The sequence below is a fragment of the Brachyhypopomus gauderio genome, chromosome 18 (genome assembly GCF_052324685.1).
Source record: "Brachyhypopomus gauderio isolate BG-103 chromosome 18, BGAUD_0.2, whole genome shotgun sequence".
NCBI lineage: Eukaryota > Metazoa > Chordata > Actinopteri > Gymnotiformes > Hypopomidae > Brachyhypopomus > Brachyhypopomus gauderio.
Genome location: NC_135228.1, coordinates 7,246,310 through 7,318,398, shown reverse-complemented (window position 1 = coordinate 7,318,398; position 72,089 = coordinate 7,246,310). Strand labels below are relative to the sequence as shown.

Genomic DNA, 72,089 nt, shown 5'->3' with positions numbered 1-72,089 from the left:
CTCGTTTTTATTTGTTGATGACAATGTCCATTAAATTCGTTATCGTTTTTATCCCTTCGTATAGTTTTTATTTAGTTTTTATTTTATTTAGTTATCGTTTTCGTCATGAAAAAAAGGTTTGTTGACGAAAACTATGACAAAATTAGTATTCCTATTCACGGGACAGGTTTATGTCATCTGCATCTGGTTATGTCCATGTTTGTAGTTCCGTGGGTGTGGGTCGTTTGTGCACATGTTCATCGGTCTCACCTGTGCATCGGCTCATGATCAGGATTGTGTAGTACATCTATTTAATATGCGTTCGCACAATGTCCTGTGCTCGTCTTTGTCTGAAGCTTGTGTCATGTAAAATGTTAGATGTACTGAGTGCTTGCGCGATCTGCGCTGGACTTGATCAATGTGTGTGTGTGAATAAACGTTACAGAGCTCATTGTGTCTGCCTCCTCTCACTGTAACATTAACACTGATCACAGGTGAGTTTGAATGAGCATTACATGCTTGAAACAAAGTTATTTACTCTCAATTTTGAAAAGGTGCCAATAATTTTGTCCGGCCCATTTTTTGAGTTTTTTGTGAAATTATGTCAAATGTGCCTTTGTTGGATGTAACATCTACTGTTAACAAATTATGTTGGAAACAGTACAGGACTTATAACAAATATTATGTTGGTGGTAATTAAGAAAGGACCTTCAAGACATTCAGATTAGAACAGAGCAATATTTAATTTCCCAGACAAATTCTCTACATCATCATTAACTGAACTCAGTAGAACACTCACATTCCTACATCATCATTACCTGAACTCAGAAGGATTATCTCCAAATTTATATGGAGGCTCCATTGATCTATCACTCTTCATGGACACATAGCTGGGTGCAGGTGTTTCGTATATCTTCCTCTTTACCAAACTACAACACAAAATGAAATGTTATTTTAGTGTTCCCTTTATTTTTTGAGCAGTATATATATATATATATATATATATATATATATATATATATATATATATATATATATATATTATGGCAAGCTGTTCAAGAAATAATTATATATATAGAATGACTACTAAGTGTTACGTGATGTGCGGGCGGAAGGACAAGGCATGGAATCCAGCTCGCACATTTAAACGTCACTTTATTGAGTGACCTAATAGCATGGACAGCGCACATATAACATAAACACAAACGTGTGAGACTCAGACAAAGACGAGCATGGGACACTGCGCAAACGCACATTAAATAGACAAACCACATAAACCCCAAGTGATGACGAGAGACGAGCCACAGGTGAGACTGATAATCACACTCGGACACAACCACACCCACGGAGATACACAGACGCAGACTACTAGACGCAGACGACATAAACACACGCCCAAATGGGTGGGGTTGGGAGCTGTACCGTGACAGAGCCCTTCACCAAGGGTGACCGCCCTCGGTGGAGAGTCCGCCATGAACAGCCTAGAACTCCCTCCCTGGGAAGACGGGGGAAAAAACATTAGGCACACATAACGGCACGTTTACAAACACACCTATCGGAACATGAAATACAAGCGGCACAGGAGGGAAAAGGGGGTTTGGAACACACACGGGGACAGACACAAACACAGGTACTGACAGACATGGGAACACGTTTCTCATGGCCAGGAGAGCTGCCAAGGGAGAAAACGCTCCCTGGCCTGCAGGCACTGCAGTGGGCGGTACTCCCTCCACCTTCGGGCGGATCCCCCGCATGCGGCGGACATCCCAGCAGCCCTCTCGGTGGGTGCGCACCCAGTTGCCAGGGAAGCCGTTGGAGGACGCAGGGTACGCCTACCGCCTTTCCGTCCCCTCCCTCCGAACTCCCCCTAGGGGACCCCAATTCTCCTGGGAGGTCGCTCCTCTGGCCGTGTCCTCTGTACGGGTTCCTCCAGCTCCATCTCCTCTTCCTCAGAGCCGCCCGAACACAGTGGGGGCGGAACACTCCGATGAAGGAGGACTTCCATAGTCTTCCTCCTCACCACTGTACACGGTGGGAGCGGAACGCTTTGATGGAGGAGGGCTGCCGTAGTCTTCCTCCTCACCGCAGTCCTCAGTAGGGGCTGAGTAAACTGACGGTGGAGGGCTGACCTCCTCCTCTCCATAGTAGACCGTAGAAGCGGAATACACAGATGAAGGGGGACTCACGTCCTCCCCGTAGCACTCCATGAGGGCAGAGTACACCGATGGGGAGGAGCCGGCTCCACCTTCTGTCTCTTCCTCTCCCGAGTCCTCACTTCTAAACTCCTCCTCGGGAGGGGTCACGCACACCATCCCCGCATACACCACCAACGTGTGTCCTCCAGGGGGCGTGGAGATGACGTAGTGGGAAACCCCTGTCTGCCAACTGCCAGGGGAGAGGAGTCCCTCGTCGGGGAGCCGAATCCCGATCGCCAAGCTCGCTGGGCAGCCTGGCGGTAATGCTCCGCTTTTGACTCCTTCTTTGCTTCCCGTGCGTACCGCAGCAGGGACGCACATACTGGGTCCTGCTCCAGCTCCTCCTCTGTCATCATAGCGTCGCACAGGGGAAGAGGGGTGGTGGTGTTGACTCGCCCTCTTTCCCTTCTTGGCACGAGATGAACGTCCAGGCATCTTTACTGTTTCGGCTCGTCTTTCTGTTACGTGGTGTGCGGGCGGAAGGACGAGGCACGGAATCCAGCTCGCACATTTAAACGTCACTTTATTGAGTGAACTAATAGCATGGACAGCACACATATAACATAAACACAAACGTGTGAGACTCAGACAAAGACGAGCACGGGACACTGCGCAAACGCACTTTAAATAGACAAACCACATAAACCCCAAGTGATGACGAGAGACGAGCCACAGGTGAGACTGATAATCACACTCGGACACAACCACACCCACGGAGATACACAGACGCAGACTACTAGACGCAAACGACATAAACACACGCCCAAATGGGTGGGGTCGGGAGCTGTACTGTGACACTAAGTCTGAATATATGGAATGAAACCTGAGAATATGGAATTAGCAGTCATTCTATATTTCTATATATGTAATTATTTCCTGAACGACTTGCCATAATAAACACACACACACACACACACACACACACACACACAAACTTTCAGTACAACACTCACATTCCTACATCATTACCTAAACTCAATACAACACTCACATTCATCATCATTACCTGAACTCAGAAGGATTATCTCCAAATTGATATGGAGGCTCCATTGATCTATCACTCTTCATGGACACATAGCTGGGTGCAGGTGTTTCATATATCTTCCTCTTTACCAAACTACAACACAAAATTAAATATATATATATATATATATATATATATATATATATATATATATATATATATATATATATATTCTGCACACTGACTATAGAACTGTCTTCCTGGAGTGTTTAGATGAATTAACTAGATTTAAGGTGTTGTTCAACTGCACAGACACAAACACACACACACACACACACACACACACACACACACACACTATGCACATACCATATACACATTGTACCTTCATACACACTGCGTATACCATTGTACACCCACACACTCACTACATTTATGCTGTATACTCATCATTTACACATAATCACTCTCACACACATACACGCACATGCCGTACACACCTTCATACACAATACACACCATATACAACATATACACCATACACACAACACTGTAGTGTAGTTCACTGTAAACATGTTTATATTAAACAATAGAGCATTTATGCATTAGTGTTTGTTATTCTCACCTCTCTGTGTGTCTGTTATTCTCTCCTCTCCTTCCTATGTGTGTGATATTCTTACCTCTCTCCGTTCTGTGTGTGTGTGTGTGTGTGTTATTCTCACCTCTCTCCTTTATGCGTGTGAGTGATATTCTCACTTCTCTCCTGTCTGAGTGTGTGTTATTCTCACCTCTCTCCTTCCTGTATGTCCTGTTCCCCAGAGACACTCATTCTGGAGGTCACGTCTCCTCCTACAGATAATATTAATAATAACCTTTATTTGTATAGCACCTTTTATACATACATGCATCTCAAAGTGCTTTACATATTAGCTAAATAATAGAAAAAACATAATTGTAACACTGAGGGTGGCAGGCACGACGAGGCAAGTGTGTTGGCACACACACGTTTTTTCACAGACAAAAAACTCAAGCGCGGACAGCGCACAGCAACAAGTGCCAACGTCTCTCAACCTGCCTGCAACCTTGCTTAGGTTTGAAATGAGAGTGTTTCTCCAGGGCATTTAAATTCTACCAGAAATAATTTGATACCTTTGGTGCCACAGCATCAATGCAATTACTAACTCTGTGTGTGAATGTTTCAACTAACTAATTCCTCCATTTTCTGAGAGAGGAGGTAGGGACTGTATCATGTCCCTAAAGACCACTGCACTGCCAGCACTAAGATAACGCTTGGTTATTGTGCACTTTAGTGTTCTAATAGATAATAGATAATGACATATTGAAAAATATATCAAAATGATCAGAGATTGCAACATCAGCAATTTCAATATTATTAACATTTGTTAGATCAAATTTAGAGTGTGACCATGCATGTTACGAGATCCAAAAGAGGTAACCATTCTCATTAATTCAGAAGTGATTGGATTTGTGGATATATCCATGTGAATATTAAAATCCCCAGTACAACTGTAACGATGCAGGTGTTGCACAATACAGGAGCAGACACAATTGCTCAAGAGAGCTGGGCTGAATCCGAAGTACTTAAGCAGTAGGCACTATATTTCAATGCAGTACATTGTGAGCAACCGTTAAAGCAGTGTGTCCTTTCAGTAGGCGACTGCGCAGTTTGCATACAACCTCAGACATACTACGTCCGCCATTTTACCTACGTCATATGATATGACATATGACATCATACTACAACTGGCCGCTATTCATTAAAAGCGCCATTCCATATTTTCTTGTTTTATATTTTCGTGACATTTACCTCGTTTATTCATGGATTTAAAATCACCATCAAGACATTGTCGAGGACTAACAGAGTTACAAAAACCATTAACTTCAATTTAAACTTAATAATCCCAAAGCTAGATACATTTATATTTGCAAGGTTTAGGGCATAATTTGGCAATAATGACAGGGTGAGGTGAATCCACCAACTTTGTTATATCAGCATGACAATTAGGCAACCAAGATTTAAAATAAACTAAAACAGAATGAACATAACATTTTTTGACCTACAAACCACTTCTAAATCAAATAAAGTTGGTCAAGTCTTTAAATCACAGAAAGCAAAAGTGTCTAAAGTTGATGTAAGTGTTTCAGATATCATCACCATCATAGTTTATATTTTTATTTTGTGGTTGTACAGGGTGTCTGCAGGGTTTTATAAAGTATTAAAAGTTGATAAATCAATATTGAAAAATCTAAGGCCATTAAAGTATTTAAAAGCCTTAATTTGGGAGTAATGAATTTTTGTTGATATTTTAGTTTTGACTAAACAACAAAAAGTATGCATGAATGTATTTATTTTCCTCCCTGCAACTATTGGCCTGTAAAGCATCTAGAGACAATTAAAAAAGCAATGTTAATGCATTGAGCTAAACAGATAGATGGCCAGGAGAAGGAGTGGTCCCTGAATGTGGATGCCCTGCTTCGTATGTTGCAGAAACGTTCAAGAGGTCAATATTGGAGCTGCTCTGGCAATTCAGCAATGAAGCAAGAGGACAGTTCCTGATCTTTTCCACTGCCCACAACACTGGACAGAGGCCTTCTAAACAAAGATGTGGCTGATCTGCATAAGGGAACATTAAGATCCTCATAAATCTCTCAACAGAAGCTTTGATGTCATCCAGAAACTCTGCCTTCTCTGTTACCCCTCACCTCCTGTTCCTTCTGTAGTCCAGCATCATCCAGCCCATTCTATTGTATAGCTATAGTTAAACACATGAGAGGTGCGCTCATGACGTTAAGCACAAATGTTCATTTTAACAGCACAAACGAGCACAAACAGCACAAACGAACGAGACCAGTTTGGAATGATTTGGACATGGAGGGGGGGGGCTGGTGACGTCACGCATGTAAAAAAATAAAACGACTTTAACTTTACAAAGCAAGTGATTGAAGCGTTAATTTTGATGGCACAAATGAGCACAAACTCCGTACATTCGACTGAGACTACTTTGGAGAAATTTGGACATGGAGGGGGGTTGGTTAACGTCACAGGTCAGAAAATGTATTTTTTAATTACTTAAAAGCCTTAATAGCACAAACGAAAATATTTACAGCACAAATGGGCACAAACCCGGCACAAACAAACTGCAGTGTTATTTTAGCATTTTGGGTTTGGGGGGGGGGGCAGCTTCACACAGGTATGGAATCCAACCTTACTTGAACATTGACTAGTGATAGGCAAATGACACTGAGGCTTCGGAGCGTGTCACTATTCTGAAGAGGACTGGTTCAAAACATAGTCGGAGCTTGTATCGAAACACCAGTGTCACGTGACCGATGACGTTCAAAACTTTCGCTTTTCGCTGTTTTGCTTTGCACTTCATTGTTTCAAAATGTTTCGAAGCTTTTCATTGGCTCATAGTCTATCAATATGTGCCATTGGCTCATGGTGTTTCAATGCATTCTGAGCCAATGACAGAATGGCAGGTTTGAGAGATTTGGGTGGTTTGGTGCCATACCAGCTATATAAGTAGTATCATTACACATCACCCTTAACCAACATTTAACCCTTAATATAAATTGCATTTATTATATGGGTTAATTTACAATGTGTGTATGGGAGTATGGGAGATAGCATATGCATATTTTATTGTAATGACAATATAATAATTATTTGATATAAATGAATAAAACACTTTTCTTGCTGTCATAGGACTGAAACAGTGCCATTGCTTCAGTGATGCTCTTTAGATTGTTATGGCTTCAGTTGTCCACCAGATGTCACCGTCAATGAAGCCTTGAATCTTTTTCTGCACAATTGTTAGGAAAGACTCAGGTCTGCATGGGACTGCTTTTTTAAACCCGCTCTTGCCCGCTCCCGCTTGTTTTAGTCCCGTTACCGCCCGCTCCCACCAAAAAATGGCTTGTTTTAATCCCGCACCCGCCCGTCACATACACATTTCTGTCGCCCCCGCCCGCAATCCTAATATGAATTTAATTAATTAAATTTAGTACTTGAAATTTTCTTATGTATTTATTAAAACAGCAATATAGCGATGGATCACGCTGTCCCATTTCTTACCACAGTCCAAACACATGCCGTCAGGTGACGTACACCAACACTTTCTGATATCTATCACAACAAGCAAATGGTAGACGATTTACATCTCCATTAATTACAATGGAAAATGACTTCCATACTTCCATACATCAGACTTGCCTATAGTTGGCTGAATTGTGGTGTATTCGCCTGTTTGAATTGGATTTTCCACATCTGAAACTGGTTGACCGTCTACAGTCTCTGCCATTTCTGTATCAAAATGACAAAATAACGCACACTTCATATTCACGTGATCAGTTGCTTAGCCAATATTTTGAATTAGTTTATTGCTTATTTACTAAATGATTAGTTGTTTTCCTCCTGTTCATGAAAATCATTGAGTTGTTATTATAATTTTCTAGACTTTTTATTAATTTGCGGGATTTTTCTACATGTATATGTGGTCCCGCTCCCACATCGCCTGCACTAATTAAACTCCCGCTCCCGCCAATAACAATTAAATTCTGTCCCGCGCTGCAAGATATTATGACAGGTCCCGCGAGACCCTCGGTGGGAGTGCAGACCTCTACTCTGTGCTTCATGAGACTTCATTCGCCCATCACTAACATTGACTAAACATTCGTTAAACATCACACAACTGTTACCTCCAACAATTCTCAAGTAATACTTCCAACTACACTCCAACAATTAAATCATTAAAATCATTTACACTCCGCAGTTTTTGATTTCTGTTTATCTCTTTACAAAAGAGAGTTTGTAAACCATATCATGTTTAATGATTTACAGATTACCTGAATTCAACTTGTAGTTCATTTACATTTAGGGCATTTAGCAGTTTTACAATGGAAATTAAAATAGTAGTTCACTGCACTCTTTATCTAAATGTAAAGTAACAATTCAATTAGTGGTGTGGATGTTTTGGTTTTGAAATGCAGCACATTAGTTTTTAAATGAGGTTAATTTTGCATACATATTGTAATATTCACATGGATAGTATTTACATGCATAATACCTGAACTATGAAGGAATTAGTCTTTTTATATGCATATTTCCGTTTCAAGCAACAAATATAAGGAACACTGAACCTAAAATCTTCATCATAAATCATAAATAAACATGCACCCTAAATGGTCATAAATCTTTGCACCGAAAGATTTTTATTTACAGAAAATTCAAATTATTGTCAAAATTCATCACTCACTGTGGGTTCAGATATACACTGTGTTCTCTCTCCTAGTGTATCGTTCCTCTCGTGTAAAGTCTTCAGAGTTTTCTCACTGTGTGTGTGAGTGAGAGAGTGTGTGTTTGCTCCAAGGATAAGGACAATGGAACAAAAGTTCCAAAGTTCAGGAGAACATAGAGGCCTTTTTCTGTGTATGCTGAGGCTGTAAGAACCTGCCACACTCCAAAACACTGAATGTTTCTGTGCTTGGATCAGAAAGTCCAAAGGTGAAACTCTTTACTGCATGTTGTAAAACATTGCAGAACCTGTCTAACCGTCCTATCGTCCTTGGGATAAATGTTACCCCATAGAATGTTTATAATTTAAAATAGTAGTTGACTTTTTTTGTTTTGCTTCATATTTTATGACATTTCCTAATTTTATGGGGACAAGTGATGAAGCATAAAATTGTCACGTGCTGAACACATATTGCATGCATCGGTCGTCCTCAGGGGTCAATTTGACCCCAAGCTATTTTAGCTGTTAAAACCTGTCTATCAGTGTGTGTGACCTAACATGACCACACCTGCAGGTGCACTTGATAGATTTGAGTTGATATATTTTGTTCTATTCAAGGAAGAACTTTGATAATTCCCGCAGTAGAACTGTTTCATGTTTGACTACTATCATGTTCACACTGTTTCGCCATGTTTACAGTGAATAAAAACCTATTCCATGTTTTCACTAGTATATGACATGTTCTCATTATCCATTTTCTGTCTCACAAATGCCACCCCCCCCCCAAAAAAAAATTGTATAGTACACAGTGCTATAGTAAAGGTCCTATCCATCATAACAAAAACAAGACTTGTGGTCAATAATGTTGAGAAGTAAATCTGGGAAGATATGTATGAAAAATTCAAGATTTAAAATTAAAATTAAAATTCTAATTTAAAGGTTTGGCCTGATGGTGGCGCTAGAGGACAGATCAACTCACTGATTTTCAAGGGGTTGATCATAAACAAAGTGGGTTGAAATAAACAAAGTGTCTGTCCCAAAAATGTGGTCAACAATATTCTGTAAGTCATTTTCTGGAGGTAAATACCCCTGGGGTCAGATTGACCCCAAGGATGAACAATAGGACAGCTAAAGTAGTACAAGACTGCTCACATCAGATATTCACTTAGTTATAAGATAATAACATGTATTAAACCCAGTTAATTATAAAACTCTAAAAGAGAAGACAAACACTGATTTATTAGTCACTAATACTGTTATTTATACATGAATAAATAATGAAGGTAAAGCTGATGCTGAATGTCCAGTGAACCAAAAATCATTGAACCTCCTGTGGGTGAAGTCAGATGAACCACAGAGAGAGAATAAAGGTCTGCATGGATCAAAGTGATTTACCTCCAAATGAATTGACCCCACCCAATCCCTCCCCATCATGTGAAGCCATCAATCACCCCTCATTCTGTCAATTGTTACGGTTAGGGGTTTCTGTGTTCTCTTTGTTGTCTGTTGTGGGTTTTTTGTGTTCAGGTTCTCCAGAAGAGGGCGCAAACACCGTGATTAACATCAGGTGCCGGTGTTTGAGGAAGATTGGAGGACGGGTCCTTAAAAGCTCGTTTGGACCCAGAAGCCGCACCTTGTGGTGTCTTGGGCAGTAGACTCCACCTGGTCATCGGGAACACTGAGCTGGGTTTTGCTTGTTGTGGGTAACCGTTTTGAGAATCGTTCAGACCGATGGTTTTCCTTCGGGTTATCCTTCGGGTTTAGTACATACATCGCAACGCGACTTGAGACTTACTGTTAACAGACATATCTGTTCACTACGCGATACATGACGTGTTGCTAATATACACCGCTATGCGGTTTGAGACTTACTGCTATTTAGCTTTGTAGTATTGGATGTGTGTGCTGTAGAAATCTGTGTGGGTTGTATTGAGTGGGGAGGAAGTTTTGTTTTGTTTGTATTAGTAGGGCTGGGCTGCTGATTTGTTTGGGGTTTGTTTCTCCTGTTTATGTTTAGGGAGGTAGGTTACGTTATTGTCTTTTGGTTTGTTATTTCTTTGCTAAGGTTATCTAAGTTGAGTTGTGGGAGGTAGTTGTTATGTTTGTTATTTTGGCCTTGGCCCAGCCTGAAGTTATTGTTACCATTTTGTTAAACTATATACATTATATGATGTCTATTGTTATTAATATATACCTTAATATATTGGAAAAGCACCACAAATAAATCCATGGCGAATAGCCAGTGAAACGCGGTTCAGTGTTGCCTGATATCTTTCTTTCTTTTTTTTAAGCTTATTTTATGTTGCGGTCCGGTTAGCGAGCCAGGGTCATTCAGGGCCGTAACATAAAGTGGGGGCTCGTCCTGCGGTTGGTGTTCGTCTGCTCGTCGCGTCGCGTGGGTGTTTGGCCGTCCTTTGCATTTCGTGCCTTTCCTGTGTGGGCTGGCGCTTTTGGTGTTTCGCGGTTTTCGTGCTTTTTGGTGTGGGTGTGTTACTGTTGTAGTTGTCGGTAGGTGGACTTTTGGGACAATGTTTGTGTTAGAAGAGTTCGTGGCTGCGCCTACAGTGGACAAATTCGATTCCTGTCGTAAGGCGGATTTGTTCCTTATAGCGGACTTCTTTGAAGTCAAAGTTAGTCGTAGTATCACGAAGGCGGACTTAAAGGAAGACCTGTTTCATCAGTTGGTGGAAAAAGGGATTTTGGGTGAGCGGGAGAACGGGATAGTGGGCGGTGCTAAAGTGAGTACACCTGTGGCGATTGTAGCTGCAGAAGATCTCCCTAGCGCTCTGCCCGCGTCTGTATCTACCACCTTTACAGATCCTGCCATAGCACTTCGCTTGAAGGAGCTTGAGCTTCGTGCGTTGGAAATTCAAGCTGACAAAGAAGTGCGAATAAACCAACTGGAACTTGAAGCTCTGAGAGCCGGTACAGCGCCACCCTATCCGCACTTGTCCCCGATTCGAGGTACAGGTGAGTCCGTTGATTTTGATATAAGCAAACAAATACGGTTAGTCCCTAAGTTCCGTGAGACCGAAGTGGACACCTACTTTGATGCCTTCGAGCGTGTGGCCTCTGTGTTGAAGTGGCCTTCTTCTGTGTGGCCACTTTTGCTTCAGTGTACTTTGGTGGGTAAGGCTCAGGAAGTGTTCTCGTCGTTGCCTATCGAGAAGAGTCTGGTTTATGAGGAAGTTAAGGCAGCGGTGTTGAGAGCATACGAGTTGGTTCCGGAAGCCTACCGCCAACACTTTAGAAGCCGAACGAAAACCGCCGGTCAGACATATGTTGAGTTTGCACGGGACATTAGTGGCTTGTTTGACAAGTGGTGTAGAGCATGTGGGGCATCGTCTGTCGAACAGCTGAGAGATATGATTCTGTTAGAGAATTTTAAGAGTGGGTTGCCAGAGAAATTGGCAGTACATTTAAATGAGCAGAAGTATGAGGGGCTTTTTGAAGCTGCCACGGCGGCGATGAGTACGTACTAACTTATAGAGTTGTTTTTCCGTCTGCGGTGCGCGCGGAGCAAGTTAGAAAACAGGCCTCTGGTACCATGCCTATGGCGGGTGAGAGTCACGATAAACACACACGAGAAAAACATTCTGAAAACCGAGTGTGTTTTTACTGTCGTAAACCGGGTCACATTGTTGCTGAGTGTAAAGTTCTGAAACGAAAGAATACGCAGCCTTTTACTAAAGACGTTGCTTTGCTGGCATCAGTTCCGACGTCTGTTTCCGAGCAGTTAAAAGGGGTTTCGGATAAGACGTTTGCTCCGTTTCTCACTCAAGGAACCGTGTCTATACCTGGTCATGCGGGGAGTGAAACATCTGTAACTATATGGAGAGATACGGGGGCTGCGCAGTCTTTTGTTTTAAGGGGTCTCCTTCCGTTATCGGATGACACGTATTGTGGGGCTGATCATTTGATTCAGGGAATGGGTGCTGGTTACGTGTCCGTTCCATTACATTTCGTGTGTTTACGTTCAGACATCGTAACCGGTACATTCATGGTTGGAGTATGTGAGACGTTGCCTGTTGTTGGGGTTACATTTATATTAGGCAATGACTTGGCCGGTGACAGAGTGCTTCCTGCCCCTGAAGTCGTGAGACTTTCTGAATTGGCCGGTTTGAGTAGTAAGATACCCGTCCAAGAAGATGTCAAGATACGGTCTATGTTTCCAGCGTGCGTGGTCACACGTGCACAGAGTAAGAGATTGGCGGAGGTGGTGGATTTGAGTGATTCCGCGTGGTTTATGGCCGAACCTGCCGTCGTATCTAACAATTCCGAAACCAAACAGCCGGAGATGAGTTATGAGAAGCCACAAAAGGGTTTTATGAACATAGACTTGTGTGCCACGAAGGAGCAGCTAACACAGGCTCAACGCAATGATCCAACGTTGAGAGAGTGTAGAGAGAACGCCGAGAAAGGTGATGATTCTTCTGCGGTCACGTACATTTGGGATCATGATGTTTTGGTACGTAGATGGACCTCAGATGGTGATCGGGATGGCAAGGAATGGAACATGGTGGTTCAGATTGTTGTTCCTGAGAAGTACCGATCACAAGTTTTGTCTTTAGCCCATGACCATTCTTTAGCTGGACATTTGGGAGTAACTAAAACATACCAGCGTATATTGCAGTGTTTTTTTTGGCCTAAAATGAAGACCGATGTGAGAAATTACTGTCGTTCGTGTCACGTGTGCCAAATGGTAGGTAAACCCAATCAGAAGATCCCTCCTGCTCCTTTGCAACCGATACCCGTTGTCGGTGATCCATTCGACACACTGCTGGTCGACTGTGTCGGACCTTTGCCGAGGACGAAATCGGGACATCAGTATTTACTAACGGTGATGTGTGTGGTATCGCGTTATCCGGAAGCTATTCCGTTATGTACGATAACCGCAAAAGCTGTGACTAGGGCTTTATTACAGTTCTGCTCAAAGTTCGGTTTACCTCGTTACATCCAATCGGACCAAGGTTCAAATTTCTTGTCACGTGTCTTTGCACAAGTATTAAACCAATTGTCCATCAAACACAAAACATCGAGTGCTTACCATCCGGAATCGCAGGGTGCGGTTGAGAGATTCCATCAGACATTAAAGTCTATGCTGAGAAAATACTGTTTTGAGACTGGTCGTGACTGGGATGAGGGTGTTCCTTTGGTTCTATTTGCGGTGAGAGAGACCGTACAGGAGTCTCTTGGTTTTAGTCCAGCTCAAATCGTGTTTGGACATACCGTCCGAGGTCCTTTAAAACTTTTAAAAGAAAAGTGGTTAAACAGCGAAGTCTCTCCGGTGAGTCTTCTGAAATATGTGAGTCGTTTTAAGGAGCGCCTGCGGGTTGCTTGTGAACTGGCAAAGAGAGAATTGGCCAAGGTGCAAGGAAAAATGAAAAGGAGTTACGACAAACGAGTCGTTGAACGTTCCTTTAATCCAGGGGATGAGGTGTTGGTGGTGTTGCCTTCGGCTACATCGTTGGGAGCGAAATTCTCTGGGCCCTACTCGGTAGTATCCAGGCTGAGTGATACCAACTACGTGATTAAAACACCCGATCGGAGACGTAAAACCTGTGTGTGTCACATCAACATGTTAAAACGATATATTACACGCTGTTCTCCGACAGTAGAGTTATTACCGGTTGCTGCTGTTGAAGTCGTCTCTTCTCCAGGTGTGGATCCAGACGATGACGACATATCTCCTTCAGCACCTGTTTTAGCTGCCCGCTTGCCGAACTCTGCCGTTCTACAAAACCTGGATGAGTTTTTATCGGATCTGCCAGTCGTTGAGCGAACGTCGGTGAAAGAATTAATTTTACGTTATCCTGGTCTGTTTTCAGATGTTCCTACCCAGACCTCTGAAACTGTTCATGATATCGAGGTGGGTGATCATCCTCCCATTAAGCAGCATGCGTATCGAGTTAGTCCTGCCAAGCGCGCATGTATACAAGCCGAGGTGAAGTATCTGGTTGAAAATGGTTTAGCCATTCCGAGTTCTAGTCCTTGGAGTTCGCCGTGCATTCTTATTCCTAAGCCTGATGGAACCTCACACTTTTGTACGGATTACCGAAAGGTGAACGCAGTTACGCGTTCTGATGCTTTCCCGCTGCCTCGAGTGGATGACTGCATCGACAGAGTTGGTTCTGCACGTTATGTCAGTAAGTTAGACTTGTTAAAAGGATACTGGCAAGTTCCTTTGACACCTCGCGCTTCTGACATATCTGCTTTTGTTACTCCCGACGAATGTCTGCAGTACACTGTTATGGCTTTTGGTATGAAAAACGCACCAACAACCTTTCAAAGGCTGATGAGTCGCGTGTTAAGAGATATACCCGATTGCGAAGCCTATTTGGACGATGTAGTGATACATTCTAAGAGTTGGGACGAACATCTACACACACTTGAGTTGGTTTTTTCACGTCTGCGAGCGGCATCCCTCACCTTAAATCTTGCCAAATGTGAATTTGGTAAGGCCACCGTGACTTATTTGGGAAAACGGGTAGGCCTTGGGTGTGTACGACCTGTGGATGCTAAAGTGACAGTGATTGAGAAATACCCAGTTCCCACTACCCGACGTGAGTTGAGACGCTTTTTGGGTATGGTGGGTTACTACCGGGGTTTTTGCCGTAACTTTGCTTCTGTTGTGTGTCCTCTTACTTTTTTTTTTTTTTTTTTTTTTTTTTTTGGCCCACCTCCACCACCCCCTATGTACAGATTTAAATGGCAATTATAACAATTCTGTATAATATATAGTGTAGTGATAACAATATATAGTGATAACAATATGCAAAGTGATAATTATTGGGGTTAGGTGGACCAAGAAAAGAGGGGGAGAGAAATAATAAAAAGGGAAAAGACAGAGGTAGGAGAAGAAAGGAGAAGAAAAAGAAAAGAAGAAAAAAAATAATAATAATAATAAAATAATAATAATAATAATATTAATAAAATAAAACACGCAACCAGCTCAAATGACCACTGCAAAGAAGTACAGAAAGTAAACCAAATACATATAGTGCAGATGAGTGCGATGTATGGGTGTGTGTGAGTGTGTGTTTATGTGCAACCTAGAAGTGCAACATAGGATAGATGTATGGAATGTACTTACCAGCAAGGGTGGGTAGCTGCGACAGCATTCCCCCAGAGGCCAGAGGCGGGTGGAGAGAGACCCGGGAATCCCACCCGCCCATGGCCCCCCACAGAGCGGTGGAGTACCAGAGCCGCACTTCCCAGAGACCCTCACCCGCCCGCCCCCGCAGGCGGGAGAGAGAGACCCCGGACAGCGCCCCACCAGTCAAGGAGCGCAGGTCCAGGGGAACCAGAGGGAACAGAGCGCCTCCCCCCCAGGATGCCCCCCCCCCTCCCCCCAGGGGCCAGCGGCAAAACCACGGCGCCACGCGCCCGGAAAGCCACCCACCACCCGGCAGGGCCCACCTCCCGCCGAGGAGCACCCGGCCGCCCCATACCACCACCGCCCAGGGGAGCGGGCCAACCGCCCCTACGCCGGGGGGCCAAGCCGGACTCCGGAGCTCCAAGGCGCCCCCCCTCTGGAGTGGTGCAGTAGTCTCAGGAGAGCGTCCATGAGTGAACCGGGCACGACCAGCCCCGACCCAGAACCAGCTGTCCTCACCCACATAACCAAACCCACCCTACATTCGCCCCTATACACCCCCACCATGCACACACCCACCCCCACACACACACACATACACTCAATTTCACCCTCACACCTCCAAACCTGGCCATATGTCCCCTCCCTCCAACACGCACTCATTCATCCACCCATTCAGAAACAAGAAGAAAACAAGGACAGAGACACACACTTATCCAGACTAGCACACCCTCTGCGGCAGGGGCAAATGGCTGGACCAGCAAGGACCTGCAGTGGTCCTAGGAAGCCGCCAGCCCAGTCCCGCGCCAGCAACCCCCCCCCCCCCCCCCCCCCCGCCCCGGCAGGGAGCAGGAAGCGGGTGAAGGAAGGCCTTCCCACCCCTCCACCCCCAGTGTGTGTAGGTGTTGGTGTATATGCATGTGTCGTAGTGTGTGATACTATGGTGTGTCCTCTTACTAATCTGTTGAGGAAGTCTGTTAGGTTTGTGTGGATGTCAGACTGTCAACGTGCGTTTGAAAGTGTAAAAGCCTTGCTCTGTTGTTCACCCGTACTTGCAGCTCCGGACTTTGAACGTCCGTTTAAATTGGAGGTGGACGCCAGTGGGGTTGGCGCTGGTGCTGTTTTGTTGCAGGAAGATGACTTGGGGATCGATCATCCGGTGTCGTATTTTTCCAAGAAGTTTACCTCTTATCAGTCGAACTATTCGACTGTGGAAAAAGAAACCTTGGCATTGTTACTGGCTTTGAAACACTTTGAGGTTTACGTTGGCTCGAGCATGAAGCCTTTATTGGTATACACCGACCATAATCCTATTGTGTTTTTAAACCGTATGTATAACTCGAACCAGCGACTCATGCGTTGGGCGTTGTTCCTACAGGAATTTAATCTACACATACAGCATAAAAAGGGGACAGAGAACGTAGTGGCAGATGCGTTGTCTAGGTTACCCTAACCCACCGTCCTCACTCTTAAGGGTGGGGGTGTTACGGTTAGGGGTTTCTGTGTTCTCTTTGTTGTCTGTTGTGGGTTTTTTGTGTTCAGGTTCTCCAGAAGAGGGCGCAAACACCGTGATTAACATCAGGTGCCGGTGTTTGAGGAAGATTGGAGGACGGGTCCTTAAAAGCTCGTTTGGACCCAGAAGCCGCACCTTGTGGTGTCTTGGGCAGTAGACTCCACCTGGTCATCGGGAACACTGAGCTGGGTTTTGCTTGTTGTGGGTAACCGTTTTGAGAATCGTTCGGACCGATGGTTTTCCTTCGGGTTATCCTTCAGGTTTAGTACATACATCGCAACGCGACTTGAGACTTACTGTTAACAGACATATCTGTTCGCTACGCGATACATGACGTGTTGCTAATATACACCGCTACGCGGTTTGAGACTTACTGCTATTTAGCTTTGTAGTATTGGATGTGTGTGCTGTAGAAATCTGTGTGGGTTGTATTGAGTGGGGAGGAAGTTTTGTTTTGTTTGTATTAGTAGGGCTGGGCTGCTGATTTGTTTGGGGTTTGTTTCTCCTGTTTATGTTTAGGGAGGTAGGTTACGTTATTGTCTTTTGGTTTGTTATTTCTTTGCTAAGGTTATCTAAGTTGAGTTGTGGGAGGTAGTTGTTATGTTTGTTATTTTGGCCTTGGCCCAGCCTGAAGTTATTGTTACCATTTTGGTAAACTATATACATTATATGATGTCTATTGTTATTAATATATACCTTAATATATTGGAAAAGCACCACAAATAAATCCATGGCGAATAGCCAGTGAAACGCGGTTCAGTGTTGCCTGATATCTTTCTTTCTTTTTTTTAAGCTTATTTTATGTTGCAGTCCGGTTAGCGAGCCAGGGTCATTCAGGGCCGTAACACAATCAACATCATCCAGTCAATCAAAGCCATTCATCCACATTCCTGTCAAAATTAAGCAATGTGATTTATTACATTTTTAAATAATTATTACAATTTTGATCTTCATCTCTGACTCTCTGCTTCTCTAGCTCTCATAGAATGCTACACACTATAACATGGGCGACTGTCTACCCAAGCCCCCTCCCCATGCCCATGACCCACACCCCCTAGTCTCACACACACACACACACACACACACACACACACACACACACACACACACACACACACACAACGCACGTGCCCACACACAAATGTGCCCACACTAATTCTTGTTTGGAAAAATACTGAGATCTGCCTTTAAAATCAAACCCTAGCTTCTGATTCTTGGAAGCCCTAGCCTGATGACTTTTCACAGCTGTGAGTATAGTAGAAAAAGTCCCAGCCAATATGAAACCTACTCATTCACTGACACAAACCCTCTATCCCCTCCCACATTAAGCATAATATCCACAGGTAGGACCATTTCCCTCCCTAACAGTGTCGCATCAACAAACAAAGACAACATTGCAAGGAGTGTGCAGTTAAAACGCTCCACCAAATCATCTGACTGTGGATGGTATAGGGAGGTACATGTTTTATGAATGTTCAACATCCGACACATCTCTCTAATTCCTCCATCAATAATTTGGCCACCCCAAGACAGGGGCGCAGATGGCACTGGGGACAGGGGGGATTTATATTGACCCCAGATTTATATTGACCCCATCCGAAATCTAGCATCTAGATTTCGTGTCCCCCCCAGATTAATATTGAGGTCATCAACAGGCGGACCGCTGTCCAGATCCGAATCCGAATGCAGTCCTGTCCGGACCCAATCTCATTCCTGATTAACTGCATACGCCAACCCCCCGCTCAACAAATTACGTTGCCCCCCCTCCCCCCCCAAATTGTTATATTGTTATTAGTGGCGTTCGTTAATTTGATACTCTTATCGGGCGATATAAAAATTATCGCCGTTAATCTATTCTTAAAGTTGGGTTGGGAACTGGGTCAAAATGGGTAAGCAAACTATGACTTTCAACTTGATAGTTTAGCTCGGCTGTATTCTTAACCAAGTTGCACAGTAGGGGCGAGAACGAGTTTTCAAACCTGTGAATTACAAATCGTTCGTGTGTTTACATGGATGCGGCCACGAAGTCTCCAGGTTTGCTTCATGGAAAATTCATTTTTAGGAACGTAAAGTGTTACCGGAGCGGAGCTCGGAGCGGTCGTTTTCTGCATGGTCCTAGCGCTAGATTCGTTGCTATTTAAATATTTCTTTTTAACCGTTAAAACCGAAAAAGTCCCTCCCCCCCAAATTACGTCCGTGAGGTTAAACGTACTAAATGTTGGCTTACATTTCAAATATCATGTTTAGCTGAATAAACATGTTATCAACCCCTTTTAATGTACAGTATGTAGGCTTACAAATTCATGTTTAACTGAATAAACCGTTGAACATGAGTACACTTTATTGAGCATGTTTTTTTTCTTCAAGTATCAAAGTAGAACAGCTTTCTCAAGCAGTCATTGATGCATTTTGGAAACAGGAGATGAGCCCCTGGTCTAATGCACCCTCTGTATTAAGAAACCCTATCTCAAAAACTGACTTTTAGTCATTACTTGGGTAGCACGCATATGAGCAATTTTAATATAGAATAATCTAGATTAATCTAGATTAATTTCAAGATTTCAGTGAGATTAATCTAGATTAAAAAAATTAATCTATGCCCACCCCTAATTGTTATATAGTTGATTACCCCTGATCTACAAGCATAAACGTATATATTGTACAGCTTGGTCCCCGTCACTTCAGAATTTCCATCTGCGCCCATGCTCCAAGAGCCTCCTGGTTAGGGAAAGGGAATGTCTCTACCCACTTGGAGAAATAGTCACTGATCACCAAAATATACTTGTCTTTATCACCTGTCTCTGGCAATGGGCCCAAAATATCCAAAGCCACCCATTCATATGGTCGTGACACCAAAACAGACTGGAGGGTGTCAAGTCCCCTCTCCTAGCTGTCACTCCAGTGTCCCTGTTCCTCGTGTCTGTGTTGTTCCTTGCTCGTTTATCCCGCCCTGTTTGTCTGTTGCCCTGGTTTCCCTCTTTCTGCCACTCCCGTGTCGTCATTGTCTTCACCTGTGTCTAGTTTAGTTCCATGTATTTATATCCCTGTGTCTCCCTAGTCCCTTGCTGGTTATTTGTGGTTTGTTCGGTTTTGTGGATATTCAGTGTTATCGCTGTTCTGGTATTTCCCGTCTCCGTTGTGTTTCTCTCAGTTCTCATTTCCCTGCCTTGTTCGTTTTATTCTGTGTTCATCATGCCGTTGTATTTGTCATATCTGGATGGCTCTCCTGTTATGACTCCTGCCTGCCCCATTGACCACAATTATGGAATTTCCCGTAATAAATCTCGCTCTTCTCAGCGTTTGTGTCTGCCTCCTCACTCCGCATTACAGAGGGGTGCACATGGGGAAGCCCGCACCTCACGGGCACCATGCCTCCACAGACAAAGGGGGGGGGGGGGGCGCTCTCCCTAGTGGCATGGCCCAAGTCAGGACGGATTTGGAACTACGTCATCAGATGAACCCCCGTTAAAAGGGGGACTCCCCTTTTCTCCAGTATCTCTACCTGGCTGCCACCCAGTAGCTACCTAGAGACAAAGAGCACACACACCTTAGAGAACAAAGCGGTGTTGGTTCTGCACTCGGGCCCCATGCAACAAATGACCGTCGCAAGAAGTAATTAGTTCGCTAGTTTAATTCTTTGGAGGAGTTTGCTAAAAACCCAACCGCTTCAGTTAGCCAACTGTAATTAAGAACTGTTTGAACATTCGTGTGACAGCCAACTCCCCAAATTCATCTCAAAGTCTGCAAACACTTCCCTGGGAAATCACACAACGGCCCATCAAGGGACCACCGACTGACTGGCCACCACAACTTCAGACATCAGCTAATGATGAGTTCACTAGGTCTGTTTAACTTATAATGGTTTTATTGACATTGTTGTTGCCCAGAGGAGCAAAAATATTAGGATGAAGCTGAAATTTAACTGTTCCTATCTGACCTTATGGTACTCAAGGTTTATAGCCTTGATTTGCAGCGGAGCAGATTCCTTGCTACCATAATAAAGCCATCATGGTTGAGAGAAAAATGTGAAATATCGTAGGACATGAATGGAATTTTCATTGACATGTTGGAAACACACTGACAAGAACAACATCCATTACATTTCTATGACATTTCTGTTGATATATTGTTCTGAGCACGCCATTGCAATTTTTCCTATGACCACGTTGTCGTCATTGTATTTCGATAAAGATCATGGTAGGCATAACACACTGAATTGCAATCACTGCCCAATCACAGAACTTGCTGACTTGTGTCAGCATACAGTATATTAATAAATGTTTGTGTGTACTTTAAAAAACATCTGACACCTGCTGTCAGAAACTTGCTGTTCATGTGCATTGAAAGGAACCAGTGTAGATACCACGGCTCACTCATACCAACACTCAGACTAACACTCAGACATCAGAGAGCATTTATCTGTTTATTGCCATTTAGCTCCATTCAACTCCATTCACTGAGGACTTGCTCGCTGGCGCCCTCTGGTGTTTGCAGTCATGTTTTGATACAACGAGAGAAGGAGGAAGTTGTCTGGCAACTCACCAACTGGATTTGGATCATACTTCAAAATGGCACCCGATTCAGTAAGTCATTCGGGTACTTTTCGCTTACTGTTTAAAGCCTACTATGTATTCAGACCCACTACCACTCTCCTACTGCTTTAGCTTACTGAATACGCCTGATTACCTCCAGGAACTTATTTCCTATTATGAACCCCCACATCCACTAAGATCACAGGGTGATGGCCTCTTATTAGTTCCAACAGGTAATAGCAGGAGGAAGAGCCTTTTCTTATAAGGCCCCCCAACTTTGGAATAACCTTCCAGAATGTGTCCGGGACTCTGACACAGTGTCAGTCTTTAAGTCTAGGTTGAAAACCTACTTATTTAGTTTAGCATTTGATAACTAATGTGCCCCCTTAGATAAAGGTATAGATCCAGAGGTTCATAGGCGAAGGGTTTTATGGTAAACTGGGGTGCTGGTTCTGTCATCCTGTCACTGCACGTAATCATTCAAGTTTGTTGAAGGTGCAGTGGATGGATGCCAATGTCTCAGAATGCTCCCAAGTCTGTGTTACCTTCTGCTTCTGCCTTTTCAGCTAGGCTGTAATAATTTAATTTAATGCCGGAGTTGCTGCCACACTCCAGAAATGTTTAAAATTTTGTCTGTCCCACATATGACCTCATACATAATTTTCCCTGTTTTATTTTCTCCACATGGCTGCTCACCTACTCGAGGAACACCGAGATGAGGAGAGACAAGCCTTTCCAGAGATCCATCCTGGGCCAGCCACCTCCAGCCTAACCAGATATGATGGAGGATCAACCCACTACCCTGACTAACCAGTGTGGATGAAGGATCAACCCACTACCCTGACTAACCAGTGTGGATGAAGGATAAACCCACTACCCTGGACCCTCTCACTGCCCCGAATTCTCCTCTTCTATGACTGACATTACCAACCATCAAGACGTTTAGGACTGAACAGGAATTACATAAAGGACTTATGTATAACATTACCAACCATCAATATGTTTAGGACTGAACAGGAATTACATAAAGAACTCATGTATAACATTACCAACAATCAAGATGTTTAGGACTGAACAGGAATTACATAAAGAACTCATGTATAACATTACCAACAATCAAGATGTTTAGGACTGAACAGGAATTACATAAAGAACTCATGTATAACATTACCAACCATCAAGGCGTTTGGGACTGAACAGGAATTACATAAAGAACTCATGTTCTTTATTTATGACTCACATCTTTTCTTTGTTTTTCTCTCTTTAAACTGTTGTCATGGTGACCGGCGTCGGCCAGAGGAGGATGGGCTCCACCCATGAATCTTGGTTCCTCTCAAGGTTTCTTCCTCTTGCTCTTAGGATGTTTTTCCTTGCCACTGTCGCCCTTGGCTTGCTCACTGGGGGCTTGGACTCGGACACTTGTAAAGCTGCTTTGTGACAACAACTGTTGTAAAAAGCGCTATATAAATAAAGTTTGATTTATTTATTTATTGACATCAGTAGAATGTTAAACACCTCTAACCCCCCCCCAATAGATACTAAACTAAAGCTTGCACACAAGGAACCACAATCGGCCTGTTACCATGATGACAGTAACTGTAACTGTCTATAGATTATAATCTAACATGTACGCATGTGATAACCAGACACATCACACTTCAATATCTGTCACAACTGCTCATTCACAGCATCAACGTGTCAAACACAGTCACCTTAAGCAGACCAGGCAAGTTAAGCACAAATTAGTTTCTGAAAAGCTTTTGGCTCCGACAGTTCTAGTTATATATACACTACCGTTCAAAAGTTTGGGGTCACCTAGACAATTTAGTGTTTTCCCTGAAATCTCATACTTTTATTTATCAAATGAGTTGCAAAATGAATAGAAATATAGTCCAGACATTGACAAGGTAGAAATAATGTATAATGTTTTTTTTTTATTTGAAATAATTTTCTAATTTAAACTTTGCTTTCGTCAAAGAATGCTACCTTAGCAGCAATTACAGCATTGCAGACCTTTGGCATTCTAGCTGTTAATTTGCTGAGGTAATGTCACGTATGGCTACGCCCCCTCTCCTAGCTGTCACTCTGGGTTCCCTCGTGTCTGTGTTCCTTGCTTGTTTATCCCGCCCTGCTCGTTTGTCTCCGTGATTCCTCGTTTGTTACCACGCCCCTGTGTCATTGTCATCACCTGTCCCTAGTTTAGTTCTGTGTATAATAGTCCCTGTGTCTCCCATGTCTGTATCGGTCTTTTTGTTCCTACTTGTTCTTCGTGAGTAGCCTACTGCCGTTTGTAGTTTGCGCTTTTGTTACCTGTATTCCGTGTATTTTGCCTGTCCTCCCTGAGTTAGTCTGCTTTGTTGTTTTCCTTGTCCATATCTATGCCCGTGTATATTTCTTGTATGGACTGCCCTCCCGATATGACCTGCGCCCGGTATTACGACTCTGCTTTTGGAATTTCCTTGAATAAATCTTGCTCTCCTCAGCGTTTGTGTCCGCCTCCCTGTTCTGCCCCGCGCAGAACGTTACAGGTAATCTGGATAAATTTCACCCCACGCTTCCAGAAGCCGCTCCCACAAGTTGGATTGGGTTAATGGGTACTTTTTTCGTACCAAACGGTCAAGCTGCTCCCACAACAGCTCAATGGAGTTGAGATCTGGTGACTGCGCTGGCCACTCCATTACCGATAAAACACCAGCTGCCTGCTTCTTCTCTAAATAGTTTGTACATAATTTGGAGGTGTGATTTGGGTCATTGTTCTATTGCAGGATGAAATTGGCTCCAATCAAGCGCTGTCACTTGGAGCGCCATCACATTACCTCCACCATGTTTGACAGATGGTGTCAGGCACTCTTCCAGCATCTTTTCAGTTGTTCTGCATCTCACAAATGTTTGTCTGTGTGATCCAAACACCTCAAACTTTGATTCATCTGTCCATAACACTATTTTCCAATCTTCCTCTGTCCAATGTTTGTGTTCTTTTGCCCATATTAATCTTTTTCTTTTATTATCCAGATATGGCTTTTTCTTTGCCACTCTGCCCTGAAGGCCAACATCCCGGAGTCGCCTCCTCACTCTAAATGTTGACACTGGCGTTTTGCGGGTACTATTTAATGAAGCTGCCAGTTGAGGACCTGTGAGGCGTCGATTTCTCAAACTGGAGACTAATGTACTTGTCTTCTTGCTCAGTTGTGCAGCGGGGCCTTCCACTTCTCCTTCTACTCTGGTTAGAGCCTGTCTGTGCTCTCCTCTGAAGGGAGTAGTACACACCATTGTAGGAAATCTTCAGTTTCTTGGCAATGTCTCGCATGGAATAGCCTTCATTTCTCAGAACAAGAATAGACTGTCCAGTTTCAATTGAAAGTTGTCTTTTTCTGGCCATTTTGTGAGTTTAATCGAACCAACAATTGTAATGCTCCAGATTCTCAACTAACTCAAAGGAAGGTCAGTTTTATAGCTTCTCTAATCAGCAAAACTTTTGTTTTCAGCTGTGCTAACCTACTTGCACAAGGGTTTTCAAGGGTTTTCTAAATATCCAATAGCCTCCTTACAGAGTTAGCAAACACAATGTACTATTAGAACACTGGAGTGATGGTTGTTGGAAATGGGTCTCCATACATCTATGTAGATATTGCATTAAAAACCAGATGTTTATAGCTAGAATAGTCCTTTACCACATTAATAATGTATAGAGTGTATTTTTGATGCATTTAATGTTAGCTAAATTGGAAAATAACAGCTTTTCTTTCAAAAATAAGAACATTTCTAAGTGACCCCAAACTTTTTAACGGTAGTGTGTATATATATATATATATATATATATATATATATATATATATATATATATTGTGACGGGCGGGGTGAGCAACGAAAAGGAAGCGATCACGCCAAGTCTCAGGGAAAAATGATGGTTTAATAGAAAGTGTGCAAACCTAAAACCCGTGCAATATCTCCAAATTAAGGATATAATGACCAGCGGTCAACCGGTACAAAGACAAGACATAAATAGGCAAACAAACGACCCTCAGGTGAGATGGATCACGGGCTCCGCCCACCTGAGGGACGCACATGACGACACCAAACAACAACAACAACAGCCGCTGTGGACAGAGGTGGCCGGTAGGGGGCCGCCTCACCGTGACAGACCCCCCCACCAAGCCGCACTCCCCTCCACTGGGTGTGTGGCACACAGCGGCTGCACACAAAACATGAAGGGGCAGGAAGACAGAGACAGGCAGGAACACACCTCCTGCCGTCCGGGAGCTGAAACATAAAACACAAAACATTACACAGCTCACCTCCCCGGGCGGGACCCTGGACCGGCCGGGACGTTAACACCACAAAACCACGCCCCGGTCGGTCACAGGGCCCTCACGCCCTAACCGGCATTCAGCTGGTAAGCCCCATGGGTGTGAGGACGAGGGGCTACCGCTCCTCTCTCGTCCCTCGTGTGTGTGTGGGTGTGCAGGCTACCTCTCCAAGGCGTGGCTACTTCACCTCCTGGACCTACCTCCTCCCAGAGCTGACCCCTGCCTTCTGCTAGGGGTCACCCCAGCCTCCTGGGGAGCCAACCCCTCCCGGGGCCTCTCATCTCAAGGTGGACTCCTCCACCCAACCCAGGAGCGCCAGAGACCGAGGCCCAGAGCACCCCCGACGCGGGCTAGGGAGCAGCCCCAAGGACCTCCTGGTCACCCCGGACAGGAGGGAGGATCTCCATCCCCAGCAGGAGCTTTTCAGACCGGAGCCCCATGGTCCCCAAACATCCGGGGGCCCCAGCCCTCTAGGGAGGGGCTCTTCACGACCGGGCTCCGGTCACCCCACAACACAAGGGGGCTCCTGCCAGGTGGAGACCCCCACAAGGTCCAGGAACACTGCCAAGGAGAAGCACCTGCACAAAGAACACAACCTGACACACACACACACCACACACATACACAAACACGAAACACAAACGCGCCCTACCCTATTCAGGGCCTCCCTCGGGAGAGACGCCCTCCGTGCCACACCCCATGGCACGGGACCACAGCCGGTCCCCCCCCAAACACACATTTAAGGGGAGGAGCATGTGTGGAATTACATTTAACAGTTGACATCACGCTAGAACAAAACACACACGCAAATACTAGACAAACAAAAAACGGTGTACAAACAGACAGACGGAACCCCATCACATGCGCGCTTTGCTTACACACACACAGTGACACGCGCCGCTCAGAGCCGCAGTCGCTCCCCACATTAAACACACGACACACGGGGAGCGAGGCGACAGTGACGAGCGGCAACCGCGTCACACATAAAACATTCAACATAGAACATAACGAGCACGCACACTGGTCCACACGTCCGTCACCCGTACACACATACAAAACACACACGAGAGTCCACCAGGCAGACACCCTGGTGTTCGCCGTGCCACATACACACAAGCGCACGGCGAAACAAAACACCACGCAGACAAACACTTACCACGAGACCTGACAACGAACGAAGGAGAAAGAAAAAGAGACTCGGCGGCTTCCGAAGGGTGGCTGGTCATTCTGTGACGGGCGGGGGTGAGCAACGAAAAGGAAGCGATCACGCCAAGTCTCAGGGAAAAATGATGGTTTAATAGAAAGTGTGCAAACCTAAAACCCGTGCACTATCTCCAAATTAAGGATATAATGACCAGCGGTCAACTGGTACAAAGACAAGACATAAATAGGCAAACAAACGACCCTCAGGTGAGACGGATCACGGGCTCCGCCCACCTGAGGGACGCACATGACGTCACCAAACAACAACAACAACAGCCGCTGTGGACAGAGGTGGCCGGTAGGGGGCCGCCTCACCGTGACATATATATATATAATCACACACACACACACACGTGCGGCAGGATGTGTGCAGAATGTGACTTCGCACCAGACACACAAATATTTAATGGCCTTCCTGTGAAGGTGTGAATGCAGCTGAGCTCCAACTGTTGTCTTTATATTCCATCAGATGTTATATTAAAATATATATATATATATATATTAGAAATATAGAAAGCAAGTGCAAAAATGATTTTAAAAAATATGATTTTACACATTTTTATTGTCACTTTTGGCTTAAATGTATTTTTTTAATGTATGATGTCCTATTTGATGCCCAACCATCCCCCCACCTCCCACCCTCATCCCACCCCTCCCCCGATGACCATCTCTACAGTGTGTGAACCAGAGACTGTATATATACGGTGTCTGGTGTGAACTGTGTGCCCTTCCTCCACACCAGACGTGACACTCTGAATTCACATTGCACAGCAGATATCAAGATAGCATCACTAAAGGCAAGTTCAAACTTATATATATATATATATATATATATATATATATATATATATATATATATATATATATATATAAATCCAGTTTATTTATATATACACACACACACACACACTCACACATGCACACACACACACGTGCGGCAGGATGTGCGCAGAATGTGACAAATATTTAAATGGCCTTCCTGTGAAGGTGTGAATGCAGCTGAGCTCCTACTCTTGTCTTTATATTCCATCAGATGTTATATTAAAAAATATATATTAGAAATATAGAAAGCAAGTGCAAAAATGATTTTAAAAAACATTATTTTACAAATTTTTATTGTCAGTTTTGGCTTAGATGTATTTTTTAAATATGATGCCCTATTTGATGCCCAGCTATCCCCCCACCTCCCACCATTATCCCACCCCTCCCCCGATGACCATCTTTACAGTGTGTGGACCAGAGACCGTATATATACGGGTAATACTTCTACTAATAGCGACACGAGGAGCTTCACTGCAGCCATCTTATTTCTGAGTGTTGTGTAGGGTTTTTCCAACTAAAACTAACTAATTAAAACAGCTGTATCTGACTGATTCATTCCTCCCTGTAAGATCAGGATTTCTGAGGAAATGGAGATTAGCGAAGATATTTATGCAAATTCAGGAGCAGTAGATTACAGGTTTGAGTCAAACGGCTGTAACAACTCATTTGAAAACATTTATACCAATGAGGACATTGGTAAGGAACACAGGGCCAACAAGGACATTGTTAAGGAACAGAGGGCCAAGAGCATCAATGAAATCACCAGCTCACGTCAGTATCTGCTCTACCTGTCTGTTTGTTTGAAATCACCAGCTCACGTCAGTATCTGCTCTACCTGTCTGTTTGTTTGAAATCACCAGCTCACGTCAGTATCTGCTCTACCTGTCTGTTTGTTTGAAATCACCAGCTCACGTCAGTATCTGCTCTACCTGTCTGTTTGTTTGAAATCACCAGCTCACGTCAGTATCTGCTCTACCTGTCTGTTTGTTTGAAATCACCAGCTCACGTCAGTATCTGCTCTACCTGTCTGTTTGTTTGAAATCACCAGCTCACGTCAGTATCTGCTCTACCTGTCTGTTTGTTTGAAATCACCAGCTCACGTCAGTATCTGCTCTACCTGTCTGTTTGTTTGAAATCACCAGCTCACGTCAGTATCTGCTCTACCTGTCTGTTTGTTTGAAATCACCAGCTCACGTCAGTATCTGCTCTACCTCTCTGTTTGTTTGAAATCACCAGCTCACGTCAGTATCTGCTCTACCTGTCTGTTTGTTTGAAATCACCAGCTCACGTCAGTATCTGCTCTACCTGTCTGTTTGTTTGAAATCACCAGCTCACGTCAGTATCTGCTCTACCTGTCTGTTCTGTCTCTGTTTCTCCTGTATGTCTCATCAATTGATTATACAGAACTGACTACAACTGTTTTGCATTATGTGAACCTGCATTATGTGTTTCGTATATATGTTAATTGACACCTCAATAACACATTATACAGAATTATTGTATATTATTACAAATTATTACATATTTTTACACATTATAATCAATATGTTGATTCATCATGATCTTCAACACACATACACGTTTGCTAAATTGGTTCACTGGCGTGTCTCTTACCGTTTATCGCAGTTTAGTCTCTGAACGATCAATACATCTGAGCGTACTCATAACTATGAATTTCTATGTAGCTTCAGGAACCAATGCTAATGGGGGCAGATGCTGCCGGCTGGCTGCAGTGTGTCTGGGGCTGCTGTGTGTTCTCCTGCTGGCTGGCATCACAGTGCTGTGGCTCACATTGACTGCAGAGAGAGACCAGTTAAAGAACAGTAACAGCAATCTGACTATAGTGAGAGACCAGCTCCAGGCTATTACCAGTAACCTGACTGTAGAGAGAGACCAGGTCCAGGCTATTATCAGTAACCTGACTATAGAGAGAGACCAGTTACATCAGGAAAAAGAAGGTCTTCTGACACTAATTTCCAAATTTGGTACGTAATGTGTGACGGCCAAACTGTCTATTCCATGCTCTTCCATGCAGTTCCATTTTCTTCTAAGGACGTAATTATGAAGGTCTTGATCATAATAAGTGGCAGGATGGACGTTCATTAATAAATCAGTTTAACGAATGCCCTCACAGTGCTGAACATTTACAAAAGTGTGTATGGAAATGGTATGAACAAAAATGTCTTTGCATGTTCTTTTGACAGGATACATCGTACAAGGATACAGTGTATACTACATTTCCACTGACAAAAAGACCTGGAGTGAGAGCAGACAGGACTGCAGAGGGAGAGGATCAGACCTGGTGATCATAAACAGCAACGAGGAACAGGTGACTGAGAGAGAAAAACAGAGAGACAGATACAGAGAGAGAGAGATCATTGTTTCTGAGTTTTATTTTTTGTTTTCCCTTTGAAGGAACAGATTTTTAAGATCTTGAAAAGCAGTCGAGCTTGGATTGGTCTGAATGACAGCAGCACAGAAGGGGTTTGGAAATGGGTGGACGGCACAGCACTCATCACTACGTAAGATCATTTCTGTTCCTGTCTTATTCTGCCATTGAATATTGTTCTTAGATGTTGAACACTTGAGGCAGTTGAGGCTTCAGCAACAAATTCAATAAACATTTCTCATGCTTAACACATCAGAGCTTCGTGCCACACAAATCTGTTCTATATCCTTTACGTTCTCATTTATTAAGGGGTAATAAGTGTGCAGAGTTAGTATCAAAGCATTACCCAACATAGTTAAATAGACAAAGACTAGCAAACAGCACAATGAAGAATACCAAAAACTAACTTGTCATAATAAATATAACCAATTTCAAGATATACGTACTTTTGATGGACAATCAGAAACAAGGCCATGTAAGGGAAATCTAAGACAGGCATTTAGCTCTACGTCGTTGTAGTTCTGTTTTCTTTCCCTCTCATCTTCTGTCATAGTTTTTGCTGCTTTCTGGTTGTGTGTGGCATCCTCCCACCATTGCTGGATATTGTTTCATGTGTAAAGTTTTCCCTGTGTCTTCCATGTGATTCAGTTAATGTATTTTGTTACGCTGCATGTTTTAGTACTATTTGCAGGATTGTGTTTTGAGTTCATATCTGTTCATATTTAGATTGTGAGTTCTATTCTATTTGTTGTTTGTTTGGTAATTTGTTCATGGGGTTATTGCTCCAGTTCAGTTTGGTTGTGTTTCAGTTCTATTTGAATCATTGTCTCTATTTCCTTATTTCTCTTGTACTTCCCTTGTTAATTTCACAGTCCTGTTTCTACCGGTATCAACCAGTTTGCTTCAGCCTGTTGTATGCTTAATGGCTGAATCAGAAATGCCGTACTTCAGCAGTAGGACATCATACTACCACAGTTAAAGAGACTAAAGATTTACATATAGAAATTTACCTCGTTTGGTCATGGTTTAAAATCAGCATCAATATGTCGTTGAGGACTAACAGTTACAATAACCATTAACCTCAATTTAGCCTTAAAATTCTTAAGCTAGATATATTTATATTTATATAACCCTTATATTATAAGGGTTAGGGCACAATTTGGCATTTCAGTAGCATTACTAACAAGGTGAGGTGAATCCACCAACTTTGTTATATTAGTATATATATCACAGAAAGCAAAAGTGTTTAAAATTTTATGTGTTTTAGATATTATCACCATCATAGTTTTTTCACAGTGTGGTTAATAAAACCCCAGTCTCTTTGCGATTGTGTCTGCTTCCTGCTTCGACCGAACTAGTTTTGTTACATGGAGCCACTCTCCCAGCCTGGGTGTCACAGCCCAAAGTGCTCTGATTACCACGTCAACAACTGCTGCCTTCACCTTAAACCTCTTTTCTAACTCTACTGGTATTTTTTTTCTTGTTCCTTTTCTTATTCCTGACTTCGGATCACTATAGCCCTCTTCTGCTGTTCGTCCACCACTATGTCCAGGTGGTTAGACATCACCGTTTTGTTATTTTGTATATAGAAAGTCCCAGAGCATCTTAGCTTAGTTAATATCCCACTTTGAATTTGGAACTTCCAGTCTGTACTTGGCACAAATAGTTCTTTATACTATGCCAGCCACTTGCTAATGAATTTGCAAGTAGACTCTGCCTGTTAGCATCTTGCATCCCACTGATCCCCTTTCTGTTCCACTGATCTCCTGATCCCCTTTCTGTTCCACTGATCCCCTGATCCCCTTTCTGTTCCACTGATCCCCTGATCCCCTTTCTGTTCCACTGATCCCCTGATCCCCTTTCTGTTCCACTGATCTCCTGATCCCCTTTCTGTTTCACTGATCTCTTGATCCCCTTTCTGTTCCACTGATCCCCTGATCCCCTTTCTGTTCCACTGATCTCATGATCTGTGCCACTGGTCCCTAGATTCTCTTTCTCTTCCACTGATCACCTGATCTCCTCTGTTGGTTTCAGGTTCTGGATTGCAGGGGAGCCAAACAATATAAGTGAAAGTGAGGACTGTGCTGAGATTTGGAACTCTGCAGATAAGAAGGGCTGGAATGACAGAACATGCAATGATAAAGAGCAGTGGGTTTGTGAGAAACGTTTTTCAAACATAAAGTACTGATAAGAACCTTCAAGTAAAACAACAAAATCTTTAAGAAACAAGCCAAATGTATTGGGCTGTAGGACCATGCTTTATGGAATATGTTTTATTAATTTAAAATGAGTTAAACTTGCCCTTTATACTATGCAGATTAACAAACATAATATTGGTAATGTCATATCAACCTGTTTGTTGATTAATTAAATGACTACTAACACCACACAAAACACTTGTTGTCCTTTACATTATATGTTTATTTATGTCTTTGTTTATTTGCATTTCTAGGTATCAGTTTTAATTTCTGTTCTTTAAGTGTGAGCCTATGTTTATTTGCAGTACTAGATAACAGCATTGATTCCCATAGTTTAGTCTGGCTGAAGGCAATCTGATCTCTTAGTTTGGCTGCCCCCTGGTGGAAGAGTCAGGATTTAACAGGACAGAGTTCTTACATACAGGATTTTACATTTTCAGTAGTTATAATGTTTATAGTACAAATTTGAATAGCTTCAGTACATTAAATCTACTATTTACAGTTAAAACCAATGTGCTTTATTTAAAATGTTAGTGTGAAGGATTATTTCTATTGTTCAATATACTGCATTTCATTATTGTCCATAATGTGTGTTAATTATAGAAGTTCTCTTTTGAAAAGCCATCAGGATTATCATTGCAACTTAATTAATTTTAACAGGGCAGATCACTTAAAACCTTTCAATATCATTTAAAATACATTTAATGGCATACTGACATGATGAAAGGAAGTCACTGTTTGTTCTAAGAGTGAAAGCATTTTATTTTCAGTGTAAAAAATACTTTCATCCTATTTCTTTGTCCAGACTTTTTGAAACAATAAAATTACACTTCCAATTTTGCTTTTTAAGAGCTATTAGGATAGCTATTAAAATAAGACTCTGATCTATGTGTATGCTGATTCCATATATATATGTCACGGTGAGGCGGCCCCCTACCGGTCGCCTCTGTCCACAGCGGCTGTTGTTGTTGTTTTTGTGATGTTGTGTGCGTCCCTCAGGTGGGCGGAGCCCGTGATCCGTCTCACCTGAGGGTCGTTTGTTTGCCTATATATGTCTTGTCTTTGTACCAGTTGACCGCTGGTCATTATATCCTTAATGTTTTATCTATTGCAAGGGTTTTGGTTTGCACATTTTCTATTAAACCATTCTTTTTCCCTGAGACTTGGCGTGATCGCTTCCTTTTTAGTTGCTCACCCCGCCCGTCACAGAATGACCAGGCACCCTTCGGAAGCCGCCAGTATCTTTTTCTTTCTCCTTCGTTCGTGGTCATGTCTCGTGGTAAGTGTTTGTCTGCGTGGTGTTTTGTTTGAAGAGCTCCGCCGTGCTTATGTGTTTTGTGTGTGTGTGTGTGTGTGTGTAGCATGGCAAGGACCAGGGCAGTCTGCCCTGAGACAGCTCTTCGTGTCCGTTGTTTGTTGCGAGAGTTCCGCCGTGCGCTTGTTTGTGTGTGGCACGGTGAGGACCAGGGTGTCTGCCTGGGAAAACTCTCGTGTGTGTTATGAATGTGTGTACATGTTGACGGACGTGTGGATCAGTGTGCGTGCTCGTTGTGTTCAATGTTAAATGTTTTATGTGTGACGCGGTCGCCGCTCGTCACTGTCGCCTCGCTCCCCGTCCGTGTGTCTTGTGTTTAATATGGGGAGCGACTGCGACTCTGAGCGGCGCATCACTGTGTGTTTATGTAGAGCGCGCATATGTGGGTCCCGTCTGTCTGTTTGTACTCCGTTTTTGTTTGTTTGTCTAGTATTAGCGTGTGTGTTTTGTCCTAGCGTGTTGTCAACTGTTACATGTAATTCCACGCATGCTCCTCCCGATGCATGTTTGGGGGGGGGGACCGGCTGTGGTCCCGTGCGACTGGGTATGGCACGGAGGGCGTCTGAGGCGCGTTTGTGTTTTATGTTGGTGTGTTTTTGGGTGTGTGTGTGTTTTCTGTGCAGGTGCTTCTCCCTGGCGGTGTTCCTGGACCTTGTGATGGTCTCCACCTGGCAGGAGCCCACTTGTGTTGTGGGGGACCGGAGCCTGGTCATGAAGAGCCCCTCCCTAAAGGGGTGGGGCCCCCGGATGTTTGGGGACCATGGGGCTCCGGTCTGAGAAGCTCCTGCTGGAGATGGAGATCCTCCCTCCTACCCGGGGTGACCAGAAGGCCCTTGGGGCTGCTCCCCAGCCCGCGTCGGGGGTGCTCTGGGGCTCGGTCTCTGGCGCTCCTGGGTTGGGTGGAGGAGTCCACCTTGCGATGAGAGGCCCCGGGAGGGGTTGGCTCCCCAGGAGGCTGGGGTGACCCCTAGCAGAAGGCAGGGGTCAGCTCTGGGAGGAGGTAGGTCCAGGAGGAGAAGTAGCCACACCTCAGGGAGGTAACCTGCACACACACACACACACACACACACTAAGGACGATAAAGGAGTCGTACCTCCTGGTCCGCACACCCTTGGGGCTCTCTGGCTAAACGCCGGTTAGGGCGTGAGGGCCCTGTGACCAACCGGGGCATGGTTTTGTGTTGTTAACGGCCCGTTCGGTCCAGGGTCCCTCCCAGGGAAGTGAGCTGTTTAATGTTGTGTGTTTTATGTTCCAGCTCCCGGACCACAGGAGGTGTGTTCCTGCCTGTCCCTGCCTTCCTGCCCCTTCATGTTTTGTGTGCAGCCGCTGTGTGCCACACACCCAGTGGAGGGGAGTGCGGCTTGGTGGGGGGGGTCTGTCACGGTGAGGCGGCCCCCTACCGGTCGCCTCCGTCCACAGCGGCTGTTGTTGTTGTTGTTTTTGTGACGTCGTGTGCGTCCCTCAGGTGGGCAGAGCCCGTGATCCGTCTCACCTGAGGGTCATTTGTTTGCCTATATATGTCTTGTCTTTGTACCAGTTAACCGCTGGTCATTATATCCTTAATTTGGATCTATTGCACGGGTTTTGGTTTGCACACTTTCTATTAAACCATTCTTTTTCCCTGAGACTTGGCGTGATCGCTTCCTTTTTAGTTGCTCACCCCGCCTGTCACAATATACAGGTATCAGCTTGTTAATATAGACTTATGACTTTGGTATTTACCCAGGAGGTAGGTGAACCACCAAGTGCAACAATACCATATTATTAAAAAGAACTAACTCACATAATACTGACCCTCAAACAATACCGGCTTCAGATTCTGTCAGATTATGGGATAAATATCTATTTACTCATAGCTGTCACATAGCCTAAGTTTGATAAACAGTAAATTAGGAAGCAAAGCTGACATTACGTCAAACCAAAATGGGAAATAAGAAGAAACTCAATCTTTTTTTGTTCTGTTTTCTTTTTCCAATCATAAAAATGAGTTGTAGCATAGATGCACCCAGGAGAAGCTCAAGTGTCTAAAGATATCCCGATGAACAGAGCTGAAAAGAACACAGACTTCCAAAAACAGGAAGTTCCAGAACTAAACTCAGTGGCATTAAGCAGTATACCAGCCATCAAGAACAAACATTTATAGAGGCTCCATCCAAAATGCCATACTTCCATGCTATGCAGTACGCAATAAAGTGTACATAGTATGCATAAAGCAAAAAAGTACCCAGATGGCTTACTGAATCAGGAGCCATTTTGAAGTATGCGATTGCAGCACACTGTCCTGAGTCAACTGGAGCATTTAACTATGATCATGTGACTGGGTGAAAATTAAAATTGATAAATGACACATTTTACATTTACATATGACAAAATGGTGGACGTAATATGTCTGAGGTTGGATGCATACTGCCCATGCAGAACATACTGCATTGACATCCAGTGCATATTGCTTAAGTATGCCATTTTGGATTGAATCAGAGTGAATTACAACAGCCTCTCTTAAGCAGAGGCAGGCACAGGTGCCATTGATTACCCTTAATCGATAAGTAGTGGTTCTGTGCCTCCCTCTGGTGGCCAGTTATGGAATAGTAGGTGGTTCAAAAATGTAATACTAAAATCTATGTAACGTTTTTGACGGGCAGGCATGACGCAATTGCAAGATAGTACATTTATTCAGAATATAAACACTACGTAAGTACACATAATCTAGGAAGAATACGAGAACTAAGAGACTGAACACAGCGCATACACGTAACTAGGAGGCTAACTAAATGCAGGGGAGAGGACAACTAAAACAGGTAAGCTAAACAACCGAGAAACACGAACACATACAAACACAACAACCAACAAACCATATATACAAGATAAGCAATGTGAACTGGGCGACAAGATACCAAACAAAGGCATAATCGGAGGACCAACAGACAAACAGGAAACTATACAACGAACACACAACCGTTAAACACAGGAATGTAAAATCACAGCGAGGACAAAGAGAGAAACCGAAAGAGAGCAAAGGAAAAGGACTAGGAGGAAGCAGGACAGGGAATGGCCGAGGGACTCACGCACAAGGAATGACCGACAAGGGATTGAAACACTCGGGGTTCTTTATACACAGAGACAAGACGGTGAAACAAGACTCAGGTGTGTGGGTACTAACGATGAGGGCGTGACAGACAGACGGAGGAACGAATGGGAGCGGGGAGCTAGGCGGGACCAGGGAGGAAGGAGGGGCTGGACGTGACAATCTATATATAATTAATCTGGAATAAAATCGACTATGATCTCTACTCTGTATATTAGATGTTATAATAAAATTTTAGTTCTCCAGCAGCTCTGATTTAATCAAATTCATCTTATATTGATTGTAGACATTTTTCTCAGCAACTCCATCGTGAGCGTTTCTGTTTACAGACCTCTCAGTCGGTGTTGGTGTGGGTAACTCTATGGAAAGTGCTGTGTAATATCTACTGTCTATATTTTGTTTATATACTGATCTGTAGCTACATGACCATTTCCACCACTGTGTATTGTGGTGCACCAGACGCAACACAGGAGGATCTCTTTACAGCAGGGATGTCAAAGTCAAATGGACCGAGGGCCAAAAAACCAAATTTGCTACAAGCCGAGGGCCGGACTGGTTCAATGTTTATTAAAACATTGAAATGATTGCACATAGCCTATTGAACCAAGACCTAACACAGTGTTTATTATTTAATGCTTAAATGAATAAAGCAATACTTTCTTATGGATCTGTCAGTAATTTCAAGTGAAAAAATTTTTCAACAAGCAAACAGATAAAAACAAACTTCCTTCAAAGAAAACATGTCCTGTACATTAAATGAATAAAGTAATAAAGGTTTGAAAAGTGCTGGAATTTAGGCTAAAGTACTTGAAAATGCTTGAAATTGTAACTACTTCGTTTCACAACAAATATCTGTCTGACTGAACAGTTAACAAATACGAGCCTCTTGTAATTCCAGGACGAAACATGAGAGAACGTGAAGACGTTAAGATTGGGCGTTTTGAAAATAAACAACCATTACATAATGTGAATAAAAGCGAATTATGTCGAATCATTTCGAATATATGTATAAAAATTTAACTTAATTAAGTTTAACGTGCTGGTGCGCACAACGTTACAAAATTCGAGAGGTGCACGACCTCGTGAATCGACAGCGCGCGACGCCCTCGCCCACGGGCGGAGCCACTGCGATTACGTCATTTTCGCCGAGCGGACCTTTGCCGCTTGTGTGCGCTGCAGTGACTTCGCGGGCTACCGTTGCATTGTGGGGAATGTAGTGTTTGTGCGTGCAAAACACCAGCGGGCGGCTGTGGCCTGCGGGCCGGTTCTAATAGTAATTAAATATCATCCAGGGGGCCATAGATAATCAATTCGCGGGCCAGATCCGGCCCGCGGGCCTTGACTTTGACATATGTGCTTTACAGGCAAGAACACAGGTTTTGAGATCTACTCAAAGCATCTTATAAACCTGAATTAGCCATCAGTAATTATGAAAAGCGCCTTAGAAGTTAGCATTGTTTAGAAACTATGGCTTTCCAAATGTAATATTAACATATTTTAACCATCTTCACTTTTACACAGACCACTCAAACAAATCACTCATATTAATGAAAACATGAACATTGTTACTCATATTTCAAACAATGAATCACATGATTGAACAACTGTTTGTGTTGAAGGTTAACCAGGTTAAAGGTTGCTCTTGGGTGGGAAGTACCTTATATGAGTGTCTCTCTTCCCTGTCCAACTGTCTCAGATACAGTTGGTGTAACGGTATTAGAGCTCCAACTTAACTTTTGCTTTACTGATTCCTTATTTGCCTATTAAAGTCAATCTATTTTCAATCGTTTTTCCTGTGCCCTCATCACTATTCAGAAATAGTGTTTCTCCTCTCTAATGCGATAGTATACTTTCTGACTGAATATTGGGGTATTTGGTTGAACATCCAAAACAGGAAATAGAGTTCAGGAGGCTATTTATCACTCAAAAGTCATATCATCCACCACATCACAGTGACCCACATGGGACGGGCGAGGAGTGGAAAATAAAAAGGAAGCCATCATGCTAGTCTCAGGGAAAAGGGGGCATTTAATGCATAAAGTGCACAACATAACACCTGTGACATGATTCAAATCAAGGAAACAATAACCAGCAGTCAACTTGTACAAAGACAAGACATATATAGACTGACAATCGACCCTCAGGACAACATGAACTACTGCCCCTGCAGACGGAGGCGGTCAGCAGGGGGCCTCCGTACCGTGACGCCACACAGCTGAATCAGAATAGAAACCGTATGACAACAGGCAGCTCAACTGTGCTGTTAAGCAAATGTCATGATCATGCATTTGCTTAACAGCACATGCATGACCATGATATTTATGCAGTGATTTTGCTAATAAATACTCTAATCATGCAAAACTGGGACTCCATCAGATTTGAACAAAAAGCCCTTTGTTTATCTGTTTCATGTCTGCCTGGAATGACTATCATGACAAACTAAATACAGACACTGAACCACATGTCCTGCCCTTACAATTTAGCCTTGAGAGAAAAATGTTTATACCCAAGAGAGGAATTTGGGACTTCATTAGGCCTATATATTTTTTCAGTGAGTACAAATATGTCAAAAATACAAAAATAATTAAATATGTCAGAGATAATAAAACAAAAAAAAATTTACAGTATAAATACCATCTGTTAACACATGCATATAGTAATAATAGAGTGGAAAAAAAATAATTGTGCATAGTTTCCAGAGCTTAAATATTATTAATGTTCAATTTTGCATTTCTTTAGATCCCTCCTCTTCTGTGTATGCATTTGGACTCCCACTGCCAATCTAACCTGGAGAAAACATCAAAATGAAAAGATAATGTGAAAAGCCCACACAGAAATTACTGCTTCTTGTTTCTAATTTCTTCATATTTTACTAGAGGCAACGTGACCTGTGATGGTCATTGTGGGTCAAGGATTCTTAGAAAGAAATGGCAACCAACCTATCCTATCCAACTGGTTATTGCTGCTCTGTATTAAAGTAGCATGTGTTTATATGCAAAGAGATTTAGAATCCTGAACTAGATTTTCTGCAGTTTATTATGTATAATGTGAAGAGCCAAAGATGAAGAATTCTTACCATGAGCTCTGTAGCATTTGACCCCCAATACAATAGAGATTAGCAGAAATGGAGATGATACCAGTAGACTGCTGAGCAGCCTCAGGGCTGAGAATGGGGCTTCTGAATGTGACCGAGCTGATAACACACACACACAATTTAATTTTACTGCTGGAACAAAGAAAGATGCTGGACCAAGCGAGAGCTGGTGTTTTAGTACTGCACCTGCTTAATATCCTGGTCTGGGTAACTAATGACGTACTGATAATGGCACGGAGACTGTAATGATCACTGTAATGATGTACTGATGATTATAAAGACTCACTGTAATAATGTACCGATAATGACATGGAGACTGTAATGATCACTGTAATGATGTACTGATATTATAAAAACTCGCTGTAATGATGTACTGATAATATACAGACTGTAATGAGGTACTGATAATGATATGTAGACTCACTTTAATGATTTGCTGATAATGACATCACAATGCTTCTTTCAGTTTCAAAATGCTATAATTATATATATATATAGCTTCCCAAAAAGGTTTGAATATTTTATAAAATATATTATAATAAACTTGACAAAACATTGTTTTCTCACCTCTGACTGAGATCCAGCTGTGTGGTGACTCTCCTCTCTCTGGGTGTTTACAGTGGTAGAGACCCTCATCTGACTTTGAGACATTGTGGATGGTCATCTCTCCTGCAGTCTGGTTCTGAATGAGTAATCCATCTTTATATAAATCAGCTCTGAGGTCTGATGTGTCAGTGGGGTGAAGTAAACAGTGTAGAGTCAGATGATCTCCCTCAGTTACAGGATGTACAGGACTCTCCAGGATCACAGAACCATCTAAAATAGAGAAAATGTTAACTCATTAACAGTAAGAATTATTACAATGCAAATACATCTGTATAAGAATAAACTAAAGGTTTTGAAAGCAGAGTGCAGCGTTGGAACTAGGTTGTCAACTCCAGGACCTGTAGTGCTCCAGTACAGCCCTGTTCAGTGTTTGACCTGTTCCACTAGAGCTGATTCACCTCAGCTAAATACACCCAACAGTGCAGAAACACTGCGGTAAACAAATCATCAAACAATTATAAACATTATAGAATTCCTTTTACCAGTGGTAGTTTTGGTCTTAGAAATGTAATATAGTTAGTAGTATAAATTAAAATATAGTTAGTAGTGTCAGGGTTCGACCCAGCCACGTGACTCCTGCTGCCACTAGGCGGAGCCCGCGAGCTGTAACCAGGGGCAATCAAGCCCGATAGGTGGCACCTGTTCTACAGCCTATTTAAGACAAGCGACTTCAGCAACTCATTGCTGAAGTTGTTTGTTGTTCTATGCACACACAGCCCAAGCCAGTTTTCTCTCGTCTCCGGACTACCTCTCGTTTCTCTAGTTCTCCTGTTTCTACTCTGAGTGTTCTCAGGTTGTTTTTTGTTTCCCTCCGTCTTCTCCCTCTCTGTTCTTCATTGGTTTGTTCTCCAGTGTTCTGGTTAACAGACTGGCAGGTAACCAGGTAGAAGCTATAGGTCTTGTTACCATAGCTTCCTCTTTTGTTTCTTATTTTTTCCCTTCCCCTCTGACACGTCGAGTTTGCCTCCGTGTACTTTTCGTTTTTTCCCATTTTTCTTTTGTGGACGCGTTGTATTTCTTTCCGCGTGTTTTTTGTTTGTTTTACTTACCTGGTCTTTACACACGTCGAGCTTCTCCGTGTTGTCTTTCTGTTGTTTCCCTCTGGGGTTTTTGTTTTCATTTTTTCCTGCATTCGCGGAGGTTTCATTTGGCTGTTTTTTGCCGTTTGTTTTATCGGGTCGCGTTTGAGTCCTCACCACGTTTAAACCAACGCGTCACCGCCGAGATCGGCGGCGAGGCGTAACAGAACAACTTCAGCCCTTTATGGACTCAGCTGACCCGTCAGCCGACGAGGTGCGGAATGCCCTAGCTATGCAAGGGCAGGCTATCGGCAGGCACGAGCAATCACTTCGGGAAATACTCACCCAGCTCCAGGCTATCTCTCTCGCGGTTCAAAAGCCAGATCCGCCCGTGACAGCTGCCAGTCCTCCGGTTTTCTCCGGAGCTGTGGGGTTGCTTGCCGATTCCCGTACGGAACCTGCATTGCCCGCTCCGGCACGTTATAGTGGTGATCCCAATGAGTGTAGGGGGTTTTTATTACAGTGCTCTCTGATTTTCGAGCAGCAACCATCCCGTTTTCCCACCGAGCGTGCTAAAGTGGCTTATGTGATGGCGTTGCTTTCAGGGAAAGCACTGCGGTGGGCTACACCCGTGTGGGAGAATCAACCCGAACTCTGTTCCTCTTTCGAACGGTTTTCTAGGGCTATGCGGCAGACGTTTTTCCACCCGGCTTCTGGAGGTATTGTCGCGTCTAAACTGTTACGTTTGCGACAGGGTAGATCGACTGTGGCAGAATACTCATTAGAGTTCCGCACTCTGGCGGCAGAGAGCGACTGGGGTGCAGAAGCATTAGGGGCCATATACATAGAAGGTCTAAGTGAAGAGATTAAGGACGAACTGTCCCTCAGAGAGCCACCCAGCGGGTTAGACGATGCCATAGAACTCACAGTTAGGTTGGATAATCGGCTACGGGATCGTAAACACCGCCGTTTGTTCGCACCGTCCAGTGTTAAACCGGTTTCTCCCGTACATAAGACTACCCAAGGGGACAGTGAAGCATCAGAACAGCCCATGCAGTTAGGACACACTCGCCTCTCTCCCCAGGAAAGACAAACCCGCTTACGGGAGGGCAAGTGTCTCTATTGCGGTCGGGCTGGCCATAGAATCGCCGAGTGCCCCGAACTACAGGGAAAAGGGCAGACCCGTCGGTGAATGGGGTTGCATCGACGGGTCATGGCGCTCACGTACCCAACTGCGGTCTTATGCCCCACGTAGTAGTCTCATGGAGGGGTTCTGACGAACACCGGGTGGTGGCTCTCGTTGACTCGGGGGCCACCGGTAATTTCATCGACTCCAACCTCGTAGCTTCCCTCTCCATACCTCTGGTTCCCTTAGAGAAACCTCTCTCAGTGTCCGCCGTAGACGGCAAGATGCTCACTTCAGGTGATGTTACCCACCAGACTGTTCCTCTAACGGTTACTATAGGGAACCATCACGAAACACTCACCCCTTATGTCATCGCTGCTCCTAAACTGCAGCTGATGTTGGGGTTTCCCTGGCTTCAACGCCACAACCCTGATATAGACTGGCTCAACCTTTCTATCAACCGATGGAGTAAAGTATGCGAACAGTCGTGCTTGGTGCCACGCTGCAGTAAACCCGGGGAGAGACCAGAGGAAATAGCAGGTTTAGAAAAAGTCCCTGCTGTTTACCACGACTTAAAATAAGTATTTAGCAAGCGCAAGGCGGGTTCCCTACCCCCGCATAGGGCCTGCGACATAGCTATCAATCTCTTACCTGGCACTACTCCTCCTAGGGGGCGTTTATTTTCTTTGGCACTACCTGAACGCAAGGCTATGGAAACCTACATTCAGGAAGCGCTCGCTGCGGGTACTATCCGTCCCTCTACCTCTCCCGCTGGTGCTGGTTTCTTCTTTGTAGGAAAAAAAGATGGGGGTCTCCGTCCTTGTATCGACTACAGGGGACTTAACAAGATCACCATCAAAGACCGTCACCCTTTGCCTCTTATGTCTTCCGCCTTCGAGGCCCTTCAACGGGCAACAGTTTATACTAAGTTAGATCTCAGGAGCGCGTATAATCTGTTGCGAGTCAGAGAAGGCGACGAGTGGAAAACCACCTTCAATACACCCTCTGGTCATTACGAATATTTAGTCATGCCGTTTGGACTCATGAACGCACCCGCGGCTTTTCAGAGGTTCGTTAATGGTGTTCTTAGGGAGGCTCTGGATGAGTACGCCTATGTTTATCTCGACGACATCCTGATATATAGCCGTACCATCACAGAGCATCAGCAACATGTTCGTCGCGTTCTCCAGTTGTTATTAGAGAATCACCTCTACGTTAAACTGGAAAAATCATTGTTCCACGTCTCCTAGGTGGCCTTCTTGGGGTTCATAGTCGCTAAGGGTCACCTGGCTATGGACCCCGCAAAAATCAAAGCCGTTACTCAGTGGCCCGTGCCCACGTCCGTTCGTTTAGTTCAACGCTTTCTGGGTTTTGCCAACTTCTATAGACGATTTATCAGAAATTTTGGTTCCCTTGCTGCTCTGCTTTCTGCTCTTACTCGTAAGAAGTTGGGGAAATTCACGTGGACCCCTGAAGCCCAGAAGGCGTTCGAGACGCTTAAGGGTCTTTTTACCAGTGCTCCGGTGTTGCGGGTTCCTGACCCTGAGCTCCCTTTCATTGTTGAAACCGATGCCTCTGATTTGGGCGTTGGGGCGGTTCTCTCTCAGAGAGTCGGGGAACCGCCTAAGCTGTAACCCTGCGCCTACTTTTCACACCGGTTCACCCCCACGGAAAGGCGGTATGACGTAGGGGACAAAGAACTCCTGGCCGTTAAAATGGCCTTAGAGGAGTGGCGGCACTGGCTGGAGGGAGCTCGTCACCCTTTTCTGGTCTGGTCTGACCATAAAAACCTGACGTACCTCCAGCAGGCCAAGCGTCTCAACGCTAGACAGGCAAGGTGGGCCCTGTTTTTTAGCCGTTTCAATTTCACGTTGTCATATCGTCCGGGTTCTAAAAACACTAAGCCCGACGCTTTGTCTCGGCAGTGGGAACCTCCTCATGTTGACAGTTCCCCGGAAACCGTGCTTCCCCCGGGGGTTGTAGTGGCACCCATCAGGTGGGGTATAGAAAAAACCGTGCAGGACGAACTCGCCAATGAACCCGGGCCTAGTAGTGTTCCTCCTGGCTGTCTTTACGTCCCCTCGACCGTCCGGCGCAAGGTCCTCTTGTGGGGACACACTGAACGTTACGCAGCGCACCCTGGCGCTAGGCGGACCGCCGAGCTCATAAGAAGAAGGTTTTGGTGGCCAGCTATGGATCAGGAGATCCGCAACTTTGTAGCCTCCTGCGAGGTGTGTAACCGAAGTAAGGCGCCACGCAACAAGCCTAGGGGGTTGTTGCATCCGTTACCCACACCCTCCAGACCGTGGTCTCATATCTCCCTTGACTTCGTCACCGGGCTTCCATCCTCTAAAGGACTTACCACCATTCTCGTGGTCGTGGACAGGTTTTCCAAGTTTAGTAAGTTTATCGGCCTGCCCAAACTGCCCTCCGCCCGGGAGACCGCGTCTCTCTTGCTCATCCATGTTGTCCGCAATTACGGGTTCCCTCAGGACGTGGTGTCCGATAGAGGTCCCCAGTTCGCCAGCAGCTTTTGGAAGGCGTTCCTGTCCCTTCTCGGCGCCTCCGCTAGCCTGTCTTCGGGTTTCCATCCCCAGTCCAATGGCCAGACCGAGCGTGTGAACCAGGACCTGGAGCAGACCCTCAGGTGCCTGGCTTCCACTAACCCTGCGTCCTGGGCTGACCACTTGTTGTGGGCCGAGCACAACACGCTGTGGCATTCGGCCCTGGGCATGTCACCCTTCGAGTGCTTGTTCGGATACGCCCCTCCGCTGTTTGCAGCCCACGAACAAGCCGTGGCTGTGCCTTCCGCTGTGGCTCAGTTTCGGCGCTGCCGCAAGGCATGGTCACGGGCCCGTTCGGCCTTGTTGAGGGCATCCTCCGCCTATTGCCGCAGCGCCAACAAGCACCGTCTCCCTGCGCTGTCCTTCCGTCCTGGGCAGCGTGTGTGGTTGGCGGCTGGAAACTTACCGGTTACCTACCGTCTGGTTCTCCCTCCGTCCATGCGTGTCCACCCGGTGTTCCACGTGTCCCACCTCCGACCGTACTTGTGTGGTTCTTCTCCCGCCCCGGCTCCTCCTGCGCCGCGTATGGTTGGTGGGGGTCCGGTTTACACTGTGCGACGTCTTTTGGACGTCCGTCGGGTTAGGGGGCGGGACCAGTTTCTGGTGGATTGGGAGGGTTATGGGCCTGAAGAGCGGTCTTGGGTCCCCAGGGCGCGCATCCTGGATCGTTCCCTGATCACCTCCTTTTATCGCGACAGGGCTGTGGCCCTGGGCCCGCGGGGACTCGGGCCCAGAGGGGGGGGTTCTGTCAGGGTTCGACCCAGGCACGTGACTCCTGCTGCCACTAGGCGGAGCCCACGAGCTGTAACCAGGGGCAATCAAGCCCGATAGGTGGCACCTGTTCTACAGCCTATTTAAGACAAGCGACTTCAGCAACTCATTGCTGAAGTTGTTTGTTGTTCTATGCACACACAGCCCAAGCCAGTTTTCTCTCGTCTCCGGACTACCTCTCGTTTCTCTAGTTCTCCTGTTTCTACTCTGAGTGTTCTCAGGTTGTTTTTTGTTTCCCTCCGTCTTCTCCCTCTCTGTTCTTCATTGGTTTGTTCTCCAGTGTTCTGGTTAACAGACTGGCAGGTAACCAGGTAGAAGCTATAGGTCTTGTTACCATAGCTTCCTCTTTTGTTTCTTATTTTTTCCCTTCCCCTCTGACACGTCGAGTTTGCCTCCGTGTACTTTTCGTTTTTTCCCATTTTTCTTTTGTGGACGCGTTGTATTTCTTTCCGCGTGTTTTTTGTTTGTTTTACTTACCTGGTCTTTACACACGTCAAGCTTCTCCGTGTTGTCTTTCTGTTGTTTCCCTCTGGGGTTTTTGTTTTCATTTTTTCCTGCATTCGCGGAGGTTTCATTTGGCTGTTTTTTGCCGTTTGTTTTATCGGGTCGCGTTTGAGTCCTCACCACGTTTAAACCAACGCGTCACCGCCGAGATCGGCGGCGAGGCGTAACAAGTAGTATCATAGTTCCTAATATTCTGTTATCTAGAATTTCATTTTCCCTATATTAAGTGCATTACATGGAGACTCACTGTGTACTGTGATGTTGACAGGATTACTGTTCCTTCCAGATTCAGACTGACACCAGTACACTCCAGTGTGGGATGTGAAGAGGGATCTGATGGTGCATGTAGATCCTGTAACTGATCCCCAGTCTGTTGAACAATTTGACACACTCCATCGGTGTCTGTATCGTATCACTCTCCATCCAGTAGATTCATTCTGTCCCTCACAGCTCAGTGTGAGAGAGTCTCCACTAAAGTGTTGAGTTCTGTTGGGACTGATGATCAGAGAGCCTGGAGGACGTGAGCCTTAGAAACAAAAAACAATGATGATACGACCACTACTACTATTACTGCTACTACTGCTAATAATGCAAATAATATAATTAATTATCATTAAGGTAGACACAAGCAGGGACGATTGGCGGGACCTGTGGGCTTATATAGGGAGTCAGAGGAATGAAGGACAGGTGCTCGTGATAATGAGTGGTGCTCAGTGGTTAATTACTAGGCGGGTGATTGAGATATGGGGAGTGCACGAGATGTGGAATGATGTGAAGTACCCAGCCTACCATGACAGATTGTCTTATCAAAGCTAGTTATTACAATTTACCTCAATAATATTTCCTTTATTCCAATCATTAATTTACACAAACATGTACTCCAACCCATATTGTTGTATTTCCTTACCAGTGATCCATAGTGGCTGTGGGTCGCTGTACTGTGTCTGATAGGCTGGTTCTCCTCTCTCTGCTCTGCACACATAAACTCCTGTGTGATGAAGAGCAGCAGGACTGAGAGTGTAGGAGACTCCAGCTCCTCTGCTGCTGTCTGAGAGGAGCTCGATACCATACATCATATAGCCTTTAGTGTCTTTTTTTGGAGTTAAATCTTCTCTGTAGGGAACAACTCTGTACCAGCTGAATGTCCATCCTGTAGAAGAGTCTCTGACCTCACAGCTTAGAGTCACTGAGACTCCTTCAGTCAGCCAGCTCTGTGGAGACACACTCAGTACCGCCTGGGGTCTCCCTGTAAAAGAGAAAACACAAACATTCATAAAGTACAACTTTATTATTTTGTCTAATTGCATAATTTCTTGAATCACAGCACATACCAGCAATCACACTGGTCAATGGTTCAGATTTCACATAATCTGTTTTTTTTTTTTGTCTTTCACTGACACAATCACTGATCTCTGTTTTTGTCTTACAATTTGCTATTGTAAGATACCGTCAGGGCTGGCTCGGATGCCACTCCTCCCGCTGCCACTGGAGGGGGCTCCTGAGTCAGTGCCAGGGTTAACAAGCGCAATCAGCGGTGATCCGTCACAGCTGTTGTCATGGCTTCTTAAGTAAGCTTGTTGTGACGGATCACTGTTGATTCATTTTGGCTTGTCCGTTACACTCTCATCCCTTTCTCTGTTTCCTTTGTCACAACGTTGTGCTGCTGTTGTCTCGCCACCTTACTCTCTCTTGCTCTCTCTCTCTTCTCTAACTCGTACTATTACTTATTCGAGTGTCTATCTCCTGTGCCGCGTTCTGGCCATTCTCAAGTTTTCCTCCAGCTATTTCTCTTTCTATTAGTTTTGCATGCAGATTGGTTTCACAATCACATATTCAGTTTGCTCACGTGTGTGTCTCGCTTACACGCAGCCTTAGTTTACTGCCCTTTAATGCTGTCTGCTCTTGGCGGCACTTGGGTCTACCTCTCAATTTTCTGACGCGGTGTGTACTGATTTGTACACCTGTCGTCACATACTGTAACATGGATGATTATGGCCTTTGCAATTATATGTGCTATAGACAGAATATAGAGTCCCAACTGTATGCTCATTGTCTTCCTATATCTCATCATGCATAAGTACAGAACACAGACAATATGAAAGCATTCACAAATCCATTCTTCCCAACAATCATCAATAGCCGGTTTTGTTGACCTCACGTCTCTTACTTGAGAGTTCCCGGTGCACATAGACCGGTCTGTTTTAACACACAAAAAAAAATTCACCACCAAATTTCAAATTTGTTGGTTTTATTAAACACTTTTAACTGTGAACAACATCTCAGATAGTTATTATGAATTTATAGAATTACACATAAAATATCTAGTGAAAATACAAATGCAATGTAATGAAAAAAAATAAAATACCAAACTCAACATGGTATGTGTGTGTGTGTGTGCACGCACGCATGTGAATTCATGCACGAGTGGCATGTCACACTCAGATCAGAGTGGGCCTTGCAAACATAGGCATGACGTGTAGGTGTGTGTGTGTGAGCGAGCGAGTGAGTGAGTGAGTGTCTGTGTGTGTGTGTGTGTGAGTGAGTGTGTGTGTCTGTGTGCGTTTAGGTGTGTGTGTAGGTTTTTGTGTGTGTGTGTGTCTGTGTGTGTAGGTGTGTGTGAGTGTGTATGGGGATGTTTTCTGTCTGATAGATGAATATATTCTGAATACCCATTCATTTCCTGTGACGGTCACGTTTGACCGGCAATAACACAGATGTAAAACGTTGGTTTAAAACACTCAAAATTCAATGAAAAAAATGATCATCACTTTTATATGTTCCAGTGCATAGTGTGGAGGATGGAATAAGGCCTTGCAGCAATCAGATGTAAAACACAATATTTATGAGTGGTTTAAGTTGTAAATCGGTCAGATTTGACCCAAACATTACAGGAGGCTACTGTCAACAAACTAACTATTTCCAACACAGAAATTATTCTTGATCTCTGTTTAATTTTTTTTACTCTAAGGAAAACATAATGTGAAAAGAAACGTGACTGGTAGTAAATGAATTTAATTCATTTTTGGATGAAACAACTATGTTGCTACTCTCAAAAAGATTTTCTGACAACTTTGTCAGGGTTCCAGCCCAATTACAGCACTGAGAAGGCTCTTGTGAAAGTGGAGTCACAAAGACAATGTCAAAACCAGGCATAAATCAGCCACAGATCAAAGAATAATGCAGATAAAGCAGAGTAGGGGGCTGGTAACATTGGCGTGAATAGGGTTAGGTCAAAAGAAGCATCAAGAACTTATTCAAGATATGATCTCAAACATACGGTGGGCGTAAATGACACTTCACAACTACAAGCAGACACAAGGGGTATTTATAGGCAGACACAAAGGCAAAAACCCAGACATGGGTAAAACTATTACTTGGAGATTGTGAACAAACAGGAGGATTCTAGGGAATGTAGTTCCCACACGAGATTGGTTGGAGGCAGAAGGTGTGAGACATTGCATATTGTCACGAGACAGAAGCAGCAGGAGGTGAGGATAGAGCTGTTAGGTTTCTATTGTCCATAGTATCAGAAAGCAAAACAGCTCACAAATGCAAAAGGTGCATTAGTGCTACAATAATCACAGCGCAAATAAGCGCTAAACAGTCATGGACTCTGAAAGCACAAAAAAAAAAAAACAGAGAGGCATTTTCAGTCCAGTGCATATGTTGGCTCCTTTAGAGCTAAGAGGAATGCACAGCGAGACCTGTAGGTATTTATAGAGTGGAGAGAATGAAAAACAGGTGGTTGACAAATGAGTGGGTGTGTCATTGAGTGGGTGTGTCTTGGAGTGGGTGTCTCCCCTGAGGACCGGGAGCGGCCTACCGTTACACATACTGTATATTGGTTTATGTTACAGGATTACTGCTCCTGCTAGATTCACAATTAAAACATTTTAAATGTCTTCCCAAGGTTTTAAGCTTTAATTGTATTGGTTTAAACCTGAAACCTTTCCTTTCTCACCTGTGATTGAGACCCAGCTGTTTGGTGACACTTCTCTTTCTGTGTGTTTACAGTAGTAGAAACCTTCATCAGACTTTGAGACAGTGTAGATGGTCATTTTTCCTGTAGTTTGCTTCTTAATTAGTAATCCATCTTTATAGAAATCAGATCTGAAGTCTGGTGGGATTGGGTGGTAAAGTAAACAGTGTAGAGTCAGAGGATCTCCCTGAATCACTGGATTGACAGGACTCTCCAGGATCACATTACCACCTGAAACAGAGAACATTCTGCTGATCATTTACTATGAGAATGATGTAGGCCTGAATGCTTCCAATACATAAGTACAAAATGACCAATTTTGCAAAGTATTATCACAGTATTGTAGATCTTGTTCCTCCCAAGGTATCATCCTAATCTCAACCTAGGGAGTTTTTCTTCGCCACAGTCAACTCTGGCTTGCTCATTAGGGATCTGGGCCCATGCGATGCTTTGTGAAAATGTGTGTTGTAAAAAGTTCTATATAAGTAAAATGTACTTGACCGGACTTGACAACTCCTTCCAGACAAACCCATCACTGTTTCACTTCCCAGGCCTTCTGACCAACCTCACATATTCACTACAAAGACTTTGATTTGTTTCTGACAAAGATTCCATATGTAGTGAATCCATTTAATGTGTTAATGATGTGGATTCCTGCTGTGACATCCAGGCTACTACACCAGATTCTTTACCATTGGTTCTATTTTTGTTGTGATTCCCATTCATAATGAAATAGTGATTGTCCTGCATAGTGACATAGTGACTGTTGAGAACATATAGACTCTCCTGGATATAGTGACTCTTAATGACATAGTGGGTCTGTCCCGAAACATAGTGAGCTGTCTACAAAGACAGCATTTCACGTCGCACTATAACATGTAGGGTGTCCCTATTCTTAGATATCAAATGGTTCCTCAGCTGCTAAAGTAATCCCATGATTCAACACAAGCATAGCTTTTGCCCCTGGCAAAATCATTTAAAATGTTAACACTGCTTTCGTGGAGCGATAAGGTCCCTCATTGGTTAACTTGGTGCTGTTACTGATACACCCAGCAGAGTGTACTCAAACCAATATGGCTCCAATAATAATCTGAGTATAGCAAATGTCTTTAACGTTCTGGGAACCAATTCTTACAAAAGGACACCTAATACAAACATAATTCTCAAGGTATCTCACTCACTGAATCTGTTTCAGAAATACCCAAAGTCTTAGTGGTGTGCACCCTGAGTAGGATGCCTCATCACTACTGTCAATAAACTAATAAACTCATCACCACAACTGATTAAATTATGAACTCATCATAACAAGAGAGAACAGCCATTTAAATTCTTGCTGGGTTTGTTTAGTTGACAAGCTTTACTTGCTTAACAGTTTTTGTAGTCAGAATATTGTACATTTGAACATTATATGATCAATCATTTTTCTTATTGTCCTTTAGCATGTAATCACACAAATTTAAGACTCACTGTGTACTGTGATGTTGACAGGATTACTGCTCCCTCCAGATTCAGACTGACACCAGTACACTCCAGTGTGGCATGTGAAGAGGAAGCTGATGGTGCATGTAGATCCTGTAACTGATCCCCAGACTGATGAACAATCTGACACCCCCTGGCAGTGTGTGTATTGTCTCACTCTCCATCCAGTAGAGTCACTCTGGCCCTCACAGCTCAGTGTGAGAGAATCAACAATAAAGTGTTGAGTTCTGTTAGGACTGATGATCAGAGAGACTGGAGGAGACAGACCTTAGAAACAGAAATTTACATGTATTATTAAATGATTAATTAGTTAATTTTTAAAATCAATTCACAGCTCTAATTATTATTATTATTATTGTCTTGTCACATCTCATGTGTAGTGAATACACTTAATATGAAAAGGTTTTCTTATAGATTAATGTGGAATATGGACATGTCAAACACATATGACTAAGCCTATTCAGCTGACTTTAAAAGTCAATAATCAGTAGATCATTGTAATATGCTGTATCGCCCCAGACTCCGGGTGTGAAGGAGCTGGATACACTTGCTGAGAAAGACTAGATTCATTAGATTTAATATAAATTATTTGCAAGTGAGCAATTAGCGAAAGGGGTTAGGGTAACACCACCAATGAACAAACTAGGACGTGACTTACAGGGGCGATGATATGGAGCTTTTTGATGGCTGATGCTGTGGCTTTTAATTCATTGTTTATTGTCATCAGATCTTTCTCCATGTTTTTGGTTATTTTCCCCACTACTGGTTTCAGGCTAAGCAAAACAGCTAGACCAATAATCAAAACCAATACAAGGCTACTTTTATCGTGTCCATGCTCATAGTTTACGGCTAACTAACATAAACAATGAACAAATCCTACAAATGCGATGCCACTTGCTCACAGTGATTTAAATTATGCTGATTGCATGCATAACATGAGCATCCATTCACTGATCTACATAATCTATATTAAATCCTTTAAATTTGCAGTGTTGTAGTAAACTACCACTGTAGATTCACATACCCCCCTATAATCTAAATTCAACGTTATCTCCAAACAGTATTCCGAACTAATTTAGTGCTGGCTAGCTGGCTGTCTAGTATCTTTCACCCAACATAATTTACAAACAAAAGTTATGAACCATCTTCATTTCAACAAATGGCAAGTTGGGGCTCGTCTGGATAAATTAAGCAAGTGGCCGATACGCAGTCATCCAAAAGTGTCTTTAGATGCCTGTCAACAGAGGCAAACGGCGCTTCTGGACAGCAGATACCACAGTCAAGTAGCACTAGCCACACTAAGTGCCACGATTATTTGACAGCTGCTACAAGGTGCCATTTCTGGGTGGCACAGAGCCCACTTCATGCTGCTTACTTGACAAACAGGGATCGCACCCTTACAAGAAATTTAGCAGAAAGACACTCCTGCCAATGACCTGAGATGTTGTGATTGGCCAGATGCAGTTTGATTAGCTCGAAGTTTGTTTGCTCTTCCTAAGTATGCCAGATGCTTTCTCGACCCAAATTTACACCCAAACCTAAATTATCACCTGAACCTGAATTTTACCTTGAAGTTTTGGATACCTGACTGGATTTTATAGGCTTTTTGTTCAAGAAATAATGGTTTCAGGTTCTGGTGACACTGAAAAAGCTCCATATGATGAGGCATTGTAACGTTTGCGACAGGCAGGCATGACGCAAGTGCAGGTAAGTAATTTAAATAAGAAAAAGGAAATACTGAACACAAGAACTGAACATGGACAGCCAGGAAACACAAGAACACTAGGAAGCACACAACCACCAACTCAACGATTACCATTACCAACTAATACTAAACATAGCGAACACACGAGACATGGGGATCATAAACAAGGTGCAGGAGTATGTAGGAGCATTAAACATAATCAATACTAACTAACAAGGGAAAACCTAGTATGACTACATGACAAACGAAACCAATCGGAAGACATAAAAACCCATAACCAATACCTTCAACTGCGAACGTACAGAGAGAATGACAAACAAGAAGGCAAAACATGAAAGACTTACAACCACCGCAAGACAGAACGTAGAAGGGAGCACAGACGCAAGGCACACACGAAAACGAAACTTAGATACAAACAGATCACCAAGCAGCACAGAGCAGGGCAGGGCATGGAAAGGGAGAATTCACGAATACAATGACCAACAAAGATGGCTGAAACAGAGGGACTAATACACTGGGACAGGGAACTAAACAAGACACAGGTGGGAGTACTGAAGACAGGGGTGTAACAGACAGAAGGGAACTATGGCAACAGGGAAACAACACGAGACAGGGGAGGAGGGCGGAGTTGGGCATGACGGGCACAATGAAAAGGAACAGGGAATGAAGTAAAAAAATAAATAGAAAGACCAACTACATAAAGCATGAAACAAAACTAAGAGCTAGAATGATCACGAAAAGAAACTCAACAGTGATAATGAGAGTAAACATGAAAATATGGGGAGGGAATCAAGGGAAGCGCAACCCATCAACCTGGAACCAGAGAAAATAACCAGACTAGGAACAGAACCAGACAAAAGCAAAAAAAGGACAAACCTGAACAGACAATCTACCGGTAAATATAAGATTAACTACAGAAAAACACCTGCAACAGTCAGGATCGAAATAGCATAGCAGCGGTAAGACGACCAGACTGAGCCAAATGAATTTAAAAGACTAGAAACTACTGAATACAGACAGGGGGTATAAATACAAGGGCAAACAAAGAAACTAAACAAGACACAGGTGACATCAATAACCAAGGCAGAGATACAAAGGACTAGGCATGGCTAATACAAACTGTCTAAAGCAAGGGTCGGCAACCTTTGAGACATGGAGTGCCAACTTTAACATGTCTAGTCAACGAGTGTAGCGAGTTTAAATTTGAGCGGGGGTAGCGAGTTTAAATTATTGAGCGGGGGGGGGGGACAAATTTAAGTATTACATCGCGATCGATCGCCAAGATTAAACGCCTCCGCCGAGCAGAGCGTTGAGGAGCGATTTCGATTGGAGAATCGTGCTCTCTGTCTGAGATTTTGTATTATTAATTTTTTTTGCTGATGCTGGTCCAGCGTGTCGCGTGCCAGTGCCAACAGTGGGATAGGTTGCCGACCCCTGGTCTAAAGGCAAAGGAAAATCAAAACAAAAGACACATAGAACACCAAATTAAGGGAGTCGAACATAAACATGACTTTGAATGACGGGGGCAGGGGTAACTCATTACACATGCGAGGAAAAAATGGATGCAGAGGCACGAAACATTTATTTCAGATGTTACAGTAAACACAAGAACATGCATACACAGCAGCAGATGAAAGTCAGACCTTGACTGACATCTACAATGACCAATACGCACATTTAAATACATCAACACAAACTAGACACAAGTGCAACACATGACAAAAACAAGATGAGGAACAGGTAATTCAAATAACAAAAGACGAACACACACACTGGCAAGCCCACCTAAATGTAAGACTACGTAGATGTAGACATATTCAAGCATATAAACATGCCCTGAAGGAGGAGTCAGAGGTGGTACTGTGACAATCATGATCAGTATATTAAAAGTATTTTAATATTTAATATGGCACCCTTAGCAATGACTAGGGATTATAATAACGAATTTAATAAACACGCGTTTGAAAGGGTTTATCCTGAGTTGTACTGCTTTTCATTTGATCCTTCAATTTTACACATGCTCCAACCCATAAATTTTCCTCACCAGTGATCCATAGTGGCTGTGGGTTGCTGTACTGTGTCTGATTGGCTGGTTCTCCTCTCTCTGCTCTGCACACATAAACTCCTGTGTGATGAAGAGCAGCAGGACTGAGAGTGTAGGAGACTCCAGCTCCTCTGCTGCTGTCTGAGAGGAGGTCTTCACCATATCTCAGATCGCCATTAATGTCTATTGGAGTTAAACCTTCTCTGTAGGGAACAACTCTGTACCAGCTGAATGTCCATCCTGTAGAGGAGTCTCTGACCTCACAGCTTAGAGTCACTGAGACTCCTTCAGTCAGCCAACTCTGTGGAGACACACTCAGTACTGCCTGGGGTCTCTCTGTAAAACAGCAAATACAAAATATTGAATCTTTAAATATACTCACACACAATGATAACCTTACCATGAATGTCTGATGTCATAATCTCTTTCACACTCTGACGCTCTCTTTCTTTTGCGCGCGCACACACACACACACACACACACAGATGGACATTCATGCAGACCTAGCAATTATAGTTCTAGTAATACTACAATTTGTTATCGCTATTTTATAGAGCAAACATCAGCATTCACTTTGCAGAACTAGAATTAATTAAATAATCACAACATATGTAATTAGCTTTTCAAATCTGTATTTGAACTGAATTATTTGTCATATGCAGGTTAACAAAGGTCAATGCAGCAATGTAAAAAAGGTTTGGATGAGAAGATCCATTTGTGACGATGGGCGCAGGCAGACGGACGAGGCACGAGTCCACTGTTCTTGGCACACACGTCACTTTATTTAGTGCACATATAGCACAGACAGCGCACGGAGAACACTTACACATATACTCTTACATGACTCAAACAAAGACGAGCACGGGACACTGCGCAAACGCACATTAAGTAGACAGACCACATAATCCCAGAGTGATGATGAGACGAGCCACAGGTGAGACTGACGAACATGCTTGGACACAACCACACCCACGGAGATACACAGACGCAGACGTCTAGATGTAGACGACAAACACACGCCCAAAGGGGAGGGGTCAGGGGCTGTACCGTGACACCATTCAATTCAGTACTATAGAAAAAGAGACTCTTGCACTTCTTTTAGCCCTACAACACTTTGAGGTTTACCTAGACAGTTCAACTGAACCAATCACGGTTTATACTGATCACAATCCATTAGTGTTTTTAAGCCGAATGTCCAATTCAAACCAACGCCTGATGCGCTGGTCATTGATTGTACAAGGATTTCACCTAAAGATTGTGCACAAAAAGGGATCTGACAATGTGATGGCTGATGCTTTGTCTCGGTGCTGATAACTCGTGGTGTGTAGAGGATTATTGTGTGTCCCCCAGGTCTTCGTTTTTAAGGGGGAGGGTGTTACATCCTGTGCTGCCGGATCCATCTCCTGATCCTCCGGGCCGGGACTTGGCTACCACCTCGCTCTGGCTCCGCCCCTCCACTTAGGCCTTGTGGATAAAGAGGACGAAGATCCCAAGATGGAGGGGAGAGATTGAGAGGAGATAGAGAGGCTTTGTGTGTGATACTGCTGTTTGGATATTTTGTGATATTGTGTGCTAGCTCTTGTGTAGTTGTATAACTTTGTGTCTTGGTGTGTGTTGTCTTTGATAAGTATTGTTTGTTATTTTGGCCTTGCCACTCCTGACGATTGCCAGTAAAAACATCTTGTTTCAAAACTCAGATAAACTTTGTCCTGGATTTACATTTCATCATCCATATTTGTTGTCACGTAGGGCAACGCCCCCTCTCATAGCTGTCACTCTGGGTTCCCTCATGTCTGTGTTCCCTGCCTGTTTGTCCCGCCCTGCTCGTTTATTTTGATTCCTCATTTGTTACCACGCCCCTGTGTCATTGTCACCACCTGTCCCTAGTTTGGTTCTATGTATATAAGTCCCGTCATTCCCCAGTCGTGTCATCCGTGATTTTGTCTTTCCATTTGTTCATGCTGTCGCTTCGTGCTTTTCTGTTAGCTGTATTATCTTGCCCGTGAGTTGTCTTTGTTCCCCCGTCTGTTCAGTATGCCTGTGTTCCTCTGTTATTCGGACTGCCCTCCTGTGATCGACCCTGCCTGGCTTTCTGACGACGAGTATGGTATTCCCTTTAATAAATCTCGCTCCTCTCAGCGATTGTGTCCGTCTCCTCGCTCCGTTGCTTCTGCAACGTTACATTTGTACAGATCTATACATACAAACCGTTGCGGCCTTTACCTAGACAAGGGACGTAACAACTGAGACAGTAGTAGCAGAGAATTTTAAAATTAAAACAAACAAAAATTATATTTATAATTTAAACAGTAAAAACTAAATCACCTTCAACAGTCCCAGCTGGTGCAACTGAAATCAGTACTAAAAAGTCAAAGAAACACAGAACATGTAAACATGGAAACTATTCAATTATTCACACAAACAATACATTGCTGTCCCACTGAAAAAAATTTGCCTCAAAGCAGAGAAATGTTTAAAATTTTTATGCTGCAAACTACCAACTAGTTCAGGAAAATTTCTCCTCAGGCCACTGTGTATGTACCAATGTGATCCAACTTGAGCCACACTCAAATTTCACTTCTCCTACTTCGTACTAATCTGAGACAGTTTGTTATGGACCTGACTGAATAGAGCCCTCTCTGGATAGAGCATCTCCACAAACCTTAAAAATAATTTTTTAACTCTTCTTTAATGCAGAAATGTAGGGATGTCTCAATATCAGACTGTCAATACACCATTATCGAGGTGACATTAATGATCACAATAATATTGCGGTATCTATAGGACATTTTAACAAAATATATACAAGATGCTGCCCCATTAGGAGAAACCGAACCAACCTATGATGCCCTGATAACGCAGGTGATTGGTGTCTGAATGGCAGCAGTGTTGATGAGAGATCTGCCTATGAGCTACAGCTTTAACATTAGAAACTTTGTTCTGTGTGAACATGACCATCAGAGAATTATGTTTGACTAGTTATTGTATATTAGTTAAACACCAGTATAATAAATGTGTGTTAGACTATGATGCACCATCTGGCACTGATGTAATCTTACAATGCATTATTTGGTATTAATGGTGTGTGATCCGGTATTGAAAGTTTGCTGCCACTCTGTGTTTAATCTCATATATTGTTGGTTTAGTATTAACCTGTTCAAAAAATAAGTAATTGCTGACACAAATGTGTTTATGGTACCAATACTATGCTTAGCTAGTGATGCTCATAGCTGTAATGCTAACCAATGATTAAATATTTAATTGTGCAATTATATTATACAACTAATTATAATTATAATTACATTTATATTTATATAATTGTTATTATATAAATTATAATTGTAATTATTATAAAACAAAATTTTGTCAACTATCAGAATTTTGCAACAGCCCAGGCTGCAGCTGAAGGGGTTGGACCTAAGGCACTCATCGAATGCTTTCCTTTCCATACCAAATATGGAGACATTGCATACACCTGACCTCAGACTGCACATTATAGCAACCTCTCATTCTAATGAAGACATAAAGAGAACATTTACTCACAGAGCATCACAGGGAGTGGACTGAGCTCCATACTGTCCAGTAATCACAGACTGACCGAGCTAGTCAGTGCTAAACACTCAGCACTTCCTGTGTTCTTATCACACCTCTGCTCACACTCTGATCATACTATTACGCATTTGAGTGATGCTCTCTGTTCTGTTCTGTGTTCTGACTGTGAGATACCTGTGAGCTTTTTCTCTCTGTGACACAGGTGTGGTATTTGAATGCCATGGTGAACAGCAAAAAACACATCAAATTGTTTTTGATTTTGGCCACATTCTCATGTGATAATGAAATCTGATAAGTTTTATGTTCAGGTACTATGTGTTCTCCTAAAGGTGTTAGTGTCAGCAATGTAAGTGAGGCAGTGATGTATTGTTCCTGTATTGCAGTTCCTGGTTTGTAATTGCAGGGCTAAAATAAGCACAAGGTACACACTACTGTAGATAAGTCAACATAAATGGAAACAGAAAATAACCAAACCATAAGCCCATACATAGAGTTGTTTGCCCTCTCAAGAGACTTGAGGTGGTGCAGGACCAGCAGTGAGGGGGACAAATAGCATAAAGGAAGCATGAGAAGAAGGGAGACACATACAGACACTTATAGACACTTACAGACACTTATAGACACTTTTGGTGTGTGTAACTGAGACCTCCTCTGGAGAGAAATAAACTTTGTGTGAATTGATATGACCACAGAAATGGTCTGTGGAGACATCAAAGTGGATCCCATCTGTGGAGTCACCAAAGATGGTAGTGTGACTTTGTAAGTGATGGTAATGATACGGATTGTACTATCACGTTATGGTACTGGTACTGTGACTTTATTAATAGCTGAATAAAAACTATGAGACTAAGTAGTAAATTATCTTTAAATGATTGTTTTAATGTGTCACTATGGTCAGTAAAAAAATAGTTAAGGCATACTACACATTTTTGATGAAGTATCATATCACTTGGTCGAGTGTCAGAAACAAGAACACATAGCTGTTTCTTTCCTTCACAAGAAAGGGGGTTTCAGACCACCCCTAGAACACTTCCTCCGTCTGTTTCACGGAACAATGTGGTTGACTTAAAATGGAAACCAGGCCACGAGCTACCTCATGTCTGCTTCTGTCATGGGCATTCAGACACCAGGGCACAACACCATGTGAAGACCTTCAAAAGGTTATGTCTGAAGGCAAGAATCTGGCATAATGGATAAAAATGTCAGGGCCATTATAAACTTAGCTTGCCAGTTAGCAGAAGCCTACAGTAACAACACAGCTTGCAATTATATATCCACCACACTTATACACTGCTCAACACTGAAAAAATGAAGAACACTAGAGAAAAACCTGGCGTTATAGCTTCATCAGCTAAGAAGTGGCTTGACTACAGCCAACAACTCCATATTGTAGTAGATGTTTGCGTTAAACATCATCTCCTTCAGGAGATAGAGGTGTCTGTGAGGTGACAGTCACACAGTAAAATGAATGCAAAAGGAGGACGCAGTAGTTAAAAAAGGCGGACACAAACACTGAGAAGAGCGAGAAGGGAAGTCCATAATCAGGGTCGTGCAGGCAGGCTCGGGTCAAATCCGTCAGGGAGTCTGACATAGAAATATAACCAACACGTAACGACATACTGAATACAAACCACAAACCTAAACAAGATACCGAAGAAACAATATGGAAAGTGTTGCATGATTAAATCAACTTATAAGAAAGAAAATGGCTGAATTTCAGTATTTCAGGCAGGACTTTGTGGTGTATTTCAATTCAAACTTAAATGTTCATTGCTGGGCCTTGCTTACACATGCCTATCCCTGTATACTTGCCTATACATTTACACTGATTTCCTGTAATGTCCTTTCTCTGCAATCAGCATTATGATTAGGAGCCAAGGTTACATTTAAATTATATTTGAAATACATTAACTAGCTGGCTAGATGAAAGTACTAAACCCAGTTTTTGGAAATAGAAAACACTGAGTTTCCACTCAGTTTCCAGAACCATGATCAGCCCCGTCGACAGGGGGGACAACCGGGTCTGTTGTCCAGGGCCAGGGGGGCCCATCAAAGAGCCCAGCAATTTATTTTTTATTTAAAGTCTATAATTTTAAATAATCTTGAAATCTTTAATTAATATAAAATTCTGTAAAATAATAATAATTCTCAAAATAAGCTCAATGGCTAAAATATATATATGGTTTTTTTTTACCTACAGTTCTCCTGTATTACATTAAGAGGGTTGCCAACTTTTGAACATCACTTGAGTGTGAGATTTGAACTTGGAGGGGGGGTCTAGTGTAAATTGTTGATGGGTGGCGAACATAAATTGTTACCGGGGCGGTGTAAAATGGACACAAATTAAGTATTATATCGCGATCGATCGATCGACCGCCCTCGCGCACGGGCGGTGCCACTGCGATTACGTCATTTTCGCCGCGCGGACCCTCGCGCCGCTCACGACACATCAAGTATAAACCAGTGAGCTGTCAGAAACAGCTTTGATGTTTGGCTATATTATATACTATATGACCTAATGCTAGGATTGTCTGCTACAGAAGAAATTCAAATGACGTAAGCCGGGTGGGGGGGGGGGGGGGCTTACGTCATTTGAATTTCTTCTGTACAGAGGGTACAAAGGTACAGAGGGGCAAATCTAAAAAGGTAAATAGAAAAACACAGACTGGGTCGAAGCATGAAAACATGCAGGATAGAAGAATAAACACTTGGTATGTTGTCAGATATCTGTAGGCAATACTTTGCAAAGTGGATGTAGCAATTCTAGGCTTTCCACTAGTGCTGTGTAGAGAGACAGGTGACTTCAATAATGAGGAGAGGCGGAACGAGGTAGACACTGCTGGGGCTCTTGGGACTTCTCTCCATGGTGAGGTGCTCTAACATAAACCCCTAAACATATAAAATGGTCAAAAATACAGTATTCAGCAATAACCTGGTGTAAATACAAAATATAAATAGACAAAGATGAATGACCTTCAGGTGGTGAAGCCACTAATGGCTAACACCCACCAAAGAGGTGGGTACACAAAACAAAGACAAATACTGCCACTGTTGAAGGAAGCGGCCAGCAGGGGGCCTCTGTACCATGACAGTGCCATTAAAACATTTGTGCTATCATGTTATAAAGATAAGCATCATCCAGCACACCATCAACATCCAAATCACACCAAATTAATCTGGTTCTGTGAGTTTGTGTTGTTAAAAACAAATAGTCCCTGCTTCTGATGACAGACATTTAAAGACGGGCATGTAAAGAAATGGCTTAAATGGCATCTAAAGCCATTTCTATGGAAATGAAGCTCAGTGGCGACTGGTGCTTAATGTTCTGAGGAAAATGTTGCAAACAAACTGACAAAGCGAGATTGTACCATGTTTAGCAATAGCAGAGGAATAATTGTATTGGCATATTAATATATACTTAAATATATTCTAGTTTGGTTAGTATTTGCTCTGGTAGCTAGCTTAGGTACCAAGCTAGCAAATCTTTTATTTAATGGTAGTTTATTTTCTAAATGCATATTTCTTCTTAAAGTCTGGAAGCCATGACTGAGGTGTCCTTGAACGAACTGCTCCATGGGCTAGGGCTGCCCACCACTCTGGGCATGTGTGCACCACAGCCCCCTAGTAATCCCTTCTGTGTGTGGAGGACAAATTTTGATTGGGGGTGAAAATCACAATTGACACATATGACATGTATATATGGGTGCGTGTGTGTGTATATATTGGGGTGAATGTGTACATATATTTTTGGGTGTATATATGTGTGTAAGAGTGTATATGTGTGTGGGTGAATGTGTGTGGGAGTGTATGTGTTTGTGTGGATGTATATGTGTGTATAGGTGTATATATGGTGAGGGTGTATATATTAGGGTGTGTGTGTGTATGTGTACATGGTGTTACTATTGTAAGTTTGCTTCTGTTCTGTCCCGGTTTTACCGGGTTCGATACTTCTTGTGTTTAGTGTCATGTTATGCATCTTGTCTTCTATGTCTATTGTTGTGCAGCCCTAGCCCAGCGCCCGGGGAGCAGTTGGGGTTAGGTGCCTTGCTCAAGGGCACCTCAGACATGGCCTCAGGTCTGGGAATCGAACCCACGACCCTCTGGTCACAAGACCAGTTCCCTACCACCAGGCCATGACTGCCCCCTTCCTGACATTACCAGGATTTTGCTCAGGCTTCCTGGATTGTGTTAATTCCACTAATTTTACCTGGATTGCACTAATTAAAAAAATCTAGCAAGCTTGAGCAAAATCCTGGGGTCTCATGTACAAAGACTTGCGTGGATTTCTTACTAAAAATTGGCGTACGTACAATCCCAGAAAATACGCATTAAAAAATCCAGATGTATTAAACCCTGCGTACGCCGGAATCCACGCACATTTCTTTTGTACATCCCAATCAACATGGAATTGAGCGCACACGGTGACACGCCCCCCTATAAATATGCAAATTCATTTAAATTTGCCCTGCACCGGAGAAGTTTGCTCTCTGATCTATCACAAACCATGTCTAAACGGGGAAAGGAGAGGAACTTCACCGAAAGAGACGCTCCTGAATGAGGTAGAGGTGCGGAAAAAATGTTTGTTAGGCACGTTGTGGCATTACGGAAAAGCGCAAAAGGTCTGAGTGGGACAGTGTGTGTTAAGCTTTAAATGTTGTGGGGTCAGAATAATACACACTGTCAGAATAATATAATGCACCTAAAAATATCAGTGATGCGCTCACTACCATCAGCGATTCAATAAAATAATTGGTTAAAATTTGTGCTGCACATTAATTTGTCCAGGCTCTGGGTTCGCTGGGTGCTCCACCACCTCTAACAATGGCACGGCATACCTGTGAGCAACATTGTGCAGGACTCCACATGCCCTCACAATACAACACACATTCTCTGGCCAATACAGTAGCATTCCCACGGTCCTGTCCAGCCAGCGCCACCGGCTTTCCAGCTGTCCAATCGCCCTCTCCACGACTGACCGGGTGGAGAATAAAGAGAATTGTATCTCCGCTCCCGGTCAGTCTGTGGATTACAAAGGGTCATCAGCCACGTCTTGAGCACGTAGCTGCTGTTTCCTAAGTAATTTAACAATTACCCATGTTTAAAATGAATTATTCTAAGCTGAATAATTAGCATAAAATGCTTTTATTTAAATGCTTTCATTTTGTTGCTTACCAAGAAGCCACCCGTCACGCACTCTGCTAGCTTGTAATCTTATCCAAACCATGCAGTTTGTAAGGATGTACGAATCATTGGGTTGATCCAGGCCAAAGTGCCACTACATTAGTAAGTTTTTACATCACAGATTATTTGCACGTTTATGGAATTAAAGTGCTTTCTATTCACATAAGCAAATTCCTCCTCAGATGGTGCCTTTATAGAAATGTGTGTGCAGTCAATTGCTCCGATTATATTAGGGTTGCATTATTGCTTTAATGTTTGCCTGGTCAACCGTTTTATATGGGAACTTTATATAACTAGCTGACATTCAGATGATCCCATCCAAAACAGCTGGCATGGCCCGGCTCAGAGATGACTGGGACATCCCGACCGGTCTGCCAGTTCTCTTTGAAACGAGCCAGTCGCCAGGAAGCCAAGCGTTGTCGCTGGCAATGCGCAACTCCTTGCGTTTCTCTCTCCAAAAGTGGACCCAACTCAACACAAGAGGACAGTTCTTGGAAATCTGAAACGGCTTATAAGCCAGCCATCATCATGGGCTATAGAATCATAACGGTCACAGAAAACGCGCTCTCGGCGAATTATCAATATCTTCCAGTAATGCCAACGTTGCCATCTCCCAAGAACTCCAGCGAAACATTTAATGCATGTTTATATAATCTAGGCTAAGTGGAAACACGTTGAATGATTATTTCAGTAAGGCAGTGAAATTGTCTGATTAATTTACTATTTAATTTTCTGATTAATTTACTTTATTTTACCCAATAAGGGCTTAATACAATGTGTGCGTGAAGGATATCTTAATAGTTGTAATTTCAATGCATGACCTCTAAGTGTCGCTAATTGATGAATACACATTAGAAACATGCGTACGCCAGAGGTGAATGTGTCGTAGGTTTACGCACTTTCTCACGTTCAAATCACATTTCGTACATCTGACCGTTTGCGTGAAACATAGCGTACGCGTACATGAGGCCCCTGGTGAGGACTTTTACTTTCTGAACCTGGAATTGACACCTCTGCTAATCACTGATTCATTTTTATGATTAGTCAACTAATCGGATCATACATTAATTGATTATAAAACATACAGCTTATCGCACTAGAATGCAGCTGCTATTATATAACCATCATTCGATTTCAGCTGTATGCTAACTAAAAATAAAAACAATTGTCAGGAATATCACATGATCTCCCTGCAGATGCGGTTCACCTGCTGCTCATCACCCCTCCCCTTTGCAACTATTTAAGCTTCCTCCTCTCTCTTCTGGGTTGCGAAGTATTGTTGCCATGCCACACACCACGCGTTCTCTCTGTGTTAGTACCTTTCTGTGTACCGACCTCTGGTCTCCTCCTAGACCTCGTTCCCTGCCTAGTCCCTCTGTACCTGCTGGCTTCTGTCTCACCGGCGTGACCCTGGACCGTCCTGACTACGTTTGCAACACTCCTGCACAGCGCACCCTGAACGAAGTAACTCACCTGTTCGATTGCTCTGTGATTGTTGTTTCAATAAAAGCGGCTATTCTCCGCACTTGGATCCTTGTCTGCCTTGTCAATACGTTACAACAATTAAGATCATAGATCATTAAACCTTTAATGAAATATGCAGCTTGTTGCTGCATATTATTAAAAAAATAATTATTAAAATAAGGATAAGGCACTGGCTTAAACAATACAAAAATACATTTATTAAACAATTATATATTTTTTATAATTTTAATAAATAATTTTTTTTTTCTTTCTTTCATTTGTCTCTGGCATCAAACGTAGCTATGCTATGACCCGATTTAAATCAAATTAGGTAGGTAATTAACTTTCTTCTCCGAGGTTCAGCTGGGGAGTAACACTGCAGTCGGAGCCTACAATATCAGTAGCATCACCCCAACATGCTATACAAATAAATTTGATTTGATTTGATTTGAGGTAGGTACCTGAAACAAGAATTATTCACAAAAATAAAGTTTTGGTCTCATTGACAAAAACACATTAATGCGTGCTAAGGCTAATGAAACAAATCGCCATTGCTAATGTTAACTTTTACAGATATCAAGATGAGTAAGTACTAAGTTATCGCTCTGTTTACGCAAAAATTAGCAGCTAACTAAAATTGTGACAGTCAAAATCAACCACAACATGCTTGGGTTCGTACATCGCGGTTGTGCTGCCGTGGAAGGCAAGTTCTGCCTTGCAGATATTGCATTGCATGCGTTTCTCTTTCACTTTCTTAAAGTGACCCACATTTTAGAGTTCTGTAGCTGGGTAGCCATGATACCAGAGCCTGTCTATATAACGTCTTCGGATGTCGTCCACTGCCTACTCCGGTTTCCACTACTGCGCATGTGCGTCAAGGACAGAAAGGCAGACGCAGCAGTGGAAAGTTTAGAGAGAAAAAAGTAAAAAAAAACAAAACAAAAAACAATGCATCAACAATAGTTGACAATCTTGACTAGTCGACTAATTATGGCAGCCCTAATATTCACCTGCACATATACACCCACACACTTTCGTTCACACCCATATACACTCCTACATACATATACATAGCCCCTTATATACACCCTCATTATACAGTGGGGAAAATAAGTATTTAGTCAGTCACCAATTGTGCAAGTTCTCCCACTTAAAAAGATGAGAGAGGCCGGTCATTGACATCATAGGTAGACCTCAACTATGAGAGACAAAATGTAAAAAAAAAAATTGAGAAAATCATTTTGTCTGACTTTTAAATAATTTATTTGCAAATAATGGTGGAAAATTATTCCGCCCATTATTCTCCCATTTTTTTTTTAATTGGATAAATTATATATATTTATGTTTTAAAAATATTTTAGGCCCTCTGAGAGGGCGTAGAGGGCCCTGACGGTTCCCCACTGGTTTGTATGTTACTCATCAAATGTAATCATTTTCATGTGTGCTTAAGTGACCTCACATTCATGCCTGTCTGTGCATTATGTGTCATTTGTTGTCCAAAAGTGGAAATTGAGAATGGCTCAATGTGTAGACTAATAGAACCAAATTAATTCTTGTTTAGGCAGAGTATGTAAGACAATTTATTTAGGAATAGTTTACTTTGTCTTCGATTTGTGTTAATCTGTCTTCTTTGGTTAAGTCATTAACTAGACCTGGAAAGACGGGCACTCCTCGCTCCCCCCCACCCTCTCTCTCTCTCTCTCTCTCTCTCTCTCTCTCTCTCTCTCTCTTCCCTGTCTGGGCAAAGGTCATGAATATTCATTAATAAAGGCCAATGGTCAATGGCCTGATGAACATGAAAGCGCCTTACAATTATGCCCCTAAAACTTGTTTTAAAAGCCCTTGCTCGAAGCGAAACAATGAGCTTGGCAGCCTGGTAATTTGGGAGGACTTGGAGAACTTCGCCAGACTCGCTGAGACTCAAAGACACTGAACTCATTGAAATACACCAAACCATCGTGACCAACAGAGTGCTGGACTCACGCCGAACACCGCAGAGTCCAGAAGAGCGATGCCAAGAAACCACAACTAACGCTCTCACTGAGTCCAACAGAAGATTCTTCTTTATTTTATTTTATTTTCTTTATTCTACGTTTCGTCATCATAAGTACTTTTATTTAGTCTAGTCGTTCAAGTCAAGCTCATCTTCTTTCTCAGTCAAGTCATTTGCACAAGTTTGTCTTCGCCCTCCAGCTGCGACTGTGACGTCACCGCTACGTCTCCGCGACTCGAGCCGTCTCACGTGACCTGCTCCGCAGACCTTAGCTGCCTCAAGAAACTAACCGTGAACGCGCACCGGTTGGTCCGCGTAACCACGCCTCTTCTTCGAAGTAAGACGCTCAGTTCATGTGCTGTTTTGGGGTTGCCAGCTTCTATCTCTCCCGGAGTCTGAAATAGTAAATACTGTTACCATTAACCTGCCCAAACCTACTTCTTTCTTCTTTTCTATTCTCTCTCTAAAGACCTCGTGTCCGTCCCTGGGTCCTACGCTAATTAGGCAAGCCTAAGGATAGTCATATAATACATTTAAACCTCATGACCGCCGATAACTATCATTCGCTGTTGTTGTTCAATTTTATATTCTTTGTTGTTCACTCTTATATCCTTGGTTTAGATTAGGAAATTCACATATAGGTTTAATTTCAATTTGAGCCAAATCGTTCCATATGCTACTCTTCATATCAATTGTAATTTTAACCATTTAATAAATGTGGACATTTATTCATCTGGTCATGGTGGTAAATGCATATTTTGGTCGATGGTATTAGGTCACTGCGCGGAACCAGAACTTAACCCTTTAGTAATGAGACTGATCAAACCATATTCCACCTAACTCCGTTATCACAATACTGATTCCTGAGCAATCAGGATGGTGCCCCGTTCATAATCCATAAACTAACATATGTATCCACTACAAGTCCACACGTCTGTATAGCCCACACACAACCATGTACACATACACACACACACCCTAATATATACACCCTCACCATATATACACCTATACACACATATGCATCCACACAAACACATACACTCCCACACACATTCACCCACACACATATACACTCTTACACACATATATACACCCAAAAATATATGTACACATTCACCCCAATATATACACACACACGCACCCATATATACATGTCATATGTGTCAATTGTGATTTTCACCCCCAATCAAAATTTGTCCTCCACACACAGAAGGGATTACTAGGGGGCTGTGGTGCACACATGCCCAGAGTGGTGGGCAGCCCTAGCCCATGGAGCAGCTTGTTCAAGGGCACCTCAGTCATGGCTTCCAGACTTTAAGAAGAAATGTGCATTTAGAAAATAAACTACCATTAAATAAAATATTTGCTAGCTTGGTACCTAAGCTAGCTACCAGAGCAAATACTAACCAAACTAGAATATATTTAAGTATATATTAATATGCCAATACAATTATTCCTCTGCTATTGCTAAACATGGTACAATCTCGCTTTGTCAGTTTGTTTGCAACATTTTCCTCAGAACATTAAGCACCAGTCGCCACTGAGCTTCATTTCCATAGAAATGGCTTTAGATGCCGTTTAAGCCATTTCTTTACATGCCCGTCTTTAAATGTCTGTCATCAGAAGCAGGGACTATTTGTTTTTAACAACACAAACTCACAGAACCAGATTAATCTGGTGTGATTTGGATGTTGATGGTGTGCTGGATGATGCTTATCTTTATAACATGATAGCACAAATGTTTTAATGGCACTGTCATGGTACAGAGGCCCCCTGCTGGCCGCTTCCTTCAACAGTGGCAGTATTTGTCTTTGTTTTGTGTACCCACCTCTTTGGTGGGTGTTAGCCATTAGTGGCTTCACCACCTGAAGGTCATTCATCTTTGTCTATTTATATTTTGTATTTACACCAGGTTATTGCTGAATACTGTATTTTTGACCATTTTATATGTTTAGGGGTTTATGTTAGAGCACCTCACCATGGAGAGAAGTCCCAAGAGCCCCAGCAGTGTCTACCTCGTTCCGCCTCTCCTCATTATTGAAGTCACTTGTCTCTCTACACTGCACTAGTAGAAAGCCTAGAATTGCTACATCCACTTTGCAAAGTATTGCCTACAGATATCTGACAACATACCAAGTGTTTATTCTTCTATCCTGCATGTTTTCATGCTTCGACCCAGTCTGTGTTTTTCTATTTACCTTTTTAGATTTGCCCCTCTGTACCTTTGTTTGCTATTGATCGCCCTTGGTATAACTTTACTTGGACTGTATATGTACTATGAGATTGAATTATGTCTGTTGGTGTACTCTCTGGTACGCTCTTCTGGTTTAGTGAAGTCTGCATTTGTCTGTGTATCCACATGTAGCAGCCATCACACATGTCTGAAAGTTGACTACCTGTTAACAGCAGTGCTCATTTTTGCTGCACTGAATCACCAATCACATGTTGTTATTGGTAGGTAGGTGGCTGAAGAGGACCATGGGACAAAGCAGACACCAGCACCAAACTGTGATGTCAGTTGAGGTGCTTGAGAGAGTCATGCACCAAAAGGTCATCGACAGATTTGCCACCCTCTAGATGAGGTGACAGATTAATTCTCCCAGAGTGGAAAGAATCATCTGCAGGATCTGTTATATCCACAAGTGGAGAGAAAGGTGGGATGATATTGTGACTTAGGCAGGGTTTACTCTCTTTAATGATCATGTCTTATTTAATTTTTTTATTTATTGCTTATGTCTCACTATCCTTAACTTTTATTAGAATTTGAATTGTAATTTGGACTAGTCATGGGTGGCCAATGTGACACTTTTATTCTGTTCTTTTGTATTAACTGCTAGATTCCTTAGCTTATTTTCAGATTTTTTTAGTGTTTTGGTCATGCCAGTTAGAAAACATGTAGGCTACTAGATTTAATCACACATACCATATGTTGTTTTCAAGAGACTATAGACTACAGAGATATGTATCATTTAATATGTACTTGCTAATACAATTTCATCACTTTCATCATACATAACTGATTTACTCCAGTGTGCATCTCTACATGTAACTTTGTATTTTTAATGGATTAACATGATGATTGATGTAACATGTTATGATGTTCTAGATTTGTATGTACAACTTTACACAACACCCATTGTTTCACAACATAAACAAAGATCAAACTGATTTTCATATCCTGAATCATGTTGTTAGTTTTTACTTCTGTCGTAGGCAGACCTAGTTCACTGCGAAGACAGGATGTGGCAATTACTGCACACAAAAGTACACATGAAGCTGTGAGAAAACTTTACAAGAATTACAACAAACACATGTGCTGAGGAACAAGATTAGATGATTATATAGCATATTAAACATACTTTAAAAATATACCAATGCAATTTAATGCAAAGAAAAAAAGTTTAAAAAAAGTGATCTATCATCTTCTATTCACCAAGGAATGCACACCCAATTGTGAGCTGAAAGTAATTCATAGCCACATCTGCTTATGACTACTCTGAATATACATTTAACATAGTAAAACAGCTGGAAGACCAGGTTATTCTGGATTCACAGAAATATCTTGCAAAAGAATGTTGGTTTCTTGAATCTGGTGCACCTGTTGCTCGGTGACTTGATTTAAAGCATCCTTGTCAGAGTAGAATTCTTCACAGCATTCATCACAGCATTCTTCATTGCATTTATCACAACACATTTTTGATAATCTGCACCATTTCAAGCAACAGCTGCATTTCGAACCGTGCTGACAGTAGGAATGGATGTGTGAATGGCAGAGTTTTACAAGCAGTGGCAAAACTGACAGTACCAGCAGTAAATAGAGACCTATGATCTGGGACAAAAGACAACAAAGTTGTGGTTAATTGGTCCATTTGACAACAAAGGAGCTGCCAACTTAATGACACACATTCAACACACATACTAGTTCAACTTATCCTTCACATCCAGCCTGCTAACTGTGACCGTATTATGGATGCTAAATGTATACACAGATAACATACATTATCAGTAATCAGTATCAGTATACATTATCAGTAAAACATACTCATACTCACAGTTTCCTGATTGAGTATATAAATCAATAAATTGCCATCTGGACAGGATAGTTGTAACATATTCAGTATCAGTGACAGATTTAAGTAGACAGTTGTAAGT

At 43.0% G+C, this 72,089-nt stretch overlaps 3 protein-coding genes across 3 annotated transcripts in view; 1 reads left to right on the top strand and 2 right to left on the bottom strand.

The window, feature by feature from the left end:
- The window catches only part of LOC143482387 (NACHT, LRR and PYD domains-containing protein 3-like), a 32,438-nt gene extending 30,705 nt beyond the window's left edge, over positions 1-1,733 (bottom strand). Inside the window, exons 1-4 of the mRNA XM_076980730.1 lie at positions 1,590-1,733; positions 1,402-1,474; positions 1,134-1,146; positions 798-908 (exon numbers count right to left, since the gene is read on the bottom strand). Coding sequence (XP_076836845.1) covers positions 798-908; positions 1,134-1,146; positions 1,402-1,474; positions 1,590-1,733 — 341 coding nt within the window. The remainder of the gene's footprint in view (positions 1-797; positions 909-1,133; positions 1,147-1,401; positions 1,475-1,589) is intronic.
- Positions 1,734-28,300: 26,567 nt separating this feature from the next.
- Positions 28,301-35,267, top strand: LOC143482159 (uncharacterized). The gene is made up of 5 exons (XM_076980438.1): positions 28,301-28,637; positions 29,552-29,851; positions 30,071-30,195; positions 30,282-30,388; positions 32,290-35,267. The coding sequence occupies exons 1-5, from the start codon at positions 28,454-28,456 to the stop codon at positions 32,441-32,443; spliced, it is 870 nt and encodes a 289-aa protein (XP_076836553.1). The 5' UTR covers positions 28,301-28,453; the 3' UTR covers positions 32,444-35,267.
- Positions 35,268-39,445: 4,178 nt separating this feature from the next.
- Positions 39,446-59,375, bottom strand: LOC143482156 (Fc receptor-like protein 5). Its single transcript, XM_076980435.1, has 10 exons — positions 59,288-59,375; positions 58,070-58,105; positions 55,745-56,080; positions 51,984-52,262; positions 50,499-50,747; positions 47,445-47,783; positions 46,785-47,063; positions 40,515-40,763; positions 39,930-40,046; positions 39,446-39,640 (listed from the first exon to the last, which is right to left on the bottom strand). Exons 1-10 carry the CDS (start codon positions 59,316-59,318, stop codon positions 39,636-39,638), a joined length of 1,920 nt encoding a protein of 639 aa, XP_076836550.1. The 5' UTR covers positions 59,319-59,375; the 3' UTR covers positions 39,446-39,635.
- Between the last annotated feature and the right edge of the window lie 12,714 nt (positions 59,376-72,089).

Excerpts from the sequence above, each read along its gene's own strand:
- LOC143482159 (XM_076980438.1), top strand. The coding sequence starts at position 28,454 with ATGGAGATTAGCGAAGATATTTATGCAAATTCAGGAGCAGTAGATTAC. Across the intron at positions 30,196-30,281 it reads TAAACAGCAACGAGGAACAG|GAACAGATTTTTAAGATCTT; the intron begins GTGACTGAGAGA and ends TTCCCTTTGAAG. Across the intron at positions 30,389-32,289 it reads GGCACAGCACTCATCACTAC|GTTCTGGATTGCAGGGGAGC; the intron begins GTAAGATCATTT and ends TGTTGGTTTCAG.
- LOC143482156 (XM_076980435.1), bottom strand. The coding sequence starts at position 59,318 with ATGGAGCTCAGTCCACTCCCTGTGATGCTCT. Across the intron at positions 52,263-55,744 it reads ACAGCCACTATGGATCACTG|GTCTGTCTCCTCCAGTCTCT; the intron begins GTGAGGAAAATT and ends TCTGTTTCTAAG. Across the intron at positions 47,784-50,498 it reads CAGCTGGGTCTCAATCACAG|GGAGACCCCAGGCGGTACTG; the intron begins GTGAGAAAGGAA and ends TCTCTTTTACAG.